Consider the following 72,089-nt stretch of genomic DNA (forward strand, 5'->3'; position numbering starts at 1 on the left):
AACCGTTCCTCCAGAAGAGTGATGGCTTTTTGAAGGAGTTACAGATCTTTGAAAATCTGATTAAAGCAGTGAGGCCTCTCTTCATGAAAGTGTACCAGTGTACCAGAAAAATGTATCAGTACTGAGGATCCAAAGAAATCTGTGTGGGCTCTGAGAAAATGCTACAGAGGACAAGAACTGTTGTGCCTTTTGTTGTGACAGTTGGAGAAACCAGCAGCACTTTAAATCTGCCCCTGTACTTAAAAGCACCTCGGAGATTCAGTAAGCCCTGGATCCACCCATCCAGGACTCTGTCTCACAAAGAGACTCTGAGGCACATTAAATTGAAGGCACAGTCACTTGTAGAAGGTGGGGCTAGAGAAAGCAGTCATGCTTCCACAGCTTTTACTTTTTTTAAAGTCATCCCTTAAAAGACGGTGTGATGATGATAATAATGTAGTGGTGCTGGTGCTGGTGCTGGTGGTGAGAGTCAGGCAAAACCAGGTTGGAGTCCTGGTATCTTGTCTATCACTTTGTAGCTTTGTTTAAAAAAAAAAAAGAAAGAAAAGAAAAAAAAAATTTGTGAAATACATAGAACTAAAAAGAGTATGAGATTAGAAACTACCTAGATGAGCCCAGCCTAGATTCAAATCCTGTCTTTGCTCTTTACTAGCAATACTTGGGCACATTATCTAATCTCTCTAAACCTCAGTTTCTTCATTTGAAAAGGGGAAAACCAAGTCTTCTTAAGGGTTATTGTGACAATTAGTGATACTGTATGTAAAATGACTGGTGCATAACATTTATTGGTTATGATTATGATGAGAGAGATGGTCAGCTATGCTCTTTGGAGATGAGACACATGTTCACACAATGTTGTAGTCTCTGTATCACAAAGCTCTTATGAAAATTTCATTTTGGCACACATTATTACTTCCTTGTGACCAGTATATGCCAATGACTGTTATAGTACCTGGCCCTGAAACTAAGTCTCAGGGTCAGGATTTCCTTGCTCTCTACTTTTTTTTTTTCCTCTGTTTTGAAAATGGCCAAGAAATATGATTTAAATTCAAGCATTTAACTAGGCAGGAATAAGTAACTTACCAAAGCTGCTTATCTAAAATCGTTGTTCAAAATAACAGACATGAATTTAAAGGCTCACGGATATGCATTCTGGTGTCTAGAGTTCATCGTAATTAGCTTCCTCTTAAGCACACTCATGGCTCTAAAAGTTGAATAGTGTTGGTGGTTTTGTTTCTATATGTGATCTTGGAAAATGAAACAAATGTCAAATATTTATCAGTGTTCAGGTCCTGCTCCATGACTTTTGTTTTTATACAGAAATTAAAGTAGCTTTTTTTTTTCCTCCCTATAAGCTCCCTCCTTGCTGCCTGCCTTACTTTGTCTCCCACCCACATATCCTTTAGTAATGAAATCCTTTCTGCTTAGCATCAGCACATTTTGAAGAAAACATATAACAAAGTTTCTTTAGCTCTAGGTAATAAAGAGGAGTCTAGGATTCAAAAGTAAAGGTATTTGTGAACCAGCTCTTGCTTGTTTGCCTTGTAGCTATACATTTCAGAGTTTTGTCCACAGGAAGGAGGCCCAGAGGAAGCTAATATTAGGCTATTCATGTACAGGCAGTGTTTAAGACTTTTTTTTTTCTTAAATAGATAGCATTTTTTATTTTTTAAATAAGCACTAAAGCTATACAGATTATATTAAGTAGACACTGATATAGAGTCCTATAATGCAAGGTGTACTTATTTCTTAATGTTTTACATTAATGTTCCTTCCTCTTCATTTTAGAACACTTGGTGGGGTTCCCACACAAGCTCCTCCACCTCTTGAAGCAGCTTCATCATCACAAATTATCTGCCCAGATGGGGTCACTTCAGCAAACTTTTACCCTGAAACTTGGGTTTATATGCATCCATCTCAGGACTTCATCCAAGTGCCTGTTTCTGCAGAGGATAAAAGTTATCGGATCATTTACAATCTTTTTCATAAGACCGTGCCTGAGTTTAAATATAGAATTTTGCAGATATTGAGAGTCCAAAACCAGTTTCTTTGGGAGAAATATAAAAGGTGAGTCAGATGTGTGAAAAGTTCAAGAGAGCTTTATTGTAGCTAATGTCAAATGAGGAACATAATAGTAAACATTTGCATACAATTTATGTTCATATTTTTCCGTGTATTAACTGACATATAATCCTCATAACAGACATGAGTAGGATTATGACAATTTACATTTTACAGAGAAGAAGAAACTGAGTCACAGGAAACTTACTTGCTGTAGGTCATGCAGCTATTAAGATATGGTGCTGGAATTTGAACCCAGGCAGTCTGGCACCAGAGGCCTTGCTCTTAATCAGTTTACTATGGTGTCTCTCAAGTCAGCCAACTAATGTAGTACAAAGCGAGGGAATATATTTAGATTTCAGGAATCTTAGGATCTAAGAGATCTTCAGGTTGGAGGAATTAGGCAAGGAGGACATCCTGAGGAAGGAAAAGATAGGACAGCTCTTAATAGATTTTAGATGGAAAATAAAGCAAGTAAATGATTGGTGGAAAAAGAAGGAAAGGGGCTTTTCTTCAGTGGAAAGATAAATTTAAACTTTTATTAGGATCTTTGATGGCATTTTGCCCTTGATAATAACTAGTTTAATATTTCCTCTTCATTAAAACCATAAAGAGAAGTTTATGACTAAATCATTCCTGTTAAATTGACTCGTATTTCATCCTTCTGAATTCTCTGTCTGCTTTTTGCATTAGGAAAAAGGAATATATGAACAGGAAAATGTTTGGCCGTGACAGGATAATAAATGAGAGACATTTATTTCATGGAACATCCCAGGATGTGGTAGATGGAATCTGCAAACACAACTTTGACCCTCGAGTCTGTGGAAAGCATGCTACAATGTTTGGACAAGGCAGTTATTTTGCAAAGAAGGCAAGCTACTCTCATAACTTTTCTAAGAAGTCCTCCAAAGGAGTCCATTTCATGTTTCTGGCCAAAGTGCTGACTGGCAGATACACAATGGGCAGTCATGGCATGAGAAGGCCCCCTCCAGTTAATCCTGGCAGTGTTACCAGTGACCTTTATGACTCTTGTGTGGATAATTTCTTTGAGCCTCAGATTTTTGTCATTTTTAATGATGACCAGAGTTACCCTTATTTTGTTATTCAATATGAAGAAGTCAATAACACTGTTTCCATTTGAAAAATCTTGGTACTGCTAAATTATTTGATATGAACTCAATCCAGCATTTGTAGCAGGTTTTGAATGGGTGGGACTGGGTGGGGAACAGCATTGGACATTAATAGGGCACTTTTCAGACCCATTTTTTAAAGTGCTAGAAATTTTTTTGTTTGTTTGTTTTTTTTAAATGACCACTTACTCTTTAATTATTTACTAATTGTTAGTGTACTCAGTGTGGAAAAGACTACATATTACATGCTCTTTTCATTCACACTTGTACATATAGATAGCAATGTTATTAGGAGCATTAAATAAAAAAAACTGAACAGCCTAATTTAAATGTGGCTTGGGTCTGGTAGAAGTTGGCCAAATGGAATGGAGGCTGTGAGCAAAATGAGGATTCTGTTTATTTATTTACATTTGATAAAACTGACTGGAAATAGTACTACCATGCATATTTTCTGTCTAAAGCATCACTGCTTTGGTATAGTATAAGTTCATGAAATTCTGTCGGGTGGAAAGAAATTTTATTTCTATCAGCAGAACTGAAATATATCAACCAACCAGAAAACATCAGTGACTAACTTCTGCAGATTTTGCCCAAGAATTCAGAGTTCTTTTAGAGGAAGTTAAAAAAAACAATAACAAAAAGAAAACAACCATTTGAAAAATTTTTGTCACCCCCAAAATTTTTCACTAACTAGTGATATGAAAGGCAATTTTTGTGTTGTTAAACTTCAGCTTTGGAAAACTCAGTCTCTTTCATTATCATCCATTCCAGTTTGAAGGAGTTGGGCAGCTAATTTGGTTAAAGCCAGTTTTGAGGATTAGAAGTATTATTTTCTTTTGGGGTTCCAGACCTAGCGTATGACTGAAAGTTTTAGAAAAAGGAAGTACATCTGCAGCCAAATTGATAAGTTTTATTACTGTGTTTGCACAAAGCAGATTCGCAAAAGTATTTGCCGGAATTATTGGTAGATGGCAGTCCCACCCTTATACCTGCTTTGCCAGATAGAGCTGGGTTCCCTGGCTGACTCTGTACCTTACTTACACTACTTACTTAATAGAAACACAAACTTGGAAACTGTGCCAGTGGCTCAGCTGGAGCACTGTCTGGTGAATATGCTGCTTCCTCAGTTCAGAGAGGTAGCAACTAAGTATACTCCTTATAGAAAGCAAATACCTGGATTTACAAAAGTGAAAGTGGTTGTTCATAAAAGAATTCACCATGGAATTCTTTCAGTTACCAAGCTCTCTCGGTATGTTTGTGGTTATATCATTTACACAAAACTTTTCAGGAACTTCTGTGTTGTTTAAAGCAAGATGTATCTATACTGATGTCTCAGTGAATCAGTCTGTTTATTAAGCACTTATCAGGGCTTCCACACAGTTATTTATTTTGCCGTAGTTAATCCTGTTGTTTGCTGCCATTGGCATGAAATGGCCAACTGTGGCTGTTACAGTTCTTTCATTCAATTATAACTTGTAAACCAGTGACTCCTAATCTTTTTCATGTTAAGACACCTTACCATTGCTTATTTGGTTTTATGAGAGTTGTTCCTTTTTTTCTCCCTAAGGAAAAAGAAAGCTTTATGACATATTTATTTTTTTAATAAAACTAAGCAAAAATAAAAGTTACGGTAATTCTTTAAAACTTTGTTGTTGTTTTGGTTCCATTTAAGATCACTGAATTAACACATAGTTGGTGACTGTAAATGTTGGTTGGTTGGTTAAATGTATGATTAAGTGACTGAATGAACAGACCTAAACAGAAGTTGCTGCTTAAAGTTTCCTGCAGTGGGAATCTACAGAAAGTACATTATCTAGCAGTCCACTATCCACAAGAGAACAGTCCACAAGAGAACGGTCGATATTTTATTTTGCAGGTAATATTTGGAGGAAAGGGACGAGTTTTTGTTTGTTTTTCGAGACAGAGTCTCGTTCTATCACCAGGCTGGAGTGCAGTGGTGTGATCACAGCTCACTGCACCCTTCACCTCCCAGGTTCAAGTGATTCTCCTGCATCAGCCTCCCGAGTAGCTGGGACTACAGGTGCACACCACCACACCTAGCCAATTTTTGTATTTTTAGTGGAGATGGGGTTTCACCATGTTGGCCAGGACGGTCTTGATCTCTTGACCTTGTGATCTGCCCACCTCAGCCTCCCAAAGTGCTGGGATTACAGGTGTCAGCCACCGCACCTGGCTGGGACAAGTTTTATATAGGTCGAATATCTCTAATTGGAAAATCTGAAATGCTCCAAATTCTAAAACTTTTTGAGCATCAACATGGTACTAAAAGGAAATCCTCATTGGAACACTTCAGATTCTGGATTTTCAGATTAGGAATGCTCAACTGGGAAATATGCAAATACTTAAAAACCTGAAATCTGAAATTCTTCCAGTCCCAAGTGTTTCCCATAAGGGAAACATATCAGCAGACAGCTGCAGAGCAGGTTGTCCCCTTGACTGGGTGTGAAGGAGATATAAAAGAAATTGTATGGCCAGGCATGGTGGTTCATGCCTATAAACCCATCACTTTTGGAGGCTGAAGCAGGCGGATTGCTTGAGCTCAGGAGTTTGAGACCAGCCTGGGCAGCATGGCAAAACTCCATCTCTACAAAAATAGAGAAACTAGCTGGGTGTGGTAAGGTGTGTCTGTGGTCCCAGCTACTCAGGAGGCTGAGGCGTGAGCCCAGGAGGCTGAGGTTGCACTACAGCACTTCCAGCCTGGGCAACAGAGCGAAACCTGTCTCAAAAAGAAAAAAAAGGGAAAGGATTTGTAGAAGTCTTATCAGCTCTCAACACGTTAGATTTCAGCTAACTTAAAAAGTCATCTTATTTATTAGTATACATAAGCATCTCTAAAAGTGCTTTTAGCCCCAGTGTAATGATTTTTAAGTTCTTGATTTGGTATTGTGTGTTGTTTAAGTAATAACTATAGAATCAGTCTAAATTTTGCAATGGTTCTATGGATTTAAAACATACTAAATGGCATTCATTAACTTCTACCAGCACAGCTGAAATCTACACCATTTCAAGAAGCTGGAACTTGCTCTTAAACTATGGTTAAGATTTCCAGGAAAAGAGAGTCTACAAACTCCATGAGATTCCAAAGTCATGTAATCCTGTAGACAGGAAGATTTTGTATGTTTGCCAAGTTTATAAATATTGGATCCTTGGAATTATGAATCTTAATACCCAGCTCTGCACCTTGTTACAAACCTGTTTATTTTAGTAAACAATTATTTGGTTATAAAAACAATCGCTAGGGCCTGAAATACTTTTAAAGAATTTTTATTATATAAGGTCTGAAAATGACTAAATAGAAACCCAATGCCATACTGTCAATTTAAATTTGAGGTTTTTTTCCTCCTTCATTTAAGGAAAGTAAGATTACTGCAAGATGTTTCTAGGTTTCCTTAGTTTGAATGTAACAGTCAAAACACATTTTAGAAAATCCTACATGGCACTTTTCTAGAATCTAATCCATACTACGTATGTTGTTGCTATTACCATGTGGTTTTAAAAAAAAATAGCTTAAGCTCTTCTATTGTAACTATACAGCCTTGAACAAATCACTTAACCTTCCACATGGTTAGTTTTCTCATCTTTCTTGTTTTGACTTTTTTTTTTAATGACTACAAATGAGACTTTCTAACTTTAAAACCCTACAATGCAAAAATTTTTTGTAAAGTGCTATACAACTTTTATAGCATGTACTTCAAAGCCAGATACACTTTCCATAAAAAATATTCTTAAAAACAATCCCATCTAGTTTATTGATTTAAGTACTCTTATTGCAGTCAAGTTAAAGAAATTAAACTGCTTTTTACCTTCTTTGGCTTTCTAATCTTAGTTACTGGCAAGCTATCATTATAGAAAGTAAAAGGCTATTGAAAGATTTCATCAGCATTAATTAGTTGGCCTTATTTTATTGCTTAACTCACTTCTTCACATACCTTTTGGGAGACTTAACTCCTATACAGAACTGTCAAATGGCAGCTCTTTTGAAGCTTTAATCTTATATGAATGGAAGTGTTTGTGTGGTAGAAGTGTTTCATGAACACTTGCCAAATTCTTTGAGCTAGGGGAGCAGTGCCCAGCCATTTTAAATATGTCAATTTCATCGATTCTCACAGTAACTCTTAATGGTTTATAGAATGCAGAATGACCAAAAGCTACCAGGAACTCAATGATTTTTTAAAAATCGAACTTGAATTACTCATCACAAATATAATTTATGTTTGATATGTGGGAAATACTTAATCTACAGATATATTTGGTGCTTAAATGGATTTATGGGTTTCTCATGATAATTCCTGTATGCTACTGGTGTTCAAAATTAACAGGCTAGCACCACTGGGCTAGACTATTTCTATATTCATGTTTAAATGATTTCCTTTTTTAACTAGGCTCATCTCCTTAATTATATCCAATCTTAAAATAGCCTTAAATCAGATAGCTAATAGGTTCAACCCAGTTCAAGAGCCTCTAACCCTTCTAATGCTTAGCAAGTCTTAGGTGCCGAATTGTCATTTGGTGGGCCTCATGTTAGATACATCAGAGCTGCTCTTCAAAGTGTTTCACAGTATATTAAAGATCTCATTTAACAGATTTGAGTGGCAAGAGTACACTAAACAGGTACCACTCAAACTACATGATAATGTACTCTTCAATAAGAATATGAAATTATTGTGCAAATATCAGTTTATAAGTTTTTTTTGAACAGCAGTGATAGATTTGGGGCATTAACCTTTTTTGACAAAGGTCTCACTTGAAGGTTATGTGTTTTATAGTATTTTGGTCAAGGGTTTAAGTCCCAGTTTCTAAGCTGGGTGTAATTAACTATTCCCTGTAGTCTCAGTGGTCTAAGCTAATTGAACCCAGTATCTATAAGCATTAATTCCAACCACTCATAAATGTAGCTGGATTTCTAAATGCCAATTTCTATCCATTATTATAGGTTTATGACTACATTTTCTAAGCTACAAGTTTGCAGTCTTATTTATAATTATTAACAACATAGGCACATGCAAGTCAGTGCCAGATAGGAGTAGAATGCAGATTTTGTGAGCCATTGTTAATTTTGTGATAAATTAGTGTCATTTACTTATCAGAAAGCAATGGCTTAGTCACAAGCCTGTCCAAGAAAGTTATTTGGACAATTTGAGTATGTGGCTTATGGGCCGAGATAAAGAATGTAACACGGAAGAGTGCCTGGCTCTTGATATACAATCAAATTTTAATGAGTGGCAGTAAGAATAGCAGTAGTAGCAGCAGCATAAGGAATAGTAAGCAGTGTGGTAGGCTGAATAGTGGCCCACAAAGGTGGGCCTAATCCCAAGAACCTGTCGATATGTAACCTTTTATGGCAAAAAAACACTATTGATTAGGAATCTCGACTTCTGAGGTTATCTTCTAGTGGGCCTAGTGTAATCACAAGGGTCCTTAGAAGGAGACAAGTCAGAGATGGAAAGATGCTCTGCACTGCTGACTTTGAAGATGGAGGTTGAGACCATGAGCCAAGGAATGCAGATGGCCTTTAGGAGCTAGAAAATATAGGAAAACACCTTCTCCCCTAGAGCACCCAGAATGAGTGCAGCCCTGCCAACACCTTGATTTTGGAACTCTGACCTCCAGAACTGTAAGTATAAATTTGTAATGTTTAAAGTTGCTAAGTTGTAATTTATAATAGCTGCAATAGAAAACTAATACAAATAGCAAAAATAATAGTAATGATATTGGAGAATCAGAGAACTGTTCCAATATAAATTAGTAATTAAAACAAGCTCTACAAATGTGAAAAATTTACAAAGCCTGTTGAAAAAGTAAAAAATTATGTTAAATTCTAAGAGAGTAAACTACCAGTGGCTTTTCAAAAGTGGTATATCTACATGCTAAAGACAAACCCCATTTTAAGTAAGGTTTCTTCAAAGGAGCAGTTAAATACTGAATAATGGCAAGCACTACAGTTACATAGACCAGTAAAACAGATCTCTTGTGGAAGACAGAGGAGGAGGCAAATTGGTTAGTGAAAAAGATGTAGGATGGAAAATTTTAGCATTGAGATTACCTAATAGTAAATTTACTTTGCAGATTCAAGCGCCCTTTAGGTGTTTTTTTGTTCTTACATGGTAAAGGGTACCAAGCTAGTTAGAAAAGCATTAACTAGCTCAGAACCCAGGAAGTTCCTTCTTTTTCCAGGATATAAAGTAGCTTTCTTAAGCTTAGCAAGACAGAGTTTTCTTTAGCCCCTTGTTCATAAAGAATATTATCTTTCATAAAGACGTTGTTAAGGTCTCAAACCTTATTAAGAATAATCTCAGCTTTAACCAGCTTTTTTATTGTTCATAATCAGGACTTCTTAGCAGAAGACCTCATTTTGATGCTTTGCTTTGAAGGATGGGACATCTATTTAACTTTGTTCTCTATTATACCTTTCTCTGAAGAGTCTTGTGGAGAGGGTCGGGGTGATGATATTGTTTCAGTAAAGACACATAGAAGTATCTTAAATTATAATTAGTATAATGAATTCTATATCTCTCCTAACAGAAACCTAGAACACATTAACTCAAGATTGATTAATTCAAAGGTGCAACATTTACAAGGATTCTGTGTGATTCTCTTGGCTCTTCCCTCATTGCAAGGACTGCTCTAGCTTCACATACCACATCATATTTGCCACATTCAAATATAGAAAGGGATGATCCTTGTGAAGTGCCTTTTTTTTCCTTATAAGAGTTAGAAAAACCTTACAGTAACACTCTAGTGGATTTCCATTTATGTCTTACTCTCCTGCGTACCATGTGTAAACCAATCCGTGGCAAGGGGGACAGATTCATTACAAATGCTTTGAACTAACCAACATTCACTCCCTAGGGAATAGGAGTTATCTGTTAAGCAAGTGGTCACCCATACCTGAACCACACTAGGCTTCTGTTTGTAAGGAAAAAAGAAAACACTGTACAGTTTGGCCTACAAGCTGTAATTTGCCAACTCCTATGCTACTGTAACATTTTACAACTTCCCTGAGCCTTTTTTTTTTTTTTTGCAATGTTAATTCACTTTATTTTTCTTGTATAAAAACCCTATGTTGTAGCCACAGCTGGAGCTTGGGTCCTCTGCACAGAGACTCTGGTGTGGATCTTGTCCCTGAGCCTTATGACCACTTGGGAGCGTGAAAACTAGATTCTGGACCCTTTCTCAAACCTTGAATTTTGACAAGCATATTAGATGATTCTTAGAGATGGCAAGTTAAGAACCTATGCCCTGTGAGGCCCTCTCCCTCAGAGTGTGTGATGGAAAAACTATAGAGGATCCCTTCACACTAAAGTAGATGCTTTGGCTCTTTCTTATCCAGAAATGGGCTCACAAGAACATTACTGCTATGACTGTCTGAAAAAGCCAAGTGACATACAACTCAAACAGCTTTTGGGATAATAGAACTCATAGGTGCTAGACACTGTTCTAAGTACTGTTCATTCATTAATCATTTTAAGCCTCATGACTTTGTGAGGTAGGTACTGTTATTATTCCCATTTTACAGGTGGACAAATTGAGGCCTCAAGAGGTTAAGGAACTTAACCAAGGTCACATAATAAGCAGAGGAACTAAGTTTAAACTCAAGCAGTTTGGTTCTGGAATTTGTACTTACAGTCACTGTACCCTGTTTCCACCTATACTATATACCACTTTCATTCAATCCAGATAAACCAAAAGTTAGTTTTTTATTTACTTGAGATGTTCAGGTACTGTTTCAACTTTTTGCTTCTAGTTTCTACTAGAGAAGTGCTTCTAACTACAGGGAAAGCATTATTACTTTTAATTTTGTTTTTGAGATGGAATCTTGTTCTATTGCCTAGTCTGGAGTGCAGTGGCACGATCATGTCTCACTGCAGCCTTGACCTCCAGAGTCAAGCAGTCCTCCTACTTCAGCCTCTTGAATAGCTAGAACCACAGTTGTGTGCCACCACACCAGACTAATTTTCAAACTTTATTTTGTAAAGATGAGGGCTCACTATGTTGCCCAGGCTGGTCTCCAATTCCTGGGCTCAAGCGATCCTCCTACCTTGGCCTCTCAAAGTGTTGAGATTACAAGCATAAGCCATCATGCCCAGCCTACTTTTTAAAATCCGATTTCCATTCCCTCTCTGTTCTGTATTAGATCATATTCAGTTCAAAAAGAAAATGGAAAGCCTTTAGGAAGGCTATGCCTTCGTGGCCAAAGTAGTTTGTGAAGGCATACCACAATGCTTCTATTTTCCACTCAGGGAGCAGCGATGGATCATAGTTACTGAAAGAAGACTTCCACCATTGCACTGACACATCCTCCAAGTGAAGGCAATCTATCCCTGCTGTTCTGGTTCAGCAGAAACCTCCTGTTTCTGGAGGATGAGAAACCAACTGGCTCCAAGATGTTCAATCTCTTACTAGGGTGCCAAGTGGATAGAAAACTTTTCTGACTTTAGAGTTTTTTGTCACAGGATAGCCAAGGACCTAAAGAAGCTGATAAAGGCAAGGGGTCCCTTATAATTCTCACCGCCACTTTTCACAAGTTAGAGTTGTCTGGATGGCACTAGGGTTCAGGAAATAGAACAGGGAGTTTTCTCTGGAGACAAAATGAAGCAATAGGATGAAAAGGGTAGAAAGAATATTACAGAAGCTTGCCAATGTGCTTAACAAAACTCAGGGTCAATCCCAAACCTGAAGATGCCAATGTCAGAGCCTATAGTTGGGCTGGTGGAAGCAAGAGATCAGGACTTGGACATGAGTTTTTTCTATCCTTTTCTCTAGAAGTGGCGGGAAAGGCTATCAGCTAGCACATGCAAAAAAAAGCCAGAAGCAGACAGCTGGCAGACATGCCTATAGAATTCCCAAGATAAAGAACTTTAGAGAGCTTTGGCAGCTTTTCAGACAATTGCCACAGAGCCTCAGAAAAACCAACAAATAAGTAGTGATGGCTATAGTGATAGTGACCATTACTGTTGGGGTGATGACAGTGGTCCTTCATGTTGATGGTGATTGTGATGTTGATGATAGTAGTGATGTTGATACAGCTGACGCTTTAAAAAGATGGGAGTTATGAACACTGACCCCCACACAGTTGAGAATCTACATAGAACTTTTGACTCCCCCAAAACTTAACTAATAGCCTACTGTTCACTGGAAGTCTTATTGATAGTGTAAAGCTGATTAACATATGTTTTGTATATGTATTACATACTGTATTCTTACAATAAAGTAAGCCATAGAAAAGAAAATGTTATGAAGAAAATTATAAAAGGAGAAAACATATTTACTATTCATTAAGTGTAAGTGGATCATCCTCATCATCTTTACATTAAGTAGGCTGAGGAGGAGGGCAAGGAAGGAAGGAGGGGTTGGTAAGAAAATCCACATGTAAGTGAACCTGCACAATTTAAACCTGTGTTTTTCAAGAGTCAGGTGTAGAGTGGTGATTGAGATGGTTACGGTGGTAGGGGGAAGGTGATGTTCATGGTCAAGGCAATCATGCAGGTCATGATGATGGTGATGGTAATAATAGCATTGTTGCTATTGCCAGTGGTGGTGGTGAAAAGGGGAGGAAATCTAGACACACAGGACTTGATTGAGAACAGGGTTTAATCTTTTATTGCCCCAGTTCCAGCATAGAGACTCTTGTAGAAGGGAAGTACAAAAATGTTGACCTTGATCTCTCCCTAACAATTCAGTCTAAAAACTTTGGAGTCAAAAGCTTCTATTAATTGGTTAGGGAGAGATAGTGACCTATATAGTGAATGACATTTTAGGATGCTCTTAGCTAATGGACTTCTTGATTTTGAAAGTGAAGTTTTTGCAAACAGCCCATTCTTGATGGAAAGAGGCAGGGCTATCTTACTATACAACTCCAGTGAGCATTTATTATTCAGTTGTCAGTGTGAATGGCACCCTGGAGAAGTTTAGTGCCCAGACTGCAGCTGTACTCAGGGCTTTGGCATAACAGAGTAGCCTTCACTAGTTTGAGAAACTAGGGGCTGGGCTTTGAGTTCAGGAAACATTTAAGAAGACAGAAAGTTTTCTGAAAGGAAAAGTCTAGTACCAACAACAGGGAAACAGTCCAGGCTCAACACTAGACAGAATTACTAAGACATTCCCAGCAATGGGTAGCAATTCATGAACTTAGGAAGGGCATTGTTTGATGCCTAAATTGTAAATTCTTTCCAGTTCTTAACTGTTAACCACAAGTCTTAAGAAAGTCTTACAATAGTTACTCTTGGAGTCATGTAGATAAGGAATAGATAAACCTGCAGGTGATAGAGAACTGAGCCAAGAGAGGGGCATTAGGCAACCAGAAAAAATGTAACATACAAAAAGAATTCAAGCACTGCTCTAGACTGAATGTTATGTCTTCCCAAAATTCATATGTTGAAATCAATCCCCAGTATGATGGTATTTGGAGGTGGGGCCTTTGGGAGGTGATTAGGTCATGATGACAGAGCACTCAGAGGGATTAGTGTCTTATTAGAAAAGAGACCCCAGAGAGTTCCCTCATCCCTTCTGCCATGTGAAAACACAGCGAGATGATACTTGTCTTATGCACTAAGAAGTGGGCCCTCACCAAATCTGCCACACCTTTCCAGACCTCAAACTGTGAGAAATAATTCTGTTGTTTACAATTTCCCAGTTTATGGTAATTTGTTATAGCAGTTTGAGTGTACTCAGCACTTTCTACTAAAATCAGGGACATATACTAATTTTCCAAAAAATAAGTGGGATGGGAGGAGTTTAATTATTTTATTGAAATATTAAAGAAAAAGGTAACCCTGGAAAGCTGCTGCCGCAGGCCAGATTTGGCTCAGGGACCATAGTGTGTTGACCCCTAATTTAAACAATATAATCCTAAACCCACTCAATCAAGCACAAACAAAATGCAATATGTTACACCCTGAAAAGGAAAAAAGGGTGGATACTTCCCTCTGTTCTGGGAACTTCTCATTCTTTCTGGAGGGTACTATGCATACTGTACATGATATGTGCTCATTCAACAGACAGTCCTAATGAAAGTATTAAAATATGAGGAAACAGCATTTTTAAAAACGTTTTTAAAGATACAAGTAAATGTAAATAGATGTTACATTTGTGTCTTTCATCTCCATTGATCATTATATCCACCCCACTTTCAAGATACTGGCTTAAAGCTACTGCACATCTGCCTGCAAAAGCAGGTCATTGAGGTAAAAATGGAGGAACAGGTACACAGGACCTTTATCCAACTTTCAGATGTGAGGCACCAACGTGATAGCTGTCTTTAAGGATGAAGTTCAGTGTTTCAGAGATGAATTAATGCATGAAGAAACAGAACAGGGCTTGTGGCTCTTGGATAAACTTTTTAATCACCATCCAGACAAGGTTTGTCGTGCTGGTACCATACCCCATTGTCATTATTTACTTAAAGATATGTTTTACAATTATGCTGTGAGCTCCTTAAGGGTATATTTGTATTTTCAGTATCTTTTTTAGAAACCAGGTGTGTCAAACACTGAATAAATAATGTTTCCTTAGTAAATGACTGCAGAGACCACAGCAAGGTGTAGAAAATTTGGGACCCAGTCTTAAGGAATAAGTTTAACGTAAGTTTAACTTAAGATTAACTAAGACACCTAAAAATATAGTCTATCTCTGCCCAAAGTATCACTGTGCATCACAGACTCACTCCCAAGGGGAGTAAAGGAGGGAGAAAATCACTGTGACCCAGCAGAATGGGGTATTTCACCATCTCTGGGAGATGTGCTACCTGAGAAGATATAAGATAAGGCACCAGATTTTTTAAATTGTGTTCCTTCACAGCTAGCCACAGTAGCAATAATTTAGTTAATTTGATCAAGATAGGCTGCCAAACTGGAAAATTCTAGTAAAACATGATCTACTTGATGTAAAATGATGTGGTTTGTTTAGACTTACTGAACTGAAAAATGCCAAATTTCTTTTTCCTTGTCACCACATCAGTATTGTCTGCAATTATTAAGTGCAGAATCCTAGACCAAACCAAGACATCACCAAGCTAATGGCGTATTGTTTTTAAACAGTCACGGCTTCCCCTGAAAACAAAAGTTAACTCTTATCTTCTGTATTTCAAAATTTTAAGATGGAGTTAGTTTATATGTGTCACGTATTTGTAAATCTGGACATTATTTGTCAATTAAGATTTCTCTGATCACATTAAGTTTTGTGAGTCCTTGTAGAGCCCACCCTTGACCCACTCTGAAAATTCCTGCTGAATCAACGTATTCTGTTCTCTTTGAGACAAGGAAATGGACTACACAGTTTGAAACAAAATGAATCAAAATGCGAGTAGAATGTGAAAGCAGGAAATTAATGTTACTTTTCAAGTAGCAAAGGACTCTGCCTAGAGAAAGCTTGAATTCTAGTCTCAGCTTTTCTGAGAGCTTTGACCAAATCACTTAATCCCTCTAGGTCTCAGTTTCCTCATCTTAAAAATAGTGGGGCATATCTTTACTGTCCTTTTCAACTCAATTTATCTTCTAAGAAATTGTAAGTTTATAGATTAAATCATTAATAGTAAAGACTTTGACCTTAGAGAAATAATAAGCTTCATAGGGAACGTCATCTGATTCCAACTGAGTGACTCCAAAGAAGGACGTCAAAAATAGAAGGTGGAAAATACAAGTCAAAATTCAAGATTATTCACAGTTGTCACATAGCTCTCCAGGACTCTCAAAGCATATTTGCTGCCTATAGTAGAACAGCCCCTCCTTGGAATGGAGGTACTTTCAGCGTCTTGAGTCCTAGAGTTCTGTCTGAATTATTCTTTCTCTCTCTCTCAGATTTTTCTCTCTCCATCTCTGCTCTCTAGTGCCCACATGGTACCCCTTTCCTTCCCTCTCCCACAAGAATACTAGAGGATGTGTGTTGTTAAGGTCCACAAAAACAAAAGCCTTCCCTGAAACCTGATCATGAGGACAAGGGACCCTGATCGGGAGCTAGCCCAGCCCTCTCTAGTGACCCACTTTTTGATAACTTCCTCCCCTATGCCCAGGTCCTGCCACCACACATAACAGGCCTGTGCTTGGAAAGGCCTCTTGTAATACTGACTCTGGCTTTCTCTGGGGTTGTACTGCAGTGGAAGACCAATGGCCAGTGAGCTGGTGTTCAGAAATACCTTTCATCTGTACCCTACTTCACAGAGTGGGTAGATTCTGCCACCAACTGATGGCATTCATTTCTTGAATGTTGTGTTCAAAGATTCTACCCACACGATGATAAGCAGTTTTTGTCCTCTTTGCCCTTTCTTGGTTGGGTTGTGCTCTCTGACTCAGCTCCACATACAGCTGCTCTCTGGGGTGTTACCATGGCTTTTTGTAATGAGCCATTTCTCCTTCCTGCTGCACCACTGGGACTCAAACTGTAGGCCACTCTGCCAATTCTCCAAGCTCTGCCCCTGTATGAATGCTCACATCCAGCTTGTAGCCAATGGAAATTTTGACTACAAGTGACTTAATTCCTCACAATTCTACTAGATACATATTTAATGCATTTTCAAAATAGATACTGAATGTCATTCCCATGGCTCTTCATTTTATCACGGGCAAATTTTCTTTCAAATAAAACTTGTGTGTGCATAAGTGCTTTATTTAACAGGAGACAGATTTTATTTCCACAAGAAGCAGAGGTTGTAAGTATTATTTGGTGTCCTTTCCTGGCACAGCATTGTAGGAAACAATAGAGATTGTGCACAAAATACAGACATCTAAAAAACATTTGATTTCCATTGTGTTTCTTAAAATTTTACTGGTAGCTAAAGACCCTTCTCAATCCATAATTATAAATGGTTGAGAACATAAATTAGCTGTGAGAACAGAGAAAAACATTTCTGCTGGAGCAAGTTCATTCTTAGAAACCAAGGCCTACCCCACCTTAGAAGAGGAAAAATTATATATGCATTGAAAAGTGTTTTTTTAAAAAAAAAAATCTGTTTCAGTTCTCTATCTGAACATTGGTCAGGTTAGTTATTCAAATCTTTCAATGGATCAGAAATGAGTGTACTGTCTTCCAAAGAGGATACCTATCCTAAGAGAAAATGCCTTTCCTGAAATGTTTCCTACACTCAATTTTACAAAGACCCTACTGAGAAATGGTCTTTGTAAGATTGAGTTTAGGAAACATAAGCCCAGGCTGAGAGATGCCCATATATTGAGCCAGCCAAGAAGGTGACTATGAGAGCTGTCCCTCTTTTAACATCTAAAATTTGTTCCAGTTAAAATTGTGGTGTGTAAGTACACATGGAATGAACTTTGGATAAAAAAATTGTAACTATTTATACTGCAATGCTTTATTTTGCAAAACATCTGTTTATTTAAATAGCCAATATATGTACAAGTAAAACAATGTGAAAGTTACAGAAGAACATATAGAGGTTATAAGTATTGTTTGATGTCCTTCTAATTCTCCCCTAACCCCTGCTGAGACAAAAACTGTTATCAATTTTTTTTAAATATATCCTTCCAAAAATTATAGCATATTAGACAAAACACATAGTTCTTGCACCTTGCTGTTATTCCCTTAACAATTTATCTTGGGCCCAACCTCATTCTGTTTAACGGCTAAAAAGTGTCCTCTCATATGGATGTTCCATACTTTACTTAACCAACCCCCAACTTGCATATGTACCATTCTTTCTTTAGATTTAATTTCTAGAATTGGGATTGTTGGATCAGAGGATAGTGCCTTTTAATTTTGGATAGCTACTGCAGTGTTGCTCACCTTAGAGACTGAACCAATTTACCAGCATTCCCTGAATATGTCTGCCCACCAAAAAAAAAAAAAAAAATAGTATGAGAGGACAATGGTCTCCTAATCAGTCTCTTTGTTCTATTTGACTTTATATATTTGTGGATTTGCTTTAAAAATAGAAAAGTAAATGTAACAAAATGTGATGCAATTAGCATAATATTATTATTCAGGTCTCAACTCAAATGCTACTCCCTCAGAAAAGCTTCCCAACCAACTCAGCACTCACATACCCAGTCACTCTCTAGGCCATTATCCTTTGTGCTGTCTTAATATTGCTTGTCACTATCAGCAATTACTTTGCTTCTTTGTTGATTTGCTTATTTTCTCCCCCTACCAGCCACCCACCACTAGAAGCCTTGGTTTGAAAGCAGGAAGCATTCATATTGTTTGCCCAACATTTTGAACAGTACGCTGGCATTAATCAACACTCAATAAATGTGTGTTGAATGAAACCCTGGGTCCGAAGATAATGTTGGTACCCAAAGACATGAGTTTGCTCTGGAATGACTTTCCAGAGCCCTCCAAGAAAGACACAAGCTTCAGGCTCAGGAGAGTTTCTAATGCATTCTGAGACTATTCTACAGGCTTTGGAGAGGAAAAAGAGGTTCCCATCAATTTCAAGGAAAACAAATGGTGCTGGTAGAAACTATCCAGTCCTTTGATTAGGGCCTGAAGAAAAAAAAACTGCATTATTCCTGGTTCTGAGCAAACTATGGGTCAAAATGAAATATACATTAATATTTGTAAAGTGGTTTGAAGAACAACATTTTAAAATGAAAAGCAAAGCAGAGGTCTTTGACTTTTAGTCAATGGAGCACCATGTTTTGAGGAAGTTCAGTCAGGTGGTATCTGCAGTAGAGTGATTAACAGAATACAGGTAGTAATAAATGAGTGTTTGTCGAAAGGGTGTTTCCAAATCCTGTAAGGGTTATTCAGCTGGGTTTCGGGTGTGGCTGACAGGTTTAGCTAAGCCTAATTAATTCGATTCAGCCCTGTGGGAAACTTTAGTAATGACGGTCGGTAAAAACATTTCACACCACCCATTCACTGGCTTGGCACTAGGAAGACATGAAAATGTCATTTGAGCTTTCTAGACGTTATATATCCTGAAAGATAGAGGAGACGCCATGTGAGTTTTCCCACTGGAAAATATTTCTCAGTCTTGATTAATTAAATATCTGAAGGAGGTTCCTCTTAATTGCTGAAAAATGTGCATTTTTCAGAATAGTGAGAGAATCTGCTGCTCAGTTTTTTATGTAAAAATTGCATCAAGGCTTTTAGGCATCAGTGCCACGCCAAGCGGTGGCTTTTGGACTTCAGACCTACTTTATTGCCATTGGGCCACCTTTCCCAACTCTTTATATGAACAATTGCTATTTTCTTCAGCTTATATAAAGTGCTATGAAAGCATGACTTCAAGGTCCAGCTGGCACCCACTTCCAGCTGGATTGCTGTTCCTAATCATCCCTACAGAGAAGACACTGCTGGGCGTGGTAATCCAGACTTGAAGAAGTAAGAGAAAGCAGCCATCCCTGGGCTGTCTAAAGCCAGCCTCATTTGTCAGCTCTGAGGCTCTTCTTCTGGTCAGATGTACCACCTCCAGGGAATTTATTCTTAGTAGCCTCTCATTGTTTTCTGCTGTAATCTCAGTGAGCCCAGTAATCTAAGTGAACTTCTGACTTTGTGGAAGAATGTGGCGGGACTAGGTGATCCTGCGTGGGACAAACCAATAGCACTTGGTTTAGGAGGACTTCTCTGAGTCTGCTAAGTGGTTTCTTCTCAGGCTCAGGCTCTACAAGTAGAAACTTCCAAATATTAATATTTAACACTTAGAAAAAGGGCCCGACTGTCACACAGGTTCCTCACTCTAAGGGCTGTATCATGTTCTGATTGATCCCTCTAGACCAGGGCACTTGAGCAGGTACCCTCTCCAAAGCTGAGAAGAAAAGACAATGTAGAATTGGGGGTGACCAGAGGCATTTGGGGTTTGTTTGAATCACCTGATATCTAAGACATAAGGACCAAAGTTGATCCAAATGGTTGATACTTCTTTACACTGTATATTTTCCCTAGTCTTTTTATAAAATTCCCTTCACAGAAAAATGAACTACACATTTGAATTTAAGAAATGCACAAGACTCTGAAAAGAGCTAATGCTTGAAAAAAGGTAATGCTAGAATTCTGTCTTACGTAAGATTCCCCAATACAGGTCCATACAAGTTATCAGACATCCATCTATCTGCCTTAGATTTTCTATCCAGGAAATAAGAATTTTCCTACAACAAACTTGTTTCCTGAAGGAAAAGGCAGAGAGAAACACATCCTTCCTAGCATGTGAAATGGGGAGTGCTGTTAGATCCCCACTCATGCAAAACACCAAGATTGTTTCTGGAACAAAATATCCTCTAATTGAGTTGCCCCTTACAAATGCTCATTTTGCCAACCCTGGCTTAGTCTTCACAATGTCTGTACTTCAAATGAATATCTAATAGCAACCTGTGTATTGACTCAGCTTTCCAGGGCTGAGGGCACAATGCTAAGGATAGGGCTTTCTCTGTAGTTTCTAAACCTTCTACATAACTGTTCAGTCCAGGACCTGTGGACAGCCAGCGTGGCTACAGCTATAGCCTAACCCTGAGGCAAAACTATATTTAAAAATCCGGTGTGGGGTATAAAATCAGGAGATCTGAGATTTCTGTCCTAGCTGAGGGAGTGTGAACAAATCATCTGACCTCTATATATTTGTACTTTTGTCTGTGGCATAGAGGCAATTCTATGAATGGCTATAAATAGGCTTGTGATTGAGTTTCTCTGAAGAAATCACAGAAGATCTGATCATCTGTTTAAATGCCTATTTAAATACCCTTTCTCACCGAGGTGGGTAAGAGGAGTGCAAGGTTCATAAGGGTACCAGCCAGGCAAGGCTTAGCTGTTATCCCCAGTGGCTAATAGAAGGTAGCCAAGGGTCATTCATCACTCATCTAGTCCTACTGAGTCCCTACTGACTGAGCCAGGTACAGATCTAAGAACTGGGAATAGAGCAACCAAGAAAACAGCATAATTTCCTGCTCTCATGAAGCTTTATTTGCATACGGCACGAAAGTGGCCCACAGTCATTCTGATACAGAGCTATAGCCTTTAGAGAGCTAAGGTGCTAGCACTCAACCAGTGCTGCATTTTTCATATGCGTATTAATGTTTTCTCCCTGTCAAGCTTGTGAGATACCCCCAGAGTATGTGTTGTCCAGAGGCAGTAGAGTCACCCAGGAGAGGAGCAGATGACTGTGAGCCTGGCCCCAAGAGTAGCACTTGACCCTGTTGCTGACATATTTGTGCAGCCCTGGATCAGCAGCTCCCACCATGGCCCATTTCTTTGTTGACAAAGTAGGGATGATGCTATGTGCTTGTCTCCTAGGGATGCCTGTGAATCATTCACCAGTCACTATTGGAAAAGTCCATTTCAGACGTAAGGGCAAGTCAATGAAATGAGCTTTGCAACCTGCCTCTGCACAGCTAACTTGCTGCTAGCCTTTCAGGAGACCCACATGTAAACACAGGACTGTGTAATTAACCTGATGTCAACACCAGCTGTACAAAGGCACAAGGCTAAGGGGAGTCAGGTGGCCCAAGAGAGAGAGAAACAGCAAGCTTTGGGAGAGAAAGAGCCCTTTTCTCTGGCTCTTTATTCAGATCCCTTTAAGGGAGGAATGACTACCAAATGTGTGTAAACAGTTTCCAGGACTGGTGAGTTTCATTCACACAGAGATAACAGAAAGTTAACCTGGAAGGCTTTTATTTTCTGAGAGGCCATGGGCAGCCAGCGGCTGTGAGCACTTATTCAGTTTCTTCAGGTGGAAGCGTGAATTGCCCCCAGCAAATAATTTGACATGGTGGTGTCTGTTGTGCTAAGTAGGGCATGGAAGATGCACCAGGTTTGGTCTTGGCCGTTGCTGATAGAGTTGGGGCAGAGGTGGAATTTAATGGTTAAATTTTCTGTTCCCCATTTTGCCCAATGTTTATCTTCACTTGGGAATAATCTAGATATTTTGATGGGATGATTTATAGTGAATAAAGCAACTTGAACATTGAAGGAGTTTAAGAAAGCTATGTTGTTATTATAGCAACAAAAATTGTAAAAGTGAATTCAACATGAGGTTAAAACTTACAGACCTTTGAAGAATGTCAGGGCAAGACGTGGCATTGCTAAGAGATTCTTGTTTCCACAGTTTAAAGGAAAACTTTAAAATCAACTTGTTATCCCTCCTCACCTCAGAAATAATGAAAAGCTTATCCTAAGAAAGGTAATGCATCCTAGCAAAGGAGGATATGTTTTGGGTTTAAGCTAATATAAATTAGGAGTCAGACCTCTTGCTTGTGACTAGTAGCCAACTGCCCACCCATGCTCATCTCCCACCATTCCTTTTCTTCTTTTTCTTCCTGTCTTTACTCCCTTCTCTCCCCTTCTTCTAACCAGGATTAACAGGTTTTAGAAGTTGAAGTAAAAATGGACACCTTTTTGGCCTCTCTGTCCTCTAAGATGTTCAGAGTGCATCACATGGCCAGCGTGACTGAAAAGGAACAAGACAGAATTCCAGGTCTGGCTCTGGGAGATCAGTCCCAACACTCTGCAGTCACAGGGCATTGTTTGGGGGATTATCAGCATCCAGAGAGGGAGTTGGGCAGGCAGGCAGGGAAGTGACCCGGCAGGAATGCGAGTGTGTGGCCAGCAGTGCTCAGAGTTAGTAAGCCGCTCTAATCACCCTCACTGTGGGAAGGCCATCCCTTCAGAGCACCTGAGAGGCGCAGGTACACAGCAGAGGGACCAGGTGCTACACAGCCTTCTCAGGACAAGGTGTCTGGCTGCAAAGTTTCCTGGCAGATTCCAGAGAGTAAGAACAAGACAACAAAATTAAACACTGCTGCCATGGACTGGAGCCCTCGTGCCTTCTTTTTGTCAATCCCAGACTTCCTGAAACTTCAGTGGGTGCCTCAGAACCTGCTGCAACCCGCCATTCCCAACAGCACACATCCCAGAGGAGCGGTGCCCTGGATTAATAGAATAAGAACTAGATGATGATGAATCCTGGTTTCAATGCTGAACAGTCAGCAGAGGTGAACTCTGAACTACACTAGTGGTTGTGTTTTTTTACCTTTCTTTTCATATTTTGCTTGTTTGGGCTCTAGTTATTCTTTATGAAACTGACTCATTTTTTATTCAACAGTTAACTTATGAGTAAACAAACATGGGAGCTGCAAGTTCTTGCTGGGGTTATTAGTATATCAGAGTGATGATTTAAGAACAACGAGCCTTAGAAATGGCCAAACACAAGGACCACATGTCACCTTGTCAACATGCTAACACCTGCAAGGTCTTTTGGGAATGGAGAAGTCATGAATGAATGTCCTTCTTACTTTCAAATGGCAAAGATTTGACCCAGCACATCAAGCCCGGGATTTCAGCCTCACAGTGCTTTCTTCACTCTGATAGGAGCTTCTTGGATGCATAGGCTTCTGCACACAATGTACAATGGCTAGAAGGATGTGCTGGATGTGACTCTGCTATGTGGTTCTCCAATATCACACTGTTCCTGTGCTCAGACCAGCAAGGTTCCTTTGCTTTTTGTGAAAACACATCTGTTAGAGTTAAGCTTAAGATGCCACGGATAGCATGTTACCACAGCTGTCAGGAGCTATCTGGCCCAGGCAGTGGACTTGTTTGTAGATACACCATGCAGACCTATGGGATTGCATTGGGATGGATTTTGTACAGTCAGAACTTTGGCTGGGAAAAAGTCACTACTGCTTATCCATTTGCCAGGAGTAAGTGTTCACTTACACTGAGTTGTCCTAGTGTATTTTTTTCCTTCCCCAAAGAGGTAGCATCATCTTTTCGAAGGTTTAAAAAATACTAAGCATAGCTACTACAGAAGTTATTTTATATTTCTTACCACTTAAAAAAATTAAACAGAATTACACAAAGGCAGAGCAATGTGTTGATAATTGAGGAGCTAGGGAATAGCTATGAGGAGGGCTATTATGCTATTTTCTATATTTTTATATATGTTTGAAAGCACTTAAATGAAATCTTTTAAAGACTCTGAACACCCAGTTGAAATGATATAAATCCAATTTTCTTTATATGACTCAACTACTATTAAGAATTATCAGGTCGGGCACAATGGCATGCACCTGTAGTCCTAACTATTTAGGATGCTAAGGTAGGAAGACCATTTGAGGCCAGGAGTTTAAGACTGTATTGTGCTATGATTGTGTCTGTGAATAGCCACTGCACTCCAACCTGGGCAATATAGCAAGACCGCATCTCTTTAAAAAAGAAAATTAAAGAATTATTAACTTTAATTAAAGAATTACATGCATGATTTCTAAGCCTCACAACAACCCTGTAAAAATTGGCTAATTGATCCAATTTACAGGCGATATTCATGGGAGCTAAATGATTAGCTCAAGCTACTTGTCTAGTAACAGAGTCAAGAATCAAACTCAGATCTTTCCATAAGAAGCACAACTTTCCACAACTCTATTCTACCTCTGCTTTGTGTGAATGCAGAGTAGGTGATCACCTAGACCAGTGATTTCCAAGCTCAGCTGGTCACAAGAATGGTGCAGAACACAGACATTTTAGGTCTCTCTCCTAAAGAGCAAAGGTCAAGAGAAAGGCTGGGGAAAGCCAAGTTTTACCCTCAGGTGATTCTCACGGGGAGAATTTAGGAAATGACTACACTCCAATTCTTCTTGATTGTTGGGTCTTGAATTCCTCCCTCCCATACAGCCAGAAAAGAAACTTGCTTCTTCAAAGTGTCTTTAGAAGTTGTCTTTTAAAATGTATTGCTTCTGGGCAGCATAGAACATTACAACACAGTCCTATTTCCCTTCCTTTGAATTAATTCATTATATAGCTGCTATTCCCCTGTAGGGAGAGGACATCTTAAGAGCATGGAACATCTCCTGCAGGGGAATTATTAAAAGGTGATAAAAGGTTGCAAAAAAAAAAAAAAAAAAAAAGAGGGTGTGGAGGTGGGGAGGGTATGTTACGGGCTTTTGCACATCAGAAGCCAAAGAGCATTCTGTCTTTGGGCTCCGGTCTTGCCACTTGTTCTCTGTCTTCAAGCTCTGCTTCCCTCTATTGAGCTGGCTTTGTTCTCCAAGAATGAGGATTTGTCTCTTATCAAAAGGAAGGATAACAAAGAAAAGATATGTTGAGAAGCTCAAGGCAATTCTCCTACAGTAGATAAAACCCTGAATTACACGATTGCTAATGTAGAAATGAGTTATAGACCCATTTCCTACCCTTAATAAAACCCACTTCTACCCATTATTCAGAGCTCGGGAAAATTGCTACCTCTGCCACAAAACCTTCCCTAATAACCTCAGCCCCTTTGTGATTGCTACTTCACCAGAACACCGATGTGTTTATTTTCTACGTGGTTTATTTTGCAAAAGAGCACACATTTCTTTGTATTATTAACTTTAAATGTATAAAAATATGGACAAGTACATTTTATATCTCTAAATAAATTCTTTTTTACAACCACCATTACTTTTTCGTATTACTACACATACTGCAGGCTATACATGGCAGATTGAACACTCAAATTTATTGTAGCTTTTTCCCAGTCTCCCTACCCTCTCCCCAAATTATGGTAAAAGACTTTGTTTAAGGTATAGGCACACAAGCACAAAGAAGAAGCAAAAACAAGAAAATATCAAAAGCTGAAGTGTCAGTGATACCTGATTTAGCAAAGCCAAGGAAGCTGAAACAGTGTTGGGAGGAGCTTGGAAGGTAGCTGGCCTATGCTATAGAACTCCAGAAAGACTCAGGAATGAGAGGTCCCAGATATCTCTGGAAAGCAGAGGATTATTTGAGTGTCCATGTAAGAGCAGTTTGTCCGCCAGTCAGAACTCTTTGCTACCCAATGGAGTGAAGTAACTGCCCTTCCTCAGCCCAGCAGAAAACAAAGTTTACTCCGTGAGGAAGTGAAACAGGCAGATCCAGGCATCAAGATCACCAGGCCTAGCTGGGGTCAAGGGCATACTACCAAGATGAAGGACATCAGGCTTAGCTGGGTTTAGGGAGTGGTCATTACATACTAATCCATGCAACTCCAAATCTAACAGCAAAATGACATTACAGCTTCCACTTACTGAACATTTATTGTGTACTAGCCAGTGTGCTAAGTATTTTCAGTACTGTATCTCACAATTAATTCTCAAATAAATCTGATGAGGTAAGTACCATTTCGTTGCCACTTTAAAAGGTAAGTAAAGCAAGCCCTTCATGTTTAAGAACTTGGCCAAAGAACCCACAACTAATCAGTGGCAAAGCCAGGCTTTGGACCCTGAATCACTACACTGTATCACTCCCATTTATCAATTAATTTGTTCATTTATTCACTCAATAAACATTTTCTATATGGCAGATACTGCTTCATTAAGGTTTATAAAGATGAATATAATATATGGGTTTCTATACCCAAGAAACTCTCAGGATGAAGAGGCAACAAATTAATAAACAAATGTCACCGGTACATTGAACAAGTAGATCTCTAAACTAGGGTTGGGGTTTGGCTGGTAGAAACTCTAGTCTTTCTCTCTTCTAGTTATCTAATCCTATTCTGTGAACTTTCCTACATGGAAAGTGGAAGAAATCTTGGGCAGCTTCCATAAACTCTCTTGAATACTGTTAGTGCAAAGTCCTTGTACCTGTTAGTCACAAGGACAGTAAGCTTTTAGTTCAGTTTAATAATTTAATTGTCACTCAGAGTTTTTCAGCTCCCTGACTTGGGCTGCCTCAGGCTGGAGAGAAGGCAATGGGAAAGAAGGGGCATGGTCAGTTTCTCCTCTATCTCCCTCCCCTGTGTGTCTCCTCTCCTCTGTTCCCCACAACCCACCGCACTCTGGCTCTTCCAGGACTGGAGCTGGGAAAGACAGAGATAAACAGCAAGAGGTTTCTTCCTGTCAGGTACTCCTGTGAGCATTGGTACTCTCTGGTCTTGGAGGATGTTGGAGCTGACCCTTCATACCATGGGTGCTTTTGTGGTATTCACAGAAGTACGCCCAATGGGGTCTTCTAAAAAGCTCCTTGATGTGGGAATGCCTCTCTTCTGGCTTCTCATCCCTCTCTGTGCCCCTAGCCATCTACATGCATACCTCCTCTACTGAAGTCACAGCTCCATCTCTTCTGGCTGTTCTCTTGGGCAGGGTTCAAAAACAGCTGCAGGCTGTTTTGTGTTGGTGAGTCCATGTCTGGTCAATAAGAAACATTCATGCAGTCTTGCCAGCTGTTATGAATGAAAGTGCAGCTTATTCCCAGTGAAGGCCTGTTTCTCTCTGCTCTGCCAGCAGGCAGGTGGCTCCAGCCCCAGCCTCTTTTCCTCAATATTCTCAGGCACAGAACCGAACCCCTTAAACCCCATGGGACTTCTGTTTTTCTTTTGAATTGTTCTGCTGAAGCCCTCTTGCTTGACTCAAGAAGAGAGGAAATTGTCTCCCTCCAGTTCCTCATTGTGGGTAGGAGAGAAACAAACATTACCTATTGTCAATGCTCTCAGAAGAAATCATCCTTCTCCTTGTAACTCTTCAACTCATTTATGTCCCAGAAATAGAAAATGATCTCATAAAACAGATCTTTGAGCACTTTTTGGAATTCTAGCACTTGTGATCTAGCATTTCATGTTGGAATATGGTAGTACGTGGAACCTATATTTTCAGTCTCAAATGTTGGGGTCTTAGTAGCAACGGAGGCATAAAAAGAAGGTTCCATTTTGACAAAGTGTTTTGACAAGTGATAGTATAGAGATCCCTCACACAGAGAGGGACCTCATTCCTTTCCTGAAAGAATTAGGAAGGATTTCTCAGAAGACGTGACATATGAACTTCTTTCTAGACAGAGGTATATTCCATGCAAAAGCGTAGATATTTACATGGCACGCCACATGAAGGGTGCAGTGTGATGAAAATATACGGGATGTGTATGCTGGATAATGGGGGGAGATGAGCCTCAAAGGCCAGATTACAGAGATCCCACGTGCCATGCTAAAGAGTTTGGCCTTTATTGAGCACAAAAGGGAGCCACTGAAGGGGCTGGTGCAAGAGAGGTCTGTCCTGTTAAAATGACCTGGGAGGCCATGTGCAAGCTAAACTGGAGGCAGCAGAGACAGGACAGTGGAACAGGTAGGAAGAGACTGCAATGGAGACCTGGGGGTGCAGGTAGCTCTCAGGCCTCCTTCTGGTTTATTTGCATATATTTTTACTTCTAGAGCATTATGCTTATGAAGACAAGTGCACGTTTTTGCTTAATTTTCTGCTGAGGTCATATCCTGTTTTTAGAAATGTATTTTATGCAAAAAAATATATATACGTAACAAGACCAGAGTAATGGTTTCAAATGCAGGACTATATAGCTCCAGAGAAAAAGAAAACCTTTGGGATCTTGTTTCTGATTATATTTATCTTATCAAAAAGGTAATTGAGGATTATTTTATAAGGCAAAAAAAGCAGGTAAGTCTGCCACACAGCAACAACGTTCCAGACAAACAGAATTCCATGTAAGCATTAACATGTGAATTGCACTCACTCATTCTTTGCTTGCATGTCTTGTTTTTTGATATATTATTTGAAAATAACCTTATACCTGATGCTAGTTGTTTTTCCCAGAAAATTACCAGGCATGCAGACATATATTATTTTTGTTGAATTATGCAACTCATGGTCTCCTGAAAAAAACCTTTAAAACTCTGAGAGAAAATATTGGTTAAACTATGTAAATCCAGCCTAGGCTATCCAATGTGGTTCTTCTTTTTTTTTTTTTTTTTTTTTGNTTTTTTTTGAGTTTTGCTCTTGTCACCCAGGCAGGAGTGCAGTGGAGAGATCTTGGCTCCCTACAACCTCTGCCTCCCTGCCTCAACCTTCCAAGTAGCTGGGATTATAGGCACTTGCCACCATGCCTGGCTAATTTTTGTATTTTTAGTAGAGACAGAATTTTACCATGTTGGCCAGGATGGCCTCGAACTCCTGGCCTCAGGTATCCCACCTGCCTAGGTCTTTCAAAGTGCTGGGATTACAGGCGTGTGCCACCACGCCCAGCCAATCTGTTTCCTTTTTAAACAATTACTTAATATGTTCCATGATTCAAGACCAATGGGCTTATTTCCTCATTACTGTTTCACCCTGTATTTCCTTATCTGGATCCTATACGGCTATATTATCAGCCATTACCCAAGATTATAATCATCTTATTTAAGTTTTCAATGAGATTATGAGATTTTTCTTAATAAAGCATGAAACAAATTCCAGTCCTCAAATCTCACTAGAAAATACAGACTGGCCGGGTGCAGTGGCTCATGCCTGTAATCCCAGCATTTGGGAGGCCAAGGCAGGCAGATCTCTTGAAGTCAGGAGTTCAAGACAAGCCTGGCCAACATAGCAAAATCCAATCTCTACTAAAAATACAAAAATTAGCTGGATGTGGTGGTGGGTACCTGTAATTGCAGCTACTTGGGAGGCTGAAGCAGGAGAATCGCTTGATCCCAGGAGGTGGAGGTTGCAGTGAGCTGAGATTGTGCCACTGCACTCTGGCCTGGGTGACAGTGAGAGACTCAAAAATAAAGTAAACATAGAGGTTTATTGAATAACAGTTTCTAAATGTCCTTCTTACCAGACATGATTGTAGATCAGTATCAATCACAAACCTGGTAGTCACATGACAAGAAGACCCCAGAGAAGATGACCCAAGTCTGCTACTGTCCTATAGGAAGTTCTCACAACTAGACTTAGGTGCTGTTTTCCTAACACCCCCACACTTCACAGGGGCTCCTTGAAGGACAAGTTATGTTCCCTTTGCCTCAGCAGCTCGTGAGCCCCACATCAGGCCTGGAACACAATAGGCCTTCAATAAATGTTGATTTAATTGTTTTATTGAATTTTATGCAGGGTCAGCCAGACCTCTTAGAAATCTTGTCACAGATGTTGTGAAGTTCTTTCTGTGGAGTTTGCTCACAATCAGCAATTGTTTTATTGCTTCTACAATAAAAATTAAATCAAGGAAGAATCACTCACAGAAGGAAGCAGAGCCTGAGGGATTTAAGGCCATTTCATGTCCTTTCCTAACTCGTTTGGTCTTCTACTAAGCAACTATGCCTTTAGCTTTAAATAAAGAAAAAGAGAAGGAAAAAAAGATTAGAAATATTTGGTGAGCTTTTCAGAAGAGGAAAGAAAGACCATCATTGTCATAAACAACAGGAAACATGTCTAGAGCCTACTAATTTGGGTGCGACTATGGGATCAATTGAATCACTTAGAAGTCCTCTACTTTGAAGAGGACAACCTACAAAAGGCAAAAGGAGCATAACTTCAAACTTGCTTAGACTTGATTTTTTTTTAAAGAGACTTGAACTATCTGGTTCAAGATACTTGAGTATCTTCCAATACTCCATTTATAATTTAAAAGCAGAATAAGTTGTTATTCATTAATGTGTTAAAAATATTCATCTTAATGTGTATTAGTTTTAGGAAAAATTTATGATAGAGTAGGATGTAATTTTATGTTTTTACATACATTTACATAATTCCACATTTCTTTGTATAAACAATGAGTGCTTATGACTTTTATATAGGATTTGGGGTGGGATTTTACTATTATAAATTGTTTTAGAGGACTGTAGTTGGAGGTTTGTCTTTTTGACACATTATAGATGATTGCTATATTGTATTTGATAGTGAGTCTTTGGTCAGCCTTTAGTTTTAATTACAACCTTGTCACTACAGGAGAAAACAATCCATTTTACAAAGATGTGATTTCAAAGAACACAATGTGGCCAAAAGAGAGGACTGACTATAAAATGCACTTAAGGCTACAGTCACAGTGATGACAGGAAATGTCTTAGGAAGAAGGGGACTGGCTAACAGATTGTAAGATGGTTAATCTTGCAATTATCCATCTTTCTGAGGAAATAAGCTTCAATCTGTTATTTGAAGGAAAAGAAAGATGATAAGACACACTGTAGGTGGTTGCAGTTACAGTTACTTAACATCTGTTGAACAGAACGCATTGTATTGCATAGGCCTGTAGCTCTCCTCTGCTTACTCCAGTTACTCCCACCGGGTAACAGAGCAGTCAATGGCATGGAGAGTGAACGCATTTGTTTTTCTTTATAACGCAGCATATAATTATAGCTTGCCTACCATGTCCTAGGCACCATCCTGGGGTGGTGTACAAAGACAAATGCGACTTGGTCTTTGTTCTCAAAGGGCTCACAAGTCTAGTAGGGGAGAGAGAGAAATGGATGGGGCAGTCAGCCTATAATGGAGACAATATTGGAGCACAAAGAAGTGGGTGCTAAATCTATGTTTGGGGGCACAAAGAAGGGTCCCTTCAAAAAAGTATGAAAAGATGAAGGCATCCAAAAGAAGGCTCAGTTAATCCTTTCTTGGTCTGCCAAAGTCAGCAGCCTCTCCCACGCAGGGGCAGCCTCAGCCCATCCTACTATCAGCAGCATGGAAGGGGATCGAGAAGAGCCTTCCTCCTAAAGACAGTGACCCGCAGACAGGGCTCCAAACCACTGTTTCTTCCACCAAGGCCCCACTCTTCCCCAGCACAGTGGGCAACTGAACATCCTGGTTGTTCCGCTGGTGACAAACTTATCACAGAGCTTCTCTACAACTAAGCCAGAGAAGACAATGAGTTTTTTCTAGAACTTAGAGGATGCAGCTTGAGTGTATGTAATGTTTGGAGAAATGACATTCACCCCATCCACATCTTCAAAAAATTAAGTAGGGTTGCAGGGGAGGGTCCCTTCTAGCACCCCATCAGTGTCTCAACCTCTCCAATTCTCCCCCAGTGACCCAGCCCCCAGTTCTATCTCTCTGCTATTATTATTATTATTATTATTATTATTATTATTATTTTTAGACAGAGTTTCACTCTGTCAACAGGCTGGTGCACTGGTGCGATTTTGGTTCACTGCAACCTCCGCCTCCTAGGTTCAAGCAATTCTTGTGCCTCAGCACAAGAATTAATTAAAAAATTAACCACACCTGGCTAATTTTTTGTATTTTTAGTAGAGACAGAGTTTCACCATGTTGGCCAGTCTGGTCTTCAACTCCTGACCTCAGGTGATCCGCCTGCCTCAGCCTTCCAAGGTGCTGAGATTACAGGCGTGAGCCACGTGCCTGGCCCATTCTTTAAATCTGTCTTCTGTGAAGATCAAGACATTTCAAACTTAAATGGGAATGATATCTTTGTTCTCTGACTTCCCCTTGGGAACTGGAGACCTATCTTCAGCTGGCCAAATTTGGGATGCAACACTAGGGGAAGGGAGGGTATGCAAGGGTCCACAGGATAAAAGGAGACTATGCTTTTTAAGAATCGGTTAATATTTCACCCTTCTTACATACTGCATTGATTATCTATCTATCAGATGAGTTAGTTGCACAGACCAGAATTGCAACTGAAAAAATTCTTAAGAACATGACTGAAAATTGAAAATTGGGGTGGGATGGGGACAAGGGGTGAGAAATTACTTAATGGATATAATTTACACTATTCAGGTGATGGCTACACTAAAAACCGAGACTTCACTACAACACAATGTATCCATGTAAAAAAGCTGCACTTATGCCCACTAAATCTATCATTGAAAGAAAGAAGCAGCTTCTCCTCGTGGTAGACCCCAGAGGTAAGGTGCTTCAGGACTACCGGAAGAAGCTGCTTGAGCACAGGGAGATCGACAGCTGTCTTAAGGAGTTCGACAGCCATCTTAAGGAGTTAAGGAAACAATTAAAAGAACTTACAAGCAGTGTGAAAAGTCTGAAAATGATCTGAAGGTCCTACCAAGTGTTGGGCAGATTGTGGGTGAAGCCCTTCAACAGTTAACTTAAGAAAAATTCATTGTTAAAGCCACAAATGGACCACGAAATGTTGTGGGTTGTTGTCAACAGCTTGACAAAAGTAAGTTGAAGCCAGGAATAAGAGTTGCTTTGGATATGACAACACTAACTCTCATGAGATATTTGCTAAGAGAGGTGGATCCACTGATTTATATGTCTCATGAGGACCCTGGGAATGTTTCTTATTCTGAGATTGGAGGGCTAGCGAAACAGATCCGGGAATTAAGAGAGGTAATATAATTACCTCTTACAAACCCAGAGTTATATCAGCATGTAGGAATAATACCTCCAAAAGGCTGTTTGTTTACAGACGACCAGGTACAGTGAAAACACTCTTGGCACAAGCCAATGCTAGCCAGCTGGACTGCAATTTCTTAAAGGCTGTTATCTCGTTTTATTGTAGACAAGCACATTGGTGAAAGAGCTCGTTTGATCAGAGAAATGTTTAATTATGCCAGGGACCGTCAACCATGAATCATTTTTATAGACGAAATGGATACTATTGGTGGTCGTTTGTTTTCTGAGGGTACTTCAGCTGACAGAGAGTGTCACAGAACTTTAATGGAGTTACTGAATCAAATGGATGGATTTGATACTCTGCATAGAGTTAAAATGGTCGTGGCTACAAACAGACCAAATATACTAGATCCTGCTTCCTGATCGAGGAATATTAGATAGAAAAATACATATTGATTTGCCAAATGAACAAGCAAGATTAGACCTACGGAAGACCCATGCAGGTCCCATTACAAAGCATGGTGAAATAGATTATGAAGCAATTGTGAAGCTTTCAGATAGCTTTAATGGAGCAGACCTGAGAAGTGTTTGTACTGAGGTAGGTATGTTCACAATTTGTGCTGATCATGATTTTGCAGTACAGGAAAACTTCATGAAAGCAGTCAGGAAAGTGGCTGATTCTAAGAAACTAGAGACTAAGTTGGACTGCAAACCTGTATAATTTACTGTAAGATTTTTGATGGCTGCATGACAGATGTTGGCTTAATGTAAAAACAGAGTTAAAGAAAATTATGTATTGGCAATGATGTCATTAAAAGTATATGAATAAAAATATGCATGAGTAACATCATAAAAATTAGTAATACAACTTTTTAAGATTGATACAGAGGAAATTTGTATGTTTGTTAATGTTGCATTTATTGCAGCAAGTTACAAAGGAAGAGTGTGTTGAAGCTTTTCATATTTGCTGTGTGAGCATTTTGTAAAACATTGAAAGTGGTTTGAGATAGTAGTAAAAGACAGCATTTCTTATGACTTATTTTGTACATTTGTTTTCCTCATCTAAAAAGTTGAATAAAATCTGTTTAATTTAATTATCCAAAAAGAAAAGGAAGCATGCTTACATTTGGCTTTTATAGCTCCATAGGTAAAATCTTGTAATATGAAACAATGGAGAAAGAAACATGTTCTAATAACATGTTCTCAAGGTTGCTTACAAAGATTTTCTCTGTCAAATACTTCTATTCCTGAAAGAAAACAGCTTATGGACAGGCGCATCGGCTCACTCCTGTAATCCCAGCACTTTGGGAGACCAGCGTGGATGGATCATGAAGTCAGGTGATCAAGACCATCCTGGCCAACATGGTGAAACCTTGGCTCTACTAAAATACAAAAAATTAGCCAGAAGTGGTGTTGTGCGCCTGTAGTCCCAGCTACTCAGGAGGCTGAAGCAGGGGAATTGTTTGAACCTGGGAGACGGAGGTTGCAGTGAGCTGAGATCATACCACTGCACTCCAGCCTGGCAACAGAGCAAGACTCTATCTATAAAAAAATAAAATAAAAAAGAAAGAAAGAAAAGAAATCAGCTTATGATGCATCTTAAAGAAAGCATGCTTACATTTGCCTTTTATTGCTGGACATCTCATCTTGTACAATAGGTACCAATGAAGAAAGAAACATGCTCTGATACAAGCTTGTCCAACCCACGGGTGGAGCGTGCAGTCCAGGACAGCTCTGAATGCAGCCCAATGCAAATATGTAAGCTTTCTTAAAACATTATGAGATGTTTTTGTGTGATTTTTAATTCTTTTTTAGCTCGTCAGCTATCAGCAGTGTTTGTGTATTTTATTTGTGGCCCAAGACGATTCTTTTTCCTCCATTGTGTCAGGGAAGCCAAAAGATTGTCACTCATGCAACATATTCTTAAGAATTCCTTATAAAATTGTTGCTCTGCCAAACACTCCCATACACTAAAATAAAACAGCTTACAATGCATTTTTAAAAAATTAAAAATTGAAAAATTAGGCCCACACTTGAGATTCCTCATGAGTTAAATAATCTTTCTTTTCTGTGTGTGTGTGTGTGTGTGTGTGTGTGTGTGTGTGTGTGTGTGTGTGTGTGTTTTGAGACAGAGTCTCTGTAGCCCAGGCTATAGTGCAGTGACACCATCTATGCTCACTGCAACCTTCGCCTCCTGGGTTCAAGTGATTCTCATGCTTCAGCCTCTCAAGTTGCTGGGACTATGAGTGCACACCACCACACCTGGTTAATTTTCTTTGTTGTTGTATATTTTGTAGAGACAGTTTTACCATGTTGGCCAGGCTGGTCTTGAACTCCTGCCCTCAAGTGATCCACCTTCCTTACCCTCCCAAAGTGCTGGGATTATAGGTGTGAGCCACCGAGCCCCACCAGGTTAAATAATCTTTCTTTGTGTGACTTAGGAAATTAAACACCAATTGCCACTGGGGGAAAAAAAAGTGTTCCAAAAGTCAAAGTGTATTTATATGCATTGTGTAGATGATTCTGTTAATATGGATCCTGATACAAGTCTGATTTGTGAATTTATAAATGCATGTGCTTATGACTTACATATCTGTGGTATTAAGAGTTTTGGAACTTTGTTTCTATCACTTGCTTATATTTCCAGGAATATATAATCCCTTTGCTTTCTAGTGAATTAAGCAAATTTCCCTAACCTGAACTAATTCAACCTAATTTTCTCTCCTGGAAGTAATTGGCCTATCTTCTACAGATGGTTTTTTCTTTTCTTTTCTTTTCTTTTCTTTTTTTTTTTTTTTTTTTTTTTTTTTTTTTGTTTTTTTTTTTTTTTTTTTTTTTTTTTTTTTTTTTTTTTAATAATAGAGATGAGGTCTCACTATGTTGCCCAGACTGTTCTTGAACTCCTGGGCTCAAGCAATCCTCTTGCTCCAGCCTCCCAAAGTGCTGGGATTACAGGCCTAAGCCACTGCACCTGGCCCAGATTTTTCAGTGATAAGAAAAAAGTCTCTTTTTTTATGTGTGCTTTTTCACAATGATCCTGTTCCATTTTGGAAGCAGACCTCCAATATACAGTAGCTGCTGCCACACAACCACCAAAACAGCTTTCTAAGAAACTACAGTTCTTTACTGGTTCCATCTATTTCCCCAAGTTTTAAATGGTAGGTTATAGTGCTCCAGGATTTAGTCTTCTGATCTCATTTTTACCTATTTCTCTAGGTGATCTCATTTTGCCCCAAGACTTGAAAGACCTCAGATGTATAACTCCAACCCTCACCTCTTTCCTGAACACTTCACACTCATATCTAGTTGCCTATTTGATATCCTTATTTGGACATAATCTTAAAGTTAAAATATATAAAATAGAACCCCTGATTCCCTACCTTCACACACACACACACACACACACACACACACACACACACACACAAACCTGTGCCTCCCACAGTATATCTCATCTAAATAAAAGGTAACTCTGTTCATCCAGTGTGTCCGATTTCTCAGGCTAAAAACCATGGAGTTATCATTGGCTCTTCTCTTTCTCAAAGCCAGCCTATATCCAGGATCCAACCACGTTTTGCCCTTACCTCCACCATCACCTTGATCCAGGCCACCATCATCTCTCACCTGGATTATTACAACAGCTGTCTAAATGGCCTCCCTGCCTCCACCATGCCTCTTCTACAATCTAGTCACCTCAAAGCAGTCTGAGTAAGTTCTTAAAATGTTAAGTCATCAGGGCAGTTCTTTGTTTATAATGCTATAATGGCTTCCTGTTTCACACAGAATAAAACCCAAAGTCCTGGCTATAATTTATAAGACCATACATCATCTGTCTCTCTTTGATTTTGATGTTCTTGCCTTATCTCTTACCTCATCTCCCCCAATCACCTCTGTTCTCACTTTGATCCAAGTACACTGGCGTAACCTCTAACACGGCAAGTAGCTTCTCCAAGACCTTTGCTTTTGCTGTTCTCTGCCTGTGCCATTCTTCCCTGAGATGACCTCTGCTTCATTCAAGCTTCTGCCCAAAGATCATCTTATTAGGAATATCCCTAACCATCGTATTTGAAAAAAGCAAGTCCACTGCCCAGTCTTCCTTTATTCCCTTTCCCCAGTTTCATTTTTCTGCATATCCCTTGCCGCCTGACATATATATTTTTGTATTCATCAATTGTCTTTTCATACTTCTCAATACACTCTAAGAAAACAGGGACTTGAGGTGTTTTATTTTACCCTATCCACAGCAACTAGAATAGAGACTGGTACAAGTATTATAAAGTATTTGTTGAATAAATAAATGAATGGATTTAAGAGACCTCAAAACATTGTGTTCCCCATGGGCTGGCCACATGGTTGCTGGCTATCACCAGAGGACATTCCGCTGGAATTGCCTTACTTCAGCCAAAAGAACTAGTGATTTCTGGGCATCATGATTAGAATTGAAAATGCATCTCGAAACATTATCCTACCCTGATACCCAATCCTGGGGTGCCTCACCTGGACTAATACATGCCACTTTACCTCTTAGGTCTCAAGAAAGGTCCAAGAAAAGCAAGTAAAAAAATCCAGAAAATGGAGAGGCCTGCCAGAATAAAGAGCAGGACATTTCAGTTTGGTATGACAGAAAATGAAGAATATGATCAAACTCCAGAAAATCAAAATGCTGTGATCAAGTCCAAGGTGAAGTTGTACACCAAATCCAGGATCAAAAAAAAAAAAAAAAAAAATGGAGAAGAATGCTTTAAAACTTGAAAGGTTGTGTGGAGGATGGAAAATGCATGGCCTATGAGATAGGCACAATTGAGTCTCAACGCAAGATCTGGCTGCATGCATGGCCTTGGGCAAGCTACCAAACCACCATGAACTGATACCTATATGTAAAATTACAATAATCGTACCCGCATCACAAGTCTGTTATGAAGACAGTGCACATACAAAGCACACAGCAAATGTTTTTTCTCTTTTTGTGATGAGAAAAATATTGGGATAAATAAAAGGATGTTCTCAAGCAGAAGGCAAGCTTAGGAAGGTTTTGTTATAAGATGGGTAAAGAATCAGGTGAATTAATAGAGGTAGAAAATATACATTATATTTTTTCTGCATTTTACAATCTTCAGACTATTTTCACTGACTTCATCTCCTTTGACCTTCACAAACTATCTTATGAGGTAAGAATGGTAAGTATAATGAAACCCATTTTACAGATGAGGAAACTGAGGATGGGGATTTTTTAAAGTCCCCTTAAAACAAGTTCCATGATCTTCTCACCAATCCAGAGGGCCTCTTCATAGAATTCAAGTCACTTCTCTGAAAAGCTTAGTCACTTAGGAGAGAGCCTCTGTGGGATATTAACAAAGATGTCTGAGCAGTTAGTCTATAAGTAGAGTCAAGAACCACCAAGCTGTTTCTCAACACACCTCTTAAACCTGTTATGAAAAGATTCAACTCGATGAGCCCTGGGTCTGACTCTCTGGAGTCAGTCTCTCAGTCCGCTGCTTGCTTTCCTTAACTGGGCATGAATGCAGTCCATCAGTGAGGCATGCCCATGGTGATTTTCTCTCTGCCTCTGGTTTTGAAAAGCATCTAGTTATGCATTCCCGAGGGTGGAGGGCAGACTGGGGAAGCCTGGGTCTTCAGTCACAGTAATGCCGGTTACCAGAAACAGCTAAACCAAATTTATAACATATGTTTCCATAGCCTCAAATATCCACCATTTGTCCCATGACCTTCTCTCTTTAAACAAATGCCAAACAAGGAGATTCAATTATTCAGTCAGTCTAAAATGAATCAGTTTATGCTGAAACCCAGTGCTGAGTTTATATAATTTTATACTATGGGTCACACTGAAAGCTTTATGCAAGCTTGTAGCTGCAGCCAAGAAACATTCCTACCTTTCTTTGCTGTTAAATTATTATCTAGGTAGAATTAATCCTCAAAGGAGAAAGCTAATTACATCACACCAGTTTTTGAAATGAAAAACAACAGAGAAATAGCATTCATTCATTCATTCATTCAATAAATATTTATTGTGTTCTTTTGAAGTGGCAGGCAGCATACAAGGTATTAGAAATAAAAAATGGAAAAGAAATAGTCCTTGGTCTCAGGAGTTCAGGGCTTTGTGTACAGATAGATACCGAACAGTCTTGAGTCATTTAAAACACAATGTGATAATACTATGATGGAAAGAATTACAAGGTGCAGTGGGAATCCAGGCTGCATAATTCCTAAGTGTTGCTAGGAGAAATCACTCCAGCAATTAGGATGACCAACTCATCCCAATTTGCCTGGGACTTGCCCTATTTTACCACTGTTGCTCCCATGCCTGAGAAGTATCTCAGCAAACCAGGATAGTTGGTCATCCTATCTGCAATACTAAACCAAAGAAAAAAAAAGTTATGTTTCTGTCTGCAAAAAGATCAAGTTCATTCCCAGAGGCACATGGGATCAGAATGACTTCATTAGAATGAGAATTCAGTAGTTGATGGAAAAACCGATCTTTCACGGCTCTGCCAGACACAAAGGAGGAATCAGCCTGATGTGTTAAGAGAGAAATTTTACGTGGTTTCCCTGCCTTTGCCTACAGTCTTGGGATAGCTATTTAACCTCTATGAGATTTTGTCTGTTTATTTGTAAAACTATGCTAAATATTGTATTAGTCAGGATAAGTCAGATTATGCTGCTGAATCTTATTGGCTATAAAAATAAGTTTATTGGCATTACAGTTCAGCTGGGGTGTGCTGCTCATCTCACTCACAGACAGAGCAGCCACTATCTCAAACACTGTCTGTCCCTAGGGCAGAGGGAAAGAGAATCATTCTTCGTGCCTCAGGTAATGGTTTCCTCTTCATCCACCAGCAATCCCTAAACCAACACCACATGGTCGTAGGCTTTTTTGTTGCAGCAGCATAACTTGGCCTATTCTGACTGATGGGGATACCTAAAGTGCAGATGTGAGACCAAGAGGAAGTAAGAGTGAAAACTGTTTGGCACCCCTTTAAGGGGTGATGTGAATGTTTGAAAACACAACTCGTGAACACTTACCTGTCATCTAAGATTATTCATATAAAAACTACCTTGTTTAGGCTGGTTGAGATGGCTCATGCCTGTAATCCTAGCACTTAGGGAGGCTAAGGTGGATGGATTGCTTGAGGCCAGGAGTTTGAGACCAACGTGGTGAAACCTCATCTCTACTAATAATACAAAAATTAGCTGGGCACAGTGGTGGGTGCCCTGTGATTCCAGCTACTCAGGAGGCTGAGGAAGGAGAATCCTTTGAAACTGGGAGGCGGGGGGTTGCAGTGAGCCAAGATTACACCACTGCACTCCAGCCTGGGCAAGAGTGGGGGACTCTGTCTCAAAAACAAAACCCAAAAAAACTACTTTGTTTAAAAACCAAGTTAGTGTTGAGGTTAGGGTTAAGCTGTTAAGGAGTCAGATTCCTGGTTTGACCTTTCTACAGACTAGTTAAGTTTTTCTCAAAGAATCACTTTTTCCACTGCTAAAGGCTTCAACCTTGGTCCCACCCAGTTATTCTTAAGACAAGTAATGAGCAGCTGATCCCAGGGCCAGAAAATGCAGTGGGCAAAGTGATGCCCTTTCCTGCTACCAAAAAAATAACCCCATGCTGCACCATTCTCATGTTTTTTAAATGGACTTTTAAAAGCCACTGGATCATTTGGAACATATTTCCATGAGTTTTATAACATTTTAACTCTTTTCTCCTCCATTTCATCATGAGCTTCGAGCTAAAGATAGTCATAAACAAACTCTGTGGTCTGTCTCTCAAAAAGGAAACATATGCAAATTCCAATTATCATCACTTTTTTCTGAGAATAGAAGAACTCTGCTTCCTATAGTGTAATGTTCATTTGCAAATTGCCTTTTGACAGGCGAAAATGGCACATTTGAACTAATGGCCTCTCCTTTTTAGAAACCGTTCAAAAGGAGTGGATCGATAGATGTAACATCTGATTACAGAGTGAGTAACAAGAAGGGGATTTCACCAGGGATCATTGAGCAAGAGTCTCAACATGGCCGAACTTTTTTTACAACTAAAGTCATCCATTAAACTCTGATGAACATGTGCATAACACATTTCCTGTGTAATTGAGACATCAAAAATTTCTGTCCTTTTAGTTAAGTGAAATGAAATGTTTCTCTTAGCTCTGATGAATAAATAGGTTCTTTTTAAAAAAATCCATAAAAGTTTAATTCTGTTTAGGTGATTCCCATTATGAACTTGCTTGAAAATGAGTTGTCTGTCCAACAGTGTGAGTTTTATAGTGAATGATTTCTCCTCTGATCAACACACCAATTATTTAGCTCTGTTCTTACATATTAAAGCACATTCTCTAGAGTTCAATTTTGGTTAGTTTCACTCCTGATGACATTGGGAACGAAATTTCAGCAGAATCTCATGAGGATTCATGGACAGGAAATTGTCCAACAATAAAACTCCAGGGAGGCAGTAAGAGACCAACTTGCATCTGAAGTTGAAGATGTCAGATGATGGGAGCCTAGAAATGAGCATAGAGGAAGGGACTCCTGGGAATAGCAGAAGAGTCTCCCAGGCAGCACTCAGCTTGGGAAATAATTACCTTTTCCTACCACAATCCTTAGTGGGCTATTAAGTCCCACCTTTGATCATGGGCAGAGGGCCTTCACAGACTTCAGGCAGCGGGGATTCTAGAGGAGATGTTTTACAGATGGTATCCTCAGAACTCACTCCAATTATAAGGGACTACAGAACCACATTGCCTGCACTGCACAAAACAGAAACAGAAACAGAAAACGAATTTCCCAACCCAGGAGCCTAAGATCCCTAAGGTTCCATCAAAAGGTTTAGAGGAATCAGAAACTATACTTAAGATTCTCCCCAAAATCTCATTCACCTGTCGGCTTTGACTTGTTTGAAGGAGTGTGGGGGTTAAAAAAAATCAAAGGTGACAATTCACACCAAAATACAAATAACAGCACACAAAAAACCCACAGCTGTGTTCAAATGGGAACACCAATACTGTTTTAGGAGGAAGGAGGACGGAGGCAACAAGCCAACGTCTGCTTGCCTGCTATCTGGTACATCACCAAGGTGACAGCAGCTGGGTACAGATCAACTTCTCTCTTGCCAGCCACAAAGCTGCATACTGTGCCTAGCCTGAGCTGGTCAGAACACATTCATGTGTGCTGTAATACACACTAAACACTAAAACAAATGTGCACACATCTCCAAGAGACCCATGCAAAGAAAAGACATTCCCAAAGAGAGATCGGTCCCAAGAGCTCAACAATTTCAGATTTTTCCAAAACATACCCTGCTACCTTCCAAATTGCCAGCTGCTTTTAAAATTTTTGCTGCAAAAGGGAAATCGTGACAAGAATTCTTAGGGTGGTGGAGGAAAAAAAGCTACTTTTCCCAGTCATTAGTACAATGTGCCTTATTAATTAGGTATCTTTATATAAATTAGAAAAAGTACTTTACTTGCATGTTCCCATAAAATGAATTCTGAGTATAGCAGCATCATGTTAGATTTGTTCAGATATAAATTTTTACAGCTATATAAAAGAGCCTATGTATACTTTTTCTGCTATCTTTACACATGATTTTTTCATTGGAAAAATAAAGATTGGCCAGGCGCAATGGCTCACGCCTGTAATCCCAGCACTTTGGGAGGCTAAGTGGATCAGGAAGTCAGGAGTTCGAGAGCAGCCTGACTAACATGGTGAAACCCCGTCTCTACTAAAAATACCAAAAAAAATTAGCTGGACATGGTGGCGCACACCTGTAATCCCAGCTACTCAGGAGGCTGAGGCAGGAGAATCACTTGAACCTGGGAGGCGGAGGTTGCAGGGAGCCGAGATCATGCCTCTGCACGCCAGTCTGGGTGACAGAGCAAGACTCCATCTCAGAAAAAAAAGAAGACGAAAAAGAAAGATTACATGTGATTTGTATGTAACTGATTATTATGCCAATAATTTTGGTCTTTAACATACTTCTTATTCATTAGGAGCAGATGGGGGTACTCAAGATCTCATATTAGGACTTTCTGTCCTGAATTTTCATTGAGCAAAACCTGGAAAATGTGAAAGCATATTTAGATTTTATATATTCTCTGAAATGTGATTTCCCAAGAATCTTAAATTTGACCCTCTTGCAATAATTTTGAATGAGAACTCCCAACTCACTTCAGAGAATATTTTTCACAGATATCTTGAGGCCTTCGTTAGAAAGTTATTTTCCCCCTGTTGGTACATTTGGTTACCTCATTTTGCTCTTTGTTTCAGATTCTGAAAGCTCACAAGGATGTCTTATGGAATCATTTGCTGAGTCATTTCCTCAAATCATATTCCATTATATCAGTTAACATATAGTTTTAAATGTACATATTACAAATATCTGTAACCAAATCATCTGAAGGCTTCATGCATTTTTAAAGAAGTTTGTCCATTTTTAATTAAAGTTACTAGTAATGCTTTACTAAGCAGTGCAATGAACTTTTTATTTTCAATCCTTGTGCCCAATTTTGGAGTTTAGAGGGTTGTTGGTAATAAATGTATGATGTATATTTTATAAAACTGTATTCCCTTAGTTGTTGATTCCTTCAGTAAGTGTTTCTCAAAGGCCTATGATATATGAGGTACCCTGCTAGGTCCTGGAATTAATCAGCAAATGAGACAGCCATACTGCCTGACCAAACACGAAGCTCACATCTGGAATTATACAACTACTTTCAAAATCAAGTATTTCATTAAAGTGTGGTAAGCAGTGCAAGAGAGAAATATAAGATATTAGAAGGGCATATACCCAGGGCATAACCTGATCTGAAATTCAAGGAAGGCTGCTCTGAGGATGTGTTGTAGAAGTTGAGAGCCACAGAAGGATGAGTTAAAGCTAACGAGGCAAAAAAGTGAAGAACATTACAGACCTACAGAACAAGAAATGCAAAGGCCCTCAGGTGAAAAGGAGAATGGCACTCTCAAGGAAAGAAAGCCAGGTGCTGGAACACAGGTGATGAGATGGTGAAGAAAGGAGAAGACCGAGAAGGTTGCCAAAGTTTGGGAGCTTAAGCTGGGAGAGAGGAAATGGTTGGCTATTAAATTTGCAGATAATTTAAGTTGTATGATTTGTCACCAAATAACAAATCCAACTATACAAAATACTATAAAGACTCTATAAAGGGCTCCTTTTGCCACCTACCCTTTGCTCCAATCTCATTTTAGAGGTAAGCACTATGAACAGCTTCTGCAAGGAGCTTTTTTTTTTTTTTTTTTGAGACAAAGTCTCGCTCTGTCACCAGGTGGGAGCTGGGAGCTTCTAATGGCCATCAATGAAAAAGGAATCAGGGCCAGGCAAGTGGCTCATGCCTGTAATCCCATCACTGCAGGAGGCTGAGGCAGGTGGATCACCTGAGGTTAGGAGTTTGAGAACAGCCTAGCCAACATAGTGGAACCCCATCTCTACTAAAAATACAAAAAAAATAGCTGGGCTTGGTGGTGGGTGCCTGTAATCTCAGCTACTTGGGAGGCTGAAGCAGGAGAATCTCTTTAGCCCAGGAGGCGGAGGATTCAGTGAGCTGAGATCACGCATTGCAACTCCAGCCTAGGCAACAAGAGCAAAACTCTGTCACAGAAAAAAAAAAAAAAAAAAAAAAAAAAAAAAAAAAAAAAGAAAAAAGAAAAAGGAATCAAACACATGCAGGCTACCAGCCCAGGATAGCTATGAATAATTTTGCCATAACCTGGGACCACTCTCGGAAGAAAATATATCATCTTATGAAGCTGAAGCTTCAAACTTGCCCCACATGCAGCTCTGTGGGAACTGTAAGTTAAGAAATTATCATAAAAACCTTCACAGAGAAACTTTACTGAAAGATATTAAGATCTAAATAAATAGAGGGATGTACCATGTTCAAGGACTGAAAGATTCAATATTATAAAGTTGTTAGGTCTCCCTAAATTGATCTATATATCCAGTGAAATTTCAATTCAGAATCCCAGCAGCTTTTTTAAATATGGAAATTAACAAGCCAAAATCTAAAATTATGTGGAAGAGAAAAAAGCCAGAAATAGCCAAAACACTCTTGAAGAACAAGATGAGAAAACTTATCCTATCAGATATCAAGACTTAACATTAAGACAGGATGGCATTGGCAGAAGGAGAGCAAATTGCCTAATGGAACAGAAGGGAGAGTCCAGAAATAGATTTGTGGATATATGATCAAAATGACACTACCTTAGCTGGGCAAGGTAGCATGTGCACCTGTAGTCCCAGCCACTGGGGAGGCTGAGATGGGAGGATCGCTTGAACCCAAGAGTTCGAGGCTGCAGTGAGCTATGATTGCATCACTGTACTCTAACCTGGGACAGAACTAGGCCCTGTCTCTAAAAAAAAAAAAAAAATTGTGTATGTGGCGGGGGGGGGGGATCTTGATAAATTTGACTTTATTAAAATTTGGAATTTCTGTATGTCAAAAGATACCATTGAGAGGCTGTGCATAGTGGCTCACGCCTGTAATCCCAGCTCTTTGGGAGGCTGAGGTGCGCAGATTGCTTGAGTTCAGGAGTTCAGGACCAGCCTGGCCAACATGGTGAAACCCCATCTCTACTAAAAATACAAAAATTAGCTGGGTGAGGTGGTGCATGGCTATAGTTCCAGCTACTCGCCAGCTGAGGCAGGAGAATCGCTTGAACCTGGGAGGTGGAGGCTGCAGTGAGCCAAGATCACCCCACTGCACTCCAGCCTGGGCAACAGAGTGAGACTTCATCTCAAAAAAAAAAAAAGATATTATTAAGATGGTAAAAAGGCAAACCACAAACTGGGAGAAGATATTTATAATACCTGTATCAGACAAAGAATTCATATCCAGAATACATAAATGACTCCTATAAATTAAAGAAAAAACCAGATAACCCAATTTGTTAAAAATGGACAAAAGACTTGAACAGACATTTCACAAGACAGGATACCCAAATGCCCAAATGCATTTGAAAAAGTGCTGCTCAATGACAACAGGGAAATGCAAAATAAAATCACAATGGAATAACACCACACACCCAATAGAATTGCTTAAATTAATACTATTGACAATATCAAGTGTTGTCAATATTAGGATATGGAACAACCAGAACTTTCATCTCTGCCTCCATGAACAGTTCTATTCTCAGACATATATCCAAAAGAAATACATATGCACATACATCAATAGACATGTACAAAGCTAGCAAGATGATTAGTAATACCCTAAAATTGAGAATGACCCGAATTTACAACGGTAATAGAAAGGATAAATACAGTAATAAAAATAAAAGTGCAGTCACATACATAACATGACTTAATCTCACAAACATAATGTTTAGGAAAAGATGCCAGAAACAAACAAACAAACAAACACTGCATTTATTTATTTATTTATTATTTTGAGACGGAGTCTTGCTCTGTCACCAGGCTGGAGTGCAGTGGGCGATCTCCGCCCACCGGGTTCAAGCTATTCTCCTGCCTCAGCCTCCCAAGTAGCTGGGACTACAGGTGTGCACCACCATGCCCAGCTAATTTTTGTGTTTTTATTAGAGATAGGGTTTCACCATGTTGGCCAGATGGTCTCAATCTCTTGACCTTGTGATCTGCCCACCTCTGCCTCCCAAAGTGCTGGGATTACAGGGATGAGCCACTGCACCCAGCCCACATTGAATTTACATACGATTTATATAAAGTTCAAAAGAAGGTAACGGTGTTAAAAACCAGTTAAGGGGACTTGGATGAGTCCATGGGGTCCTGGGAACCTTGAGAAGTGCAGAGCCATCCCTGCCCCAGAACTTTCCACAGATGCTTTGTGATCTGCAATCCAGGCGTGAAGCAACGTGGATGCAGCCAGCCAAGGCCCCATGGAAGTTGTGCTTCTCAAGCACACCCTGGATGTCTGGGTCACTGTCTTCAGCATCCTGGCCATCGTCATCATGACGTCCTCGTTGCTATGCCCAGGCACTGCAGTCATCATCTATCTCATGCAGACCCATCGGGTCTTCAGTGGGGCTGTCCACCAGCCTCCCAAGAGGGCCAGGTGAGGGATGAGGACAGGAGTCCCTTCCCCTAGGCTCTTCCCTGTTCTCAGAAAAGCAGAGGGAAGGACTGTGGAGTGTGGACCTGAGTTCTGGTTTTGATTCTGCTGCTGGCCAGCTGTGTGAATTTGGTGGAGGAACCTAACTCCAGGTTCCCTGTCTTTCAAATGAAGATGATCCCTGCCCTTCCTAACTCATCCCTTCCTATCTCATAGAGTTGTGAGAACCACACGACTTCCTGGAAGTGAAAGCTGTTTGTGAACAGTAAAGCTTCCACAGATATACAGGTGTTATGCTGGGTGCTGAGAAGCTTTGAAGAACCAGGGAATCTAATTGCTGATGATGCCTTCAAGGTGGTGAGGGAGACACTGGGAGCAGAACAGACTTTGCCAGTGCCTCTCAGGTCAAACCAAGCAAAGGGCACCCTGTCATGAATCCAAGGGGCCAGCAGCACATTGACTCAAAGTTATTTTCTTTTTTTTTTTTTTTTTTGAGACAGAGTCTTGCACTGTTGCCCAGCCTGGAGTACAGTGGCGAAATCTCAGCTCACGGCAACCTCTGCCTCCTGGGTTAAAGGGATTCTCCTGCCTCAGCCTCCCGAGTAGCTGGGATTACAGGCACACACCGCCATGCCTGGCTAATTTTTGTATTTTTAGTAGAGACAGCGTTTCGCCATGTTGGCCAGGATGGTCTCTTGTGATCTGCCCGCCTCAGCCTCCCAAATTGCTGGAATTACAGGCATGATCCATGGCGTCTGGCCAAAGTTATTTTCTTTAAAGTGCTACTCCTTCACATTTTCTTAGTTGGAAGGGAACTGAGTATAGCTGGTGATAGCTGGCGGGAGAGAGGTAGGAGGGAGAAAGGGGTGGGGGCATAGGGAGACCTTTCCAGAACCTTATCTGTGGAATCTCTGTACCTATATAATCTGGAAGTGGGCTTTGCCATCTTTGGGCAATGTCAAGAGAGTTGGGGTGATGGGCATCTTTTCACACTGGAGTCTCTGTCTCTACTAGCTTTGACACTCAAGCAGTGCTGGAAAATGCAGGGTGACTGAGTTTCCTGCCCAGCTTTCAGAATCTCCAGTCCCCATCCCCTTATGCGCCCCACCCTAGAGGAGCCTTTTCCCTCTGCCCAGCTCCTGTTATAATTAGCTCCATGTGTACCCCCTTCATTCCCTCCCACCAGCACTGCAGCCAATATAAGGTACTTATATTTTAAGAGATATTCCCAGGATTTTGGAATCAACCCAAAACAATGATGGGTATTTTAGATGCTATGATTATTATTTGTATGGAGCTATTTCTGGACACTCAAGCTTTTTGATACCAAAATCAGGAACATCCTGGGTTTTATTAAGTTATGTAAGAAGATAGCACAGCTATCAGGATTTTATTTTGTGAAAACAACGCTTTTACTTTGATCTAATTTCATTGATGTACACAACTAATTTACAATAAAGTGTTAGAATGTGCTAAACAAATTAACTTTAAGGAGAGGGAGGGGTAGTTATTAGGAAGAGGCACAAGGGGGAATTTCTAGGGTGCAAGTAATGTGCTATTTCTTGACTAGGATAGCAGTACACTTACTGTAGGCTTTTCTACGTATGCTATAGTACAACTAAAGGATAATAGATAAAGAAGGGAAAAAAGACAAGAAAGAAAGAGAGATGGACCAGCAAAACACCAGGAAAAAACAAAATCAAAACACCTCTGTTGTGAGATATTTGCAACTCAGAACACACATGACTCTAAAAAACATGAAATGAAAAACCAATACTCTCTAATCTCCCAATAAAATTATAATCACCCACAGAAACAAATCCTCAACTGGGATTGCATTAAATGCACAGATCATCTTAAAGATAATTGGAATCTTTACTACAATAGATAACTTATTAAGTATTTACTATGTGCCTGGAACTGGGCTGAATGTTCTAAACAGATCATTTTCTTTAATTCTCATACTTGACACACGAGTTAACTAATAATATTACTCTCATTTTACAAACAAGGAAGCTAGACCTTAGAGAAGTAAAGCCACTTCCCTGAGATGATTGAGGAAGGAATGAGTAGAAATGGCATTCAAACTCAAGCTTTAGGATCATAGCTGCCACGTTAAACTTTCTGTGCAGAAACAGGGAGTATATTTTCACGGACTCGGGTGTTCTTTTTTCCATCTTTCCACAGCGTTTTAGAACTTTTTTTTTAATGTGGATTTACATATTTTTATTGTTTCTGATATTTTATCATTTTTGATGCTATTATGAATAAGACCTTTTTTCCTTTACATTTTCTAATTGGTTACTGGTGGTGATTAGGAGACCTACTGATTTTTAAACATCTTATATCTGACTACTTTCTTCTTTGTTTTTCAGTTAATTCTCTCAGATATTCCAGGTAGTCAAGGTGACGTATGTAAATAATGACAGCTTCCTCTGTTTCTTTCCCTCCGACTACCTCATTTGCCAATATTTATGCATTTTATGGCATGGGGAAAGGATCATAATGTACTGCCGGGTGGGGAGGGACCTTTAATACATTCCAGGCAAGGGAACACCATGTTTAAGCACGAGGTTATGAAGCAGCTTGACAGATTCCAGAAACTGGGAGTAGTTTGACAGGACTGTAAAGTAGGGCACAAATGAGGGAAGCAGAAGAAGGTAACTTGAAAGAGAAGACAGTGGATCTTGACGGATGACAAGCCATGAAGACTTCAAGCAGAGATGTAGCATGATAAGATTTACATTTAAGAAAACATGCCAGTGTCAGCAGTGCAGAGGACTGACTGAAGAAGGTGGTGCTGAAGAAAGGGAGAAAGGTTAGGAGGCTGCAGTAATGAGACAAACAAGTGACAAGCCATCCATGGAGTAACCGAGAAAGGGCATGGATCTGGGAGGAAGGAATTCCTACTCATTCAACCTCTGTCTAGTTGTGATTTTTTTTTTTTTTTTTTTTTGAGAAGGAGTCTTGTTCTGTCCCCCAGGCTGCAGTGCAGTGGTCCCATCTCAGCTCACTGCAACCTCCACCTCCCATGCTCAAGTGATTCTCCTGCCTCAGCCTCCCAAGTAGCTGGAACTACAGGTGTGCACAACCATGCCTGGCTAATTTTTTATATTTTAGTAGAGACAGTGTTTCACCAAGTTGGCCAGGTTGATCTTGAACTTCTGACCTCAAGTGATTCACCTGTCTCAATCTCCAAAAGTGTTAGGATTACAGACATGAGCCACCACGCCCGGCCCTGCTTATGATTTTGAACCAGTTATATAATGCCCCCAAGCTTCAATTTTTGTAATCTGTAAAATTAAAATAATAGCACCAACCAGCATGACTATGAAGCTTAAGTAGGATAATTTGTGTGCAGTGCACTCAAAATTAGTAGTTCTTTACTACTGAGCCTGACATTGATGGTGAGAATGAAATTGAGATCACAGATTTTAGGAAGGCAAAATCATCAAAGTGACATGCCAGAGTTAGCACTTCCTCTTCTGACTTATGAGGGAAGGTGAATCTTGACGTCACCCCCTTTCATCCACACGTGAAATTTCACCTCTCCTGTGTTCTCTGCTTTCTCTTCTCCCTGCCCACATCTTCCCAACAAGCCCATCACTAAGACTGCTCTGGGTGTTGGGTCTGAATATAACACGGCTCATAAATTATTTTGACAACTCAATACAAAAAAACACAACCTGATTTTTTTAATGGCCCAAGGGCTTGAATAGATATGTTTCCAAAGAACATGCACAAATGGCCAATAAGCACATGGGAAGATGCTCATCATTAGTCACTCGGGAAATGTAAATTGAAACCACAATGAAGCACCACTTCACACCCGCAAGGACAGCTATCAAAAAAACAAAAAACAAAGTGTTGGGGAGGATATGGAGAAACTGAAACTCTCATACACTATGAGAAGGTAAAGTCATTTGGCCACTGCAGAAAATAGTTTGGTGTTACTCAGAACATTCAACATAGAATTACCATATGACTTAGCAATTTCCCTCCTAGGTATAGTATCAAAAGACTTAAAAACAGGTGTTCAAACAAGTACATGTACTGTATACCTATGTACACAGCAGCACTGTTCACAATAACTAATAGGGAGATACAGTTCAATTGTCTGCCAATTAATGAATAAACAAGATTTGGTGTATACATATAATGGAATATTATTCAGCCATAAAAAGGAATGAAGTGCTGATACATGCTACAACATGGATGAACCTCAGAAGCATTATGCTAAGTGAAAAAAGCAAGACACAAAAGGTTACCTATTGTATAATGCCATTTATATTAAGTATCCAGCAGAAGTAAGAACACAGTTTTGTAGATATGAAGCACAGAGGGAGAGGGGGATGGGAAACAACTACTTAATAGGTATGGGGCTCCCTTTTGGAGTGATGAATATGTTATGGAACTAAATAGAGGTGATGGTTGCACAGAATATGAATGCACTCAATGCCACTGAAATGTTCACTGTAAAATGATTAATTGTATATGATGTTACTTTTACCTAAATAACTTTTAAAAAATTATGATGAAAATCTTTTCACAGAAAGTGGATGCGATCAGCTGCTAGAGTTCAGATATACCTACCTCAAGCCACCAATGAATAGAAGGTAGTTTGCATTAAACCACTATAGTATCCACTCCAGTCAGAGTTTTTAATGTCCAGGTAGTCTGTTTTACTTAATAACACCAGTAACCCCAGTTAGGGGCAGTGCAATCTCTTGCTGATGTCAATACCTTAAACTAGTTGAAAATTGTACTGGAGCCCTTATTTTTCCTTCAATTATCTTGCCTTCCCACAGTCCCTCTGAAAGTCCTAGCCATAGCCTGACTCCAGGGGCCTTTTGGAGGCATGTTTTCACCCACAGAGTTGCTTAATTTTCCTTGATTGCAATGTCTCTTTGAAAGTTCTCACATACTATTATATGAAAATATTGTCTTTCCATGTCTTGACTGTAAGCTCCATGAGGTCAGGAACTGTGCTTCTTTTGATCACCAATTTACCTGGTACATAGTACAACAAAGAAACAGGTGTTTAGCTCTCAACAGACCAGGGTTTCATTGTCTGCTATTTTAACTGCTTCTGAATGTGACAGCACTGGAACAAAACACTCAGATAGGTAAATTGTCTTTTAATTTTAACTTTGTAATTATCCTGTGTGTGTAGGAAAGAAGATTGACTAGAAACTAGCTAATGCTTCTCTTACATTGCCACTCTCCTCCCCAGACAAAATACCACCTTGACTCCTGTATCAACTCATTAAACACAGAATCCTTCTCAGTCTCTTCTACCTGCAGCTTTTCCACAGGGCTTCTTTATTACTACCTGAAAGGAAAAATTCTAGGATACTAATTCAATAGTTTAAAAAGTGTGGGCAGGTGTGGTGGCTCACACCTGTAATCTCAGCACTTTGGGAGGCCAAAGCGGGCAGGTCACTTGAGGTCAGGAGTTCAAGACCTGCCTGGGCAACCTGGCAAAACCCCATCTCTACTAAAAATACAAAAATTAGCTGGACATGGGCATGGTGGTGCACACCTCTAGTCCCAGTTATCAGGAGGCTGAGGTGGGACGATCGCCTGAGCCTGGGAGATGAAGGTTGCCGTGAGCTGTGATTGCACCACTGCACTCCAGCCTGAGCGACAAAGCCAGACTTTGTCTCAAAAAACATATGAAGGTGTGTTTAATCCTTTGTGTTTTCCTAATGCAACTAACTGAGCAATTTGAATTCTGAGTAGAAGGAAACACATGAAAATATTATTTCACTTTTTATTATTTACTTATTTAAACACTCTCATTTCACTTTTTTTCTTTTATTCAAGGTGACTCACTTTTGTGCAATCACTGACTTTCCAGGAAATGTCACTAGTACTGGAAGCTAAGATTGGACTATTTTACTGCTGTACATAAGCAAAGCCTTAATCTGGCTTTAAGGCTCAAAGAAAGATTCTACAGGTAATAATTACAGACAAATGGTGCCCAAAAGAAAAAGATGTTTTGACACTGCTAAGAATAAGTGTGCGTGGGTGCCTTCTCTGTATCAAGCACAATACAGAGAAAGAATACTGATTCATTAGTCAAAGAGTTTTGAGTGCGAATCCCAGCTCTGCCACTTACTATGTGAGCTTGAGAAAATTATTAAACGCCCCTGAACATCAGCTTATTAACTTTAAAAATGGAAATAACAGTTACCTCATAGGGTTGTTGTATGCATTAGCTATGTTAATATATTTAAAGACTGCCTGGTACATATTAGTCTCTCAATTAATGGTCATTATCTTCCTAACCAGGGCTTATCTTATTGAACTGAAATTGTATTGACTTCTTATTTACACACACACACACACACACACACACACACACACACACGAGAGAGAGAGAGAGAGAGAGAGAGAGAGGGAGAAAGAGAGACCAGCATCTCCTCACCTCATTTTCTGGCTTACTTAATAAAACTGTCAAAACAGAAAAGTAAGATAAACTGTATAATGTATAATAACTGTGCAAAAAGTTTCCACAAACTTTTAATATGTATGAATTCTATTAGGTCAGACAGGTCTGCATCGATTTTATCCATCTTTACCAAAGGTTGCCCAATTTTTGCTGCTGCTTTTCTTGTCACATCCATATTTTCCTATTATAAATATATTTCATGTTTCAATAACATACATTGGTCCCCACAAGAAACTAAACCAAATGTAATAATGAGGACTGAGGAATATATTTTTCCAGGACGGTCTGATTCCCAGGAGGCCCAGAAATTATTTTCATAACAAAATGAATTTCAATCAACTTGATAACTATTTAGAGAATGCCTACTATACTCAAGACACCAGAGGGATTCAAAGATAAATAAGATACAGTCTGTGCCCTCAAGCAGTTATAGTCCAGGAGAAACCTGACATGATCAATCATGTGCCAGATCTTACTATTCTAGCAAATCCACTCCATCCCAGTGTGGCCTGTTCAATGCATCTCCCAGAAATACTTCAGACAAAATACACTGAAACAAGTATAGGTAATTTTTTAATTCTTTAGACAGATAATCTTGCTCTAATAAGATAACAAAACAGGCCAGGAACAGTGGCTCACTATAATTGTAACACTTTGGGAGGCCAAGGCAGATGGATCAGCTGAGAGCAGCAGTTTTCGACCAAGCTGGGCAACAGCCATACCTCAAGTCCACAAAAAATTTTTAAAAATTAACCAGGCAAAAAAAAAAGGACGAAGAAAATTAACCAGGCATGGTGGCACATGCCTGTAGTCCCAGCTACCCAGGAGGCGAAGGTGGGAGGATCACTTGAGCCCAGGAATTCGAGATTGCAAGTGACCTATGATCAGGCCACTGCATTCCAGCCTGAGCAACAGAGTAAGACTCTGTTTCTTAACAAATAATAATAAAAAATAAATAATTTAAAAATAAAAGATAAAACACTTTCTGAATTGTCACTTATGAATGACACTGTTGTTTGAATTCACTAGGTAATTCCTCAATTATCCTTTTTATAAAGATGTCACTGTTATGTATGAGACCATAGCAGAGAAACTCTGGCAAGGTAATTTGAAAAATGAAGTATTTCCTATTTTGTACCAAACATGATGACATTTAAGCAACTCAAGGGAAATGTATTTTTACACTGTGCTAGATACTCTGTTAAGAATTTTTTTGTGGTACACTAGGTAAATTCCATGTAAAATTATTTTCCCTAAGAAATAAAATGTTCACAAAGATTCCCTTGTCTGTTTTTCTTTTTTAATCTCAAAAGGTAAATCCAAAATTTGACCTTATAAACAATACCAGCACACAGTGAGCTAAACACTTGCAAGTGAATGTTGTTCTCCAGAGCGCTAAGAACTCCAGGGTGAGAAGGAATGGTGCATCATTTCCTTTACATCACCTGGGAACTATTTATAGTCCAGCATTCTAATGAAAACCCCAGTGACCTCAAAAAGTTAATGTGCCTTTCAAAGTGTCTTATTTATATCCAGGGAATAACTCAGGATCACATCCAAGATGTATACATGTTTTTCTCTCTCTCCCTCTCTCTCTCAGCTCATGCCTTTATCTCATTCAATATGAAAGCAAGAAAGAGTTTCAGTCTATATTTCTTTTAGCTCTCAGTTCACACAGTTGATGATTGAAGACATTGCAGAAGACCAATGTTTTACTAGAAACATCTTTAGGAAAATGATGGAACAAATTTTGGAGATAATTACAATCTACCAAAAAAAATCACAGCACTTCTCTTCTTAAAACTTAATGAAATTGAATGGTTATATCAGAAAGAAAAAACAGTAAAATGAGAAATACAGTCTGAAATAATTCTAAATGTCAGTTATATATACTTACATTATTAAAATGATAATGTATTATTGACAAAAGTGTATATCGTAGTTGACATGGTTCTTTTCTTTTTAGGTGTCCACTTGGGCTTCATTCCCTTCCAGGAGATCCCCCTGACTCTGTTAGACTGGGTTAAATGCCCTTTTGTGTACTCCTTGTCTTAGCAATTCTTGCCGGGCAAGAATTCTGTAAGATAGGTATAGTTTTGTACTTTACAGAAAAGAAAACTGAGTCCAGAGAAACCAAGCAACATGTCCAGACAAGATTACGAAGCTGAATCAGCCACCAAACTGATCGAATGCTTCCAAACCCAATATTCTGGCTGCAGGTCCATTGAGTGAACTTGTTCTCCACTTTAACATTGCATCTACTAAACATTAAGAAAGTAGGAAGATAAGCAATTATCTGTTGACTCTGAGTAGTAAATGTGGAGCATTGGATTATGATAATAAGGTCTTGAGCATTAGTGTGTGCCAGGCACTCGGCTAAGTGTTTACGTGCACTCTTTCATTTCATTCTAACAGCATCCAGTGAAATAGAAATGATAATTATGGCCGGGCGCGGTGGCTCAAGCCTGTAATCCCAGCACTTTGGGAGGCCGAGGCGGGTGGATCACGAGGTCAAGAGATCGAGACCATCCTGGTCAACATGGTGAAACCCCATCTCTACTAAAAATACAAAAAATTAGCTGGGCATGGTGGTGCGTGCCTGTAATCCCAGCTACTCAGGAGGCTGAGGCAGGAGAATTGCCTGAACCCAGGAGGCAGAGGTTGTGGTGAGCCGAGATCACGCCATTGCACTCCAGCCTGGGTAACATGAGTGAAACTCCGTCTCAAAAAAAAAAAAAAAAATGATAATTATTCCCCTCCATTAATTTTTCAGTTAAAGAAACTGAAGCTCAAGGAAGTTAAATAATTTGCTCAAGGTCACACAACTAAATGGAGGCAGAACCAGGCTCTGTACACAGGTTGTCTGACTCTCAGTTCACTTGCTTAACCACCATATATCCTGCCTAATCCAAGCTCCACCCCACCATCCCCTTCTCCTTAGATATGTATTTAAGAGGCTAAGTGTAAACTACAAGCTGAAGGCTGCCCCTCATTTGTCATAATAACTGCTGAATTCTCCCTTTTTTCCCAACACATATAGGCATACGCTAAGACTTTTTTTCAGACTTGAGTTAGAATTCTGGTCCAGGCACTTAATAGCTGAATGACTTTATTCACACTACTAAATCTCTCTGAAAATACAAGTTAAATAATTTGCAGTTTCTGTTTCTCCATTTGACATAAAGGACTCATAGAACCCAATAAGCAGGATGGTTGCACCTAAAGTGAAATCCTGTAATGGAAACTTCCTAGTATGGAGCCTAGTAGGCAGAAGCCATTCAACAAACATCAGACCCATCCTCTTCCCTCCCCTGAATGATAGCTTTAAATGTAGGTATAAATCAAGTATACGCTAGATAAAGGAAATCTTTCATTTACTCACTAACTCATTCACCTCAAAATATTCTTGACTTCTCTTGAATCTCCCCAGTTAAAAAAGATTTTAAGATGACAACATCGCAAAATTTGTTTTTCTGTCCTACACCTGGATGGCAACAGCTCCTTGAACATTTTTTTCTCTTGGTTTTTACAAGTGTACAAATCCATCCATATTTTACATGTAGTATCTACTAATGATAGATACATACTTTAATTCCACAAACAGCTACTAGGTGCCTCCTGTGCCAAGAACCATTCCTGACCCCAAGAAGTTAATAGTTTATTAGGTAAACAAACTCATGATTAGCTAAGATACTATGTAATAATGGTGCCATAACAAAGGCATGTTACCAAGCTCCATGGGAGCAATTAATCTTGCTCAAGGTTTGGAGGACAAGTTCACAGAAGAGGTAACTTTTGAGTTTAGTCACAAAGAATGAGTCAGCTTCTCCAAGAATTGATGAGCATTCCAGCATCAGAGTCAAATTTCAAGGAGTATGTCTTGTTAAAACTATAACCACAAGAATGTTGCATCATAGAAACATCTCTCCTTTTGCTTGGTCCAGATTATTAAAGACAAAACAGTCACGATGACTTTCAGGGTTAATCAGCTAAAGTCATTCAATGATGGTTTTACAAAGCAAATGTGTGGTATTTAAGTTTCCCAAAGCCGCCATTGTGTAGCACTTAGGATTCTGAACAACGTAAGTTTCTCCTTTGAGAGCTCATATATAATGAATGTTACATTAAAGATTCCTGAAGATTGTAAGCCTTGTTTTTTGCATGTGTAAGACTGGTAGCTTTTAAAATATTGATGCATTTGTGTAAATTACTCAACTTGAATTATACAGCAAACTTAAAAAAGAAAATGTCAAAGCTGGTCAAATTTTAAATGAACTGTCTTTTAAAAAAATTCTTAAAATCAATAATATTTTGTGATGAATTAGTCTACAGAGCTCATCTTGGATTTCAACATGTATGTAGCTGAAGGGTACAGAAATCAACTGGCTATGAAGACTTAGGAAAAGTTCCAAGGTTTAACTATTTTTGCCTTTTTCCGTGTAAACCCATGTTTTCCTACTTTTTGCCCTTAATCAATGTATGAATTATCTCCATAAATCAATCTGATTCTCACCCACAGGGCACCTGCTATTCTCTCTTCTTCAGTGGCCTCCAACCTTTGGCTGCCACCATGTCCAGCAGGCGCTGATATCTCCTGCCACAGCTGATGCCATGGAGCCCTCAGAATGGCAAGGCTTCTCTGTGTTGTATTGCATAATTGGAAGGAAGGTCTCTCTTCCCTTCTTCTTTCTTGGTTTACTCTAGCTTAGGGCAGGAGGTCCAAGGCAGATGTCCTTGGACCTGAGGGAGGGACAACACTGTCAGTACAAGTTTTACAACTTTCCCATGCCCCCTCCACAGGATGCAGATGTCACTCCCTGAGCCAGAGACAACCTGAGTGACAAACTCAAACCTTTTCCCTCCAATGATTGAAGTTTTGTTTTGGGATCCAGCTGCTTCTGCCTAGGTCCCCTGCCCCTCTGGACAAGTCCTCACCCAAGAAGCCCTAGGACTATCACATAGAAATGGCCTGGCATGCCATTTCCCCAGATATGGCCATACTGCTATGGACTTCAGAACACACCTGGCTTGAGATTCTAAGATTCTTGATCTTATTCCTACTTGCTTCAGTTATTGGTGAAAATAGGTTAAACCTCATAATAAATGTTAGAGAAAGCTAACTTTTATTTGGTTAAGAATGGATGAATGAAAGGATATGAGTCCTATTAAAGCTGTAAACTTTCCCCAAGTGAAAGGTAGAAGTGTTCTGCCTCTGCAACCACTATGCCCTCTTCACTTTTATAGTTTTAAATATTTTATTCATTTTCCTCAAGAATAGTAACAGCTAACTTTGACATCACATCTTACAAAGCCTTTTCCATGTATGTTCCTTTATTTCATTTTTAACCTGTGAAACAGGTATTACCATGATCTCCATTTTCCAGAGGAGAAAATTAAGACGACTTCCACACTTCCCTATTCTCATCCTCTGCTTTTGCTACTAAATTTTACTAATCTTTCAGCCACACCTAAGACATCGTCTACTCCAGGAAGACTTACCTAACACTATTGGCCTGGAGAAGCGGGTCCTGTTCTCTGCTCCAGTACAGCCAAGAGTGTCAGTAAATCAGGGTGTCAGTAAATCAGGCCTGGGACAGTCAGGGCCTCCCAGACCAGTTACCTTAAGGCTTGAGCTATCCTATTCATTCTCCCCAATGTTGTGTATGAATAATATCGTTATTATAACCACACATTTTTTTCTGTGTGCACCAGAATGTGGAAAAGACTAATGCCACCATGAAAGAATGGTTAAGAGCATGGGTTTTAGAGGCACATATTAGCTATGTGACCTTCAGCCACTATGAACCTATCTGAGTGTTAGTTTCCTCATCTGAAAAACAAAGATAACAATAGCAAACACTTACACAGCATTTACTAACATGCAGGTTATCTCTTTTCCTGTTCACAATAGCATAAGGCAGGTACTATCCTTCTTGCCATCATACAGAGAGGAAACAGACACAAGGAGCTGAAAGTCACACAGACAAGTGGTCATGTTTGAACTTCACATCAGTAATGTAAGAGCTGTAATTAAAGCCCAAGCCCATGTATGTAATTACTATATCACACAAACAAACCTTCCTTGTAGGGTTGTTATAAGAGCTAAATTTGATAGTCCATGTGTAAATGATGCGCTTGTTGTCCCAGAATTATAACCGAAGATCAAAACCACCAGGTACCCCTTCCACAGCCATGCAGGGTTTACTGAGAGGTACCAGTTCAGAAAATTCTCCTTACCTCCTGCTATCATCCTCCACCATCTCCACTGCCCCAGCCAACGTAAAGACATTTGTATGCCTAGCTCTATATAACCAGAGCAGAGGAAATAGCTTTGAGGAGACAGATGTTGTATTTGTTCTGCTGAGGGAGGGGCTATCAGTTCCACTGTCTCCTCTCCTAGGAAGATGGAGTCCACACTTGGCCATGGTCTCATGAATTGGCTGGCCACAGAAGGTGGCTGGAAATGGGAGCTATTTCTTGCCATAACTGGCATTGCACAGTGGCAAAGAGGCATTTGTATCAAAGTACTGCAGCATGATACCACTGTGTGGATGAGGGAGGTCAGATGCAGAGGATGACTAAATTTTACAAGGGATCACTAGGGCTTAATGAAACTGCGCCAGTGTGGGCCTCTCTGTGACAGGGTATGTCAAAGCCCCCTCCTGTCCTCACTTATGACATATGGGAACAATGATGCTTTCCTCAAGGAATTCTCGTGAAAATTAAATGAGATAATGTGCATGAGAGTCTGCAAAATGGTCCCACGATTAAAGTTAGCTCCTTCACCACACTCTTGCTACCCAGTGTTTAAAGCCTGGGTAAATCCTTTGAGTATGAGAAGAGATGGGTAGCTTTTCAGAATGTCAGATTCAACCTGAAAAGAAAAATCTCTGTTTGCAGACTTCTATCTCCCTGGATTACCAAGCAGATCTGAAATTTATTAACCTTTTTACTCATTTGTGAGCACCAGCGTTAAGAGGACTTTTTTGAATAATCAAGAAACCTCATTCTGGCGGGCAAATAAAAGGAGGCCAGGTGTTCGGGATTAAAAATGCATTATCCCCACCATTGACTTTCTGGGGATGGTGTCAAGTATTTGCTCTTTCATAATACGTACCATTTCTAGAGTAGAAAAGGAGGAGGGAAACATGTAAAGAGATGATAAGAGGAATTTAGGGAAAATGGGGATAGTCGGAAACATGGAGGATGAAAGTAGCAGAGAGAGGATGGAGAAGCAGCCTATTTTTAACCACTTAAAGTTGTCTTCACTCTCCTTAAAAATAGGTCTTCTTCCTGCCCACAGTGAACTGAGTAAGACAATATCTGGGGCTCCATAAGGCCATCTGTGTATCTATTTGGAGCCACTGATATTTGTGTCTTTGTGGTAAAGCTGGGCTGGCTTTTTAACACTAGATACACAACCACCAAATTCTCCAGAGCTGTTTCTAAGAAAATTGTCCATATCCACACTATCAGGTTTTTTAAATTAGCACAGAAAAGCTATCTTATAATAACAATGTGAATAAGTAACCCCCAACTTGCGACTCATGCATAAAAAGCAAAGGGGGCTACTTTCTTGAAGACTAAGATATTTCTGTTAATAATATTAATAGCTTGAGTATACTGATGTGTGCTTTCTGTGCCAGGCACCATGCTGTGCTCTTAACATGCATGGGACCCTTTTTGCAGAGGAAGAAATTAAGGCTCAGAAGGCTAAATGACTAGATCAGAGCCACAGAACTAATAGTAGAATTAGGAATCAAACCCAGGTCTACCTGCGAACCCTGATACCTGCTTTAGAAACTTTCAGCGACTGTCACTTCATCACCCAAGCCGAGCTCTTACACTAAGCAAAGGGAGAAATCTAGCCCATGAGAAAGGCAAAAGCTAAGACATAGCATCAGTTGTTATAGAGAGTAGGATCTGAATGTTTTGCATTGGAGGGCTTGTTGTATTGCAAACAAGCCCTTCAAACTTTGTACACAACAAACCTATGCTTGAGGTGCACCATAAGCCCATTCAGAGGCTCAAGTATTGCTTTAGAAAAGGCTTCTGTGATTTCAGAGTTTAATCATGTGAAATTAGACCTAGAATCCTCAACAAACTGATTTCAGAACTATAATACCCTTGGAAATGACTTCCATTAGATTTGAGACCATTATGTGTCCATCTCTGTGTGAGGGAAATAGATGCTTTTACATCAGAACAAATACAAGACATCAGTACATTTTCATTCAGTACAATTTCCTAAATTCCTTTTTATCAAATTTCCCAATTGTGTCAGATATATGAAGCTGAAATAAAGCTCTCCTTTTCACCTAGTTTCTTGTTCACCTTAACTCTGCAACAAAATTATTCTTAGATTTTATCTCAAACTATTTCTTAGACAGGGATTGAGTTTCATTATTTCACTATGGGGCCAAAAAATACAAAGAAATATTTTAGAAACAGAATTTTGTTTTTTTTCCCTATTATATAGGTGTTATGACCTATGCCATTTTGCTCAAAATGTGAGTGTACACATTGTAAGATGGGTCCAGTCCGTGGCCTGTTAGGAACCAGGCCACACAGCAGGAGGTGAGCAGTAGATGAGCTAGCATTACAGCCTGGGCTCTGCCTCCTATCACATCAGCGGTGGCATTGGATTCTCATCAGAACACGAAGTTTATTGTGAACTGCATACACAAGGGATCTAGAGTGTGCACTCCTTAAGAATCTAACTAATACCTGATGGTCTGAGGTGGAACAGTTTCATCCCGCAACCCTTCTGCTACCCCAACATTTCATGGAAATCTTGTCTTCCACAAAACTGGTTCCTGATGCCGAAAAGCCTGGGGACTGCTGCATTATGAGTGATCATTAAGCAATGGCAAATCTACTACAAAGAACAGCTACTGATACTTAGTAATGAGAAATATCTCTAGAGATCATAAACAAAAGATATTTATGACAGTTTAAGACATCAAGAAACCTAAATATAAGAGAAATACTCACACAGTCTTATGTAAATGAAGATTGCATGCACTACAGTTAGGAAAGATTTATATTTTTAAATAGAGTGAAACATTTTCAATCCTTTGGGGCAGTATTAAAAAATCTTCAGTTACACGTATTTATCATTACTACTTACAAGACATTCTCTAAGAAGTCATTGTGGTACTAGGATAAATAATAAATATATGGGCCACTACTTTTAAGAATCTCTCAGCTTATAGGGGAGGTAAGAAATGTGTTTGTAAACTGTAACACAGAGTGATGAGTACTGTAAAGAAAGATAAAAGCATTGTGCGAGTTCAGATCTCATCTGGTGAGGGGATGAGTAGATGGTGGGCAGCTCATGTCAGGCTGACAAAATCACAAGAAAAATGCACAAGACTGTTCAGGAAACAGTCTCCTCTAACTGGAATTTAAGATGTCACTGAGAGATATAGCTGGAATATCAGGCTGAGACCAGCTCTAAGGATTTGAAGGTTATCAGTTGGAGAAATGCAGATTCAGTAGGTATAACCAATATTTCACACTTTACCTATTTTTACGTCTTTACAATATCTCTTTTTTATACCACTTTATTGAAACATAACTGACATAAAATTAACTGTTTAAAGTGTAAAATCTGGGTGAAGCATGGTGGTGGTGGCTCACGCCTGTAATCCAACACTTTGGGAGGCTGAGGTTGGCACATTGCTTGAGGTCAGGAGTTTGAGACCAGCCTGGCCAACATGGCAAAACTTCATCTCTACTAAAAATACAAAACTTAGCTGGGTGTGGTATCACGTGCCTGTAGTACCAGCTCCTCGGGAAGCTGAGGTGGGAGAATCACTTGAAACCGAGAGGCAGAGGCTGCAGTTAGCAAAGATCAAGCCACTGCACTCCAGCCTGAGCAACAGAACAAGACTCCATCTCAAAAAGAAAAAAAAAAAAGAGAAAGTATAAAATCTGATAAGTTGTGACATACGTATACAGCCATGAAACCATCACCACAATCAAGATAATGGATACATCCATCAACTCCCAAAATTTCCTCATGCCCTTTGGAATCTCTCCCTTCTGCCCCAACTCCAGGCAACTGCTGACCTGCTTTCTGTCACTAGAGCTCAGTTTGCATAGAATTTTATATAAATGAAATCATACAGTATAGACTCTTTTTAAGCTGGCTTCTTACACTCCATAATTTTTGGAGATTCATCCATGTTGTTGGGTGTATCAATAGTTTGTTCCTTTTTACTAATGCATAATATTTCATTGTGTTGATGTATCATAGTTTGTTTATTCATTCACCTTTTTGATAGATATTTGCATTGTTTCCAGGTTTGGTTCTTTAAAAAACTGCTATCACTATTCATGTACAAGTCTTTGCATGGACATATGTCTTCATTTCTCTTAGATAAATACCTAGCCATAAAATGGCTGGGTCACATAGTATATTAATTAATATTATACTTTTCAAATATCTTCCAAACAATGTGCCAAAGTAGTTTACCACTTTACATTTCTACCAGCAGATTATGAGAATTCCAGTTGTTCCACATTCTTGCAAATGCTTGGGATAGTCATCTTTTTTTTTTAATTTTATACATTCTAATAGGTATGTAATGATATATTACTGTTGCTTTAATTTGTATTTCCCCAGTGACTAATAATGTTGAATGACTTGTGTTTTTATTTGCCATTCTTATAGCTTCTTTCATGAAGCATCACATTTGAAGTGCACTAATCTTTTGCCCATTTTAAACTATTATTATTATTGAGATTGTAGAGTTCTTCATACATTCTAGATACAAGTGCTTTATCAACTATGTGATTTGCAAATATTTTCTCCCACTGTTGGCTTGTCTTTTCATTCTCCTAACAGTGTCTTTCAAAAACCAAAAGTTCTTAATTTTAATGAAGTCTAATATATCTATTTTTAATGGCTCATGCTTGTGATGTTGCATCTAAGAAATTTTTGCTAAGCTGAGCATAGTGGCTCACACTTGTAATCTTAGCACTTTGGGAGGCTGCATCGCCTTAATACCTTTGTCAAAAATCAATTGACCATATGTGCTATGTGTGGGTCTATTTCTAAACTCTTTATTCAGTCTAAACTCTTTATTCAGTTCCATTGATCTATCTGTCTACCTTGATATCAATACTACACTGTCGTGATTACTACAGTGTTATAATATACCATGAAGTCACGTAATTTAAGTCCACCAATTTTGTTCTTTCATTTCAAATTGTTTGGGCTATTCTAAGTCCTTTGCATTTCCATCTAAATTTTAGAATTAGTTTGTCAATTTCTACAAGAAAAAAAACTTGCTCAGATTTTTATTTGGATTAAATCTATATATTAATTTAGAGAGAACTGCTATCTTAACAATATTAAGACTGAGTAATTAATACTATTATTTGGTCTTTCTATCTGAAAACACAGTGTATTTCTCTATTTTGGTCTTTAATTTATCTCACCAGTGTTTTGTAGTTTTCCATGTACAGGTCTTTCAGGTATTTTTATCAGATTAATCTCCATGTATTTCATATTTTTCATGCTATCACAAATGGTTATTTCAATTTCTTATTTGTTGCTAGTAGATAAAAAATACAATTGATTTTTATGTATGATCTTGTATTCTGCAACCTTGCTTAAGTCACTTTTAGTTCTATGAATTTTTTTTGTAGATTGAATCATGTTTTCTATTTAAATAATCATGTTATCTGTGAATAAAGAAAGTTGCACTTCTTCCTTTCCAGGCTGAATGCTGCTATATCTTTCTTACCTTACTCCAGGAAAAATGTAACTACAAACTTCTAGAGGTCCTTCCAAAGACAGTAAAGTCACTGATTCATCATCACTGCCATTACTGTTGGCAACACTTCTTCAAAAGCAAGTGAAAATGGTTCCACCCCAGTATTAGACAGCAATGGAAATCCTAAGAAATTTCTGTACTGGGCTTTTAAATTACCCCTCCAATGAGTTTGGTCCCTAGTCTATACACAGCTTGTATTAGTCTGTTTTCATGTTGCCAATAAAGACATACCCAAGACTGGGTAATTTATAAAGAAAAGAATTTAATTGACACACAGTTTCACATGGCTGAGGAAGCCTCACAATCATGGCAGAAGACGAAGAAAGAGCAGAGGGATGTCTTACATGGTGGCCGGCAAAGAGAGAAAATGATGGCCAAGCAAAAGGGTTTTCCCCTTATAAAATCATCAGATCTCATGAGACTTACTCACTACCACAAGAACAGTATGGGGGAAACCGCCCCATGATTCAATTATGTCCCATCAGGTCCCTCCCACAACACGTGGGAATTATGGGAGCTACAATTCAAGATGAGATTTGGGTGAGGACACAGCCAAACCATATCACACCTACACATACCTGTATACACACAGCATTTTTCCAAAGCCTCTTCTCTTAAGGACAGATAACATTATCTGCAGATGCTTACATGCTGTGCCAAACGCTTCCTGAAGCAAGGCCTCCTCAGTTCCATTCTAATGCCCTGAGGTGTATGACTTGGGTTACCACTCCAAATTCTTTTCTCCTATGGTGAGTTTCTCCTCTAAAGCACCTGATATCTTTTGTTAAATGACCTCAATTGGATCCATCTTAATCTATTGATACTTTAGTAATAATATTAAACTTCAAAAGGCAAGTGTCAGTGTTTTACCCACTACTTCCCAGGAGTCTCTTCAGACCTTATGCAAATATACCCATGGAGGGTTATTGTTCTTGTTTTTATCTCTGTGGTTGTTTTTTTACATCTCCCAATATAGTATTTGTCAATATAAGAAAAAAGTTCTGTTACATACTTTCCCCTGAACAATCGTAACTTTAGACATCACATCTACCTGAAAGAGACCATTTGAACAATTCTTCTCAAGTAAAAGGACATCTACTCCAAGGAAATATGTAAAATGCAACACTAGAGTCCTGGCATAGTGGCTCATGCCTGTAATCCCAGCACTTTGGGAGGCCAAGCAAGGTGGGCATATCACCTGAGGTCAGGAACTCAAGGCCAGCCTGGCCAACATAGTGAAATTCCATCTCTACTAAAAATACAAAAATATTAGCCAGACATAGAGGCAGGTGCCTGTAATCCCAGCTACTCCAGAGGCTGAGGCAGAAGAATCACTTGAATCTTGGAGATGAAGGTTGCAGTAAGCTGAAATCGTGCCGCTGCACTCCAACCTGGGCAACAGAGTGCGAATTCACCTCAAATAAATAAATAAATAAATAGATTCTAACACCAGAAATAAAAGCTACTGAATTCATACTTTATCCCAATTTTAAAAAATTATTACAGCCTAGTTTCACTTGGCACCCCCTACCAAAGTTTTCACAAAGGTGAGATGACTGTTTTAAGAAAATGAATACACCAGTGATTTGAAGGATAAATGAGAGAAAGTCACATCAGGAAAATCAGTTATGTGACTATTATAATAATCTAACTCATGTAATATGTAGCCTAGAGATAACAACAATAATGGAAAGAAAATGATGAACATGTAAGATTTTTAATTAAGAGATTAAATAAGATTTGGAGAGTGAATCATTATAGATAACAAAGAAGGTAAGAGTCAAAGATGAATAAATTGTCAAGAAAATTGTAGCACATTATATTAGTCCATTTTCATACTGCTATGAAGAAATATACAAGCAGTAATTTTTTTTAAAGGAGGAGTTTAATGCACTCACAGTTCCACATGGCTGGGGAGGCCTCACAATCATGGAGGAAGGTGAAGGAGGAAAAGGTACATCTTACATGGCAGCCAGCAAGAGAGCATGTGCAGGGGAACTGCCCTTTATAAAACCATCAGATCTTGTGAGACTTATTCACTACCATAAGAACAGCATGGGAAAACCTGCCCCCATGATTCAATTACCTCCCACCAGGTTCCTTCCAGTTATGTGGGGATTATAGGAGCTACAATTCAAAATGAGATTTGGATAGGGACACAGTCAAACCATATCACACACGTTTAGAAGAAAATGATCAGTACATAGGAAATTATTGTATTGAGCAAGTCCGGGTAGAAGGGTAATCAGTCAGATGCTGGTCATAGTGAGTCTGGTTCAAGTGTTCAGAGGTGATAAGAATTACTGGAGGAAGGTTGGATAGTGGGTACTACATGTGACACTGCCACAAAGTCACTGTGAGACAGTGGCAGACACTGTCAAAGCCTACCCAACACCATTTCTCAGTGCACCTTCCTCCCTTCTAATAAACTAGATTTAGTTTCTGCATCCATCTAACTTGGTAGTGCCATATACTTCAGAGGAGATGGGACTCAGACTCCAACGGTGAATTCTGATTGGTCTGAGTCAATCAGAGCATGTCACAAGTCTGGCCAACGAGGCCTGAAGGAAAGTCGGTGTTGTGCTGCAGAGTAGTGTACACTCACTCTTAAAAGGAGCCACACAGGAAAAGATGGCCTCTCCTTTCATTGTCAGGTCTACCTGAGATACCAGGAACTGCTGAGGCCATGTAACCTCCAGGAGCTGGCCTATAGAAAGACCAATGTGCCCAGGATCGTAGCCCAGGAAAGCAACCTGAGCCCTTGATGTTGTCATTGAACTGCTCTAGCATACCATAGTATTGTACTTCTTGTTATGGAAGATCACATACTTATGCCAATTGCATTGGGATTCCTATTGTTTGAAACCAAAGCCTTCCTTACTGACCAAGCAGTCTTGGCTCAAATCAATTTACTCTCCACATTACCATTTCCTTCACTATAAATTGAGATGATCTCTCTAAGAATGCTTCCAGCTCTAACCATCCACAATTTTATTATTACAAGTAGAAATATGTGCGTAGTTAGTCTGTGAAAAAGGAAGAATGAACATGCAGAGAAAGGCTAAAACAAAAATACAGATATAAAAGTCATCTGCAAAGTGTAAGACTTACATTCTTGGGGGGAAGTGACTCTAATTTTGCTGATTGCTAAATATGTGAATGGTATCACCTTGTTTTATTCTTACAACATCCTGCAAAGCTGACATCATTACATTTTCTATGAGCAAACCAAGGCTCAAAAGTTTAAAAAGTACAATGTTTCTAAAGACAGTCAAGATTTCAACAGTATCACATGTTTCAGATCAAGAAGAATGAAGTCTAAAAGTCAAGTGCCTTGATGATTAGGAGGTTCTTAATGCTTTCAAAATAACAGTTTCTGGAAAACCATAAGGGTGAAAGGAGCAGGTAAAAAGTGGGAGACTTTAAGCATGTGAAGGCCACTTTTAGCAGAACTTTAGCAGTCAAAGAAAAGGGAAAGATAAAACAGCACTTCAAGGGAGCAGCAAGTTTGAGAGGAATACAGTTTGTCTTATTTCTTGTTCGTAAGGTAGAAAAAGACTCAAGCACATTGGTCGGCCAAGGGAAAGAAATCAATGGAAGAGGAGAGCCTCAGGTGCAGAAGATGGGCCTTACTGAGGGAGCAAGATCTGAAGGACCTGGGAGAAGATGTGCTCTTTGCCTTCTCTCTGCTGTTGTCTGCTCTCTGAGCTGCAGTTGAGGCAAGGGCTCTGAGGCGGATTGATGGGCAGACTGAGCTGATGTAATCACTGCTGCAAGGTATTAATAATGAATGAATGTGATTTCTTTTATGCCTTATTTTTAATAGCTTTTTATAAAAGGACCATTGGAAAGAGACCAATTTGTCTTTCCTAAGTTTATTTTTAAATGCATAATTAATACATAAAAGTATCACTGTTCAATAAAGACCAATATTTATCTCATTCTTCTAACAGAGTATGGCCTAGAAGAAGAAAAATATGAAACTGGCTTTATGCTGAGCTCCAAATTTCACTGTGGAATTACCTAAACCTGCATTAAAGAAAGTTCAAATTGAATAATAGTAGTTACAATTTAATAAGGACTAACTATATTCCAGGCCCTGTGCTAAGTACACATTTCTTATATAGTATCTTGTTTAATCCTTATAACCCTCTGTGAGATAACCATCTGTGAGATGAGTGTTATTAACTTATGTTGAAGAAACTGAGGCTCATAAGTTATCTCCCCAAGATCCATCCACTGCACTATTCTAAACCAGTGTTCATAAGTAAAATCATTATTCTTATATCCTGAGGTTAACTATGTTCTAGGAAGTGCTAGGTCCTTCCTAATCTCATAGCAGCCATGTGAGGTGTCTTTTTTTTATTATATTTATTACAGATGCAAATATAAGGGCCAGAAAACCAGCTGTGGGATTCTAGAGCCCATCCTTTCAACCAATTGCTATGGTACCTCCAAAGATTTTTTAAAATAAAGTCAAAGAAAGTCTCTTTAGTTTAAAAATGGCTTTACAGGATCATATAACATATTTAGCAAGTAAGAGCCAAATCCTCAATTCCCTGAAAGGAATAAAATATAGATACTGTAAATTTCCAAAGATAAACATGTTGCCTCTAGCACATAAGCTGAGTACTATAGTTTAAATCTGAGTCAAAATTGAATGCCAGTCATGAGACAATAAAGTATAATATGTTAGTACTTTTCCACTTTATAAAATAGTCAGTAGCTGACGTTCCAGAAGAAAGAATGTGTTTGTTCTATGGTACAATTCACTATTAGCTTTCAAGGACACATTGACTTAAGCCTTTAAAAGGTCCTAGCTCATCAGTTTTCTCTGAATTCAAAAGTAATAGCTAGACTAATCAGAGATAGTACAAAATATCTTTTTGCAAACCAATGTCATTACTCCATTTAATAGTAAGGAGAAACATTACATTTAAAACAAACTTCTGGAGCCATACTGCCTTGGTTTGAATCTAGGCCCTGTCAGTTACTTACCTATGTGACTTCTGGAGCTTTTCTTACCCTCTCTGTGCCTCATATGCTCAACCGTGAATGATGGGGATACAATGATGGTTAAATGAGTTAAATGGTTAAACACATGCAGAGCTGGGCACATAGTAAGCATGATATAAATGACAGCTACTGATACAGTTGGATGTTTACAAAGCACCACTTGTGGTATCTGTGTTTTCAGTTTACTCTTGCCTGGCTACATAAATAAAAAATTTTAACTTTTCTTCAAGACATGTTTTCAGTATTGTCATTCTTGCAGAGAACGTTCCTCTTTGGAAGTCTTTTTCCAGCTCTCTTGACATCAGGACCTGCTACGTGAATTTTAGGGCCCAGTGAAAAACAAAAATGCAGGACTCCCTTGTTCAAAAATTATTAAGAATTTCAAGATGACAACAGTCACATCCTAAATCCAGTGTGGACCCCTCTAAGTGCAGAATTCTGTGCAATGACACAGGTCACATGTCCCTGAAGCCAGCCTTACATGGCATTGTTTCTCTGTTTTTGGAAACAGAAAGCTCTCTTCAGTCATTTATTTATTTCTTGGCATATCTGTTTTGAACCCTACCTTGTCCAGGAAAAGATTTAAGGTAACTCCCTTTCTCTGGAAAGCATCTGAGAATTAGAATGTTGTTAGGAAAACTAACTTCTTGTTCTAAGGGAGTTTTGGTTTTTTTGTTGTTTTTTTTTTGTTTTTGTTTTTTTTTTTCTGTGTCTTTGAACACAACAGCTCTCCTGGAGTGTGGAAAAATTAGATAATCTTTGACTTCAAAAGGACTCATTCTTTTCAGTAATAAGCACAGAAATCTCTCCTGGACTGGGAGTTGCCCCAGCCTCCTTTCAGCAGGGGCAGAGTATCAGTGAAGCCTGACGCAAAGGGCAACTCTTACCTTCAACCAAGAGCATGAGTCCTAAACTAGGAACTCAAGGTTTCCACTCCCCTTGAGGGAACCAAATGAGTATTTCAAAATGTGTTCTCCTGGAGAGAGATCCAAGATGGCTGATGACTAGCAGCTCAGGATTGTAGCTCCCAGTGAAAGTGCAGAGAACGAGAGGACGCCACACTTTCAGACAAATTTTAGTTGCTAACGGACCAGGAGATTCCCAGCAGAGGAGCCCCACGGGTCGCCAGTGCGATGGCCAGAGCGGCAGTTCTGCCAGTGCCCTGGCACAGCGGTTCTCGGTGCAGAGTAAACAGGACTGGGTCCCCTTTTGGTTGACGTTTGGAGCTCTGGGAAGGCAGAGTTGCCCATTCAGTTGATTGAAAAAGGGCCTCAAGAAGGAAGACAGACTGGAGATTCCGGGGCAGAAAAGCACCACGAATCTTAACACTGCTGTTTTGGCTGGCGCAGTGGGTTGCTCAGATTCCAGCACTAGGAATCAACAAGTTAGACGTCCACTCAGAGACCTAATTTGAAAGTCGGTAATTACAAAGATGACAGGTGGATAAATTTACAATGATGGGAAGAAGCCAGCGTAAAAAGGCTGAGAATACCCAAAATCAGAATGCCTCTCCCTCTACAGGGGATCACAGTTCCTCATCAACAAGGGAACAAGGCCTGATGGAGAACCAGTGCATTCCATTAACAGATTTAGGCTTCAGAAGGTGGATAATAAGAAACTTCTGTGAGTTAAAAGAACATTTTCTAGCCCAACGTAAAGAAACTAAGAAC

At 39.3% G+C, this 72,089-nt stretch overlaps 2 protein-coding genes and 1 pseudogene across 3 annotated transcripts in view; all 3 read left to right on the plus strand.

Annotated features, from left to right (window-relative positions):
- LOC108300228 (TCDD inducible poly(ADP-ribose) polymerase) overlaps positions 1-4,835 on the plus strand; it is a 32,226-nt gene extending 27,391 nt beyond the window's left edge. Inside the window, exons 5-6 of the mRNA XM_017522932.2 lie at positions 1,789-2,067; positions 2,755-4,835. Coding sequence (XP_017378421.1) covers positions 1,789-2,067; positions 2,755-3,202 — 727 coding nt within the window. The 3' untranslated portion in view covers positions 3,203-4,835. The remainder of the gene's footprint in view (positions 1-1,788; positions 2,068-2,754) is intronic.
- Positions 4,836-32,674: 27,839 nt separating this feature from the next.
- On the plus strand, positions 32,675-34,212 carry LOC108300140 (annotated as a pseudogene). The gene has a single exon (XR_001823270.2). The product of XR_001823270.2 is annotated as a 26S proteasome regulatory subunit 10B-like (transcript).
- A 7,545-nt stretch (positions 34,213-41,757) lies between these two features.
- Positions 41,758-47,170, plus strand: LOC119470258 (small integral membrane protein 3-like). The gene is made up of 3 exons (XM_037736521.1): positions 41,758-41,820; positions 42,138-42,214; positions 46,963-47,170. The coding sequence occupies exons 1-3, from the start codon at positions 41,758-41,760 to the stop codon at positions 47,168-47,170; spliced, it is 348 nt and encodes a 115-aa protein (XP_037592449.1).
- Positions 47,171-72,089: the final 24,919 nt, after the last annotated feature.

The sequence above is a fragment of the Cebus imitator genome, unplaced genomic scaffold (assembly GCF_001604975.1).
Source record: "Cebus imitator isolate Cc_AM_T3 unplaced genomic scaffold, Cebus_imitator-1.0 Scaffold25, whole genome shotgun sequence".
Taxonomy (NCBI): Eukaryota; Metazoa; Chordata; class Mammalia; order Primates; family Cebidae; genus Cebus; species Cebus imitator.

Coding starts and splice junctions, on each gene's coding strand:
- LOC119470258 (XM_037736521.1), top strand. CDS start 41,758: ATGGGCAGAGGGCCTTCACAGACTTCAGGCAGCGGGGATTCTAGAGGA. Junction 41,821..42,137: donor GAGGAGATGTTTTACAGATG/GTATCCTCAGAA, acceptor ATACTGTTTTAG/GAGGAAGGAGGACGGAGGCA. Junction 42,215..46,962: donor ACCAAGGTGACAGCAGCTGG/GTACAGATCAAC, acceptor CCAGGCGTGAAG/CAACGTGGATGCAGCCAGCC.